Raw genomic sequence first — 72,089 nt, 5'->3', positions numbered from 1 at the left:
TTACCACATTCAAGGTTCCCAACAAAACACTCACTATCCTAAGGAAAAAATGCCTAAAATTATTACACACAAATGAAAGTTTGGTAACCTATTGGAGGCTCCCAACACACTTCCAATGAAAGGCCTTTTTGTTACAAAACTTGAAAGCAATGAAGGTAAGTAAATTGCAAATTACAAAATTACAAAATGATCCTCAATTTTGGTGGTTGTTCTCTCTTTGGTGATTCACTCAATTTGGAGTGTTTCTTAGTCCAATAGCTCTTAAGTTGGTTGGCCCCTTGCTTCTGGACTCAAATTCTTCAAGGGATGGCACCAATCATCCTTCCAATTCCCTATATGGCAACCCACAAACAAGGAAACAAAGAGACAAGCAATAACCAAAGACAAAAAAAAAATGAAATGAAAGCTAAACCAATGGAGTTTTAACAAGACAATTTTTCAAGGATAATTCAACAATTTAAGCAATGAAAAGGACGTAGAAGCAAGCTAGGACTCAAAGAGAAACTTAGAATGGCTCTAGAGTAGAGTAAAAAAACTGGAAAAAAAAGACTCAACAAACCTCTAGCTTTGGCACTTGTCTTCACACTAATTTTCAATATAAATTTCCAATTATAGAATAAATTTTGAACCAAAACAACAAGCACACTTCCCTTTCACCTTTTTTTTTTCTGGATACTGATTTTCCTGCCAACTTGTGTGATTTTTCGTATTTTTTTCTTTTATCCAAATCACTTGTTTCTTTTTTTATAACTTTTTTCCAGATGTCTAGAAAATTCAGTAAAAATTTCAGCTCGAAATTCGAAGTAACCAATTCTCAGTAATTTTTACAAGTTTGTATGTCCAAGCTGCCAGCACCAGCGATTTGTTTCTTTAAGCATGGTATATTGATTGCCTTGGGCTTACTTTCAACCTTCCTATGTATGTTGAACTCACTGGGATTGTTTACCACAGTTTTAGGAGTTCAATATTCACTTAGGATCAACATTTCAGCCAGCAATTCAATCACCAAAACTCAAATTCACAATAGACACAATCATAAGGAAACCTAAAAGTTCAAGAAAAGGTTCACAATCAAAGACTCTCTAAGAATTTTGCATGAACATGTTAAGGACTAATTAACATGAAAGATTTGACTCAAATCAAATAATAGGCTAAAAGAATTTCATACACTCATGAACAAATGAGTTACACAAAGAAACAAGAAAATAAAATTCAGCACAACATAAGAAATCTTATGTGACAAGTTTCATGACTAGACATGACTTCTATGACAAAACTACAATAGGTGAACAAGTCACTCTAGATTTTTGAGGTTTTCTTCTACTTTAATATTTTTGTAAGAATTTTATGGTTTAGGTTTCAGCCACAAAAAATAACAAGACAAAACTCAAAGGAACCTAAACTCAACACAATTCATGGTTCAAGAACAAGAACAAGAAATTTGAACCATAGAAAATCAAATCTAGTTTCTATAGCAAGTTTAATCAGTGAAAACTCTAAAGAATCATGTTAAAAACATTTAGAACAAGACATATGAGGAGATACATGGAGAAAAATGAAGAAACAACAATGGAAGAGAAGGTAAAGAAAAAAAAAATTAATGGAGGTTTAAGGAGCACCTACTTGAAGCTCTTGTGCTCTGATTACCACTTGATGGAAGCTTGCTTGTGGGGCTTCTATGGAGGCTGGATCTTTGAGCTTCAATGAGGTCCTTTAATGGTGGTTTTCCACCATGGAGATGCAGAAGAAGACAAAGAAGAAGAGGTGAGAGGAGGCGCCATCCATTAAGGAATAAGCCATGGAAGAAGGAGCTTCACCACCAAGATGAGTCTTGGATAAGAAGCTTGGAGATGATTCTTCAATGGAGGAAAAGAAAGAGAGAAGGGGGGAGCACGAAATTGAAGGAATAAAGGAGGGAGAGAAGTGGAACTTTGAAGTGTGTCTCATAAGACTTTCATTCATCAAATTTACAACAAGTGTTACACATGCTTCTATTTATATACTAGGTAGCTTCCTTGAGAAGCTTTTTTTAGAAAACTTCCTTGAGAAGCTTCTTTGAGAAAACTTCCTTGAGAAGCTAGAACTTAGCTACACACACCCCTCTCATAACTAAGCTCACCTCCTTGAGAAGCTTCCTTAAGAAGATTCCTAAAGAAGCTAGAGCTTAGCTACACACACCTCTCTAATAGCTAAGCTCACCCCCATGACAAAAAAACATGAAAATACAAAAAAAAGTCCTTACTACAAAGACTACTCAAAATGCCCCGAAATAAAAGGCTAAAACCCTATACTACTAGAATGGCCAAAATACAAGGCCCAAAAAAAGGAAAAACCTATTCTAATATTTACAAAGATAAGCGGGCTCATACTTAGCCCATGGGCTCAAAATATACCCTAAGGCTCATGAGAACCTAGGGCCTTCCCTTGGATCTCTAGCCCAATCTACTTGGAGTCTTCTACCCAATGCCCTTGCGGGATAGGATTGCATCACTAGCAGGTTACGCTACCATTGAGGATGATATATGGTGGGATAACGGGCAAAACATATCTCCAAAGTACATTAGCGGAGACATGGTTTTGCTTCTCGGTATCACAGAAGAAAAAGCGAAGACAATGTTGAATGTAGAAAATGAAGGGTGGGGTGATTTGTTCCATTCAATAGAGAAATGGACCCCAAAACTAAGACCTGGTTTCACAATGGCTTGGTTCCAATGCTAGGGAATACCTATAGTAGCATGGGATACGCTCTATATCAAACAGATTTTGTTTGGTATAGGAGAAGTGGTAGACGTTGATGATAAAGTAGAAGAGCGAAGTAGGCTAGACGTGGCAAGGATCCTAATCAAAACGACATGGAAACCTTGGATACAACATAAAGTGAATGTCAGGATACATGGGGAGACGTTCTTGGTGCATGTAGCAGAAGAGAGTGGGCCTCCAAGCGATATGTGGCACACAAAGAGACAATACGCTTATAGCTCCTCGGAGGAGATTATCTCTGAAGAAGATGACGATGAAGGCGAGGAGAAAGCATGGAGGAATATCCCTAAAGTAGCGGACACGATGGAGGATAAGGTGGAGGACAGAAGAGCAATAGACGAGGGCACGGGTGCAGAAGCTCGACGGTTGGATTCCGAGCTCTCGGAAGCAGCCTTGATGAAAGATGGCTCAGATAGTGGCGGGAGAAGCGAAAGGGGGTCAGCACAGTTCCATACGGGAGGCTGAACCACCATGGCCAGCGATGGAGGAGCAGACGACGCTATAGGCGGCGAGGATGATGTTAATGGTGACGATGACACGCTGACACGTGGCACTGACAATGGGCGACACCTGTCGGCCGTCCGTGTACAAGAACCGCCGGTGGTAGCGAAACATGCAGCCAAATTGGATGGGCCATTTGGACAAAGCAGCAATCTCGACTCAACGGACAAAGACATTGTCCAATGGTCAGCCACACATCTGAATTTTAAGCAGGCCGAAGTACAATGCATGCAGCGTTGCAGCATATTGGGGACAGAGGCGCAGGGAAAGGGGTTGCAAAAAACAGGGTCTGAAGAGGATACTGGGGGGAGAGGCAGAAACGCCTATGAGGAGAGCTTTCACAAAAATGGAAAGTTGTAGGAGACAATGAACATTGAGGGAGAGAAGGACACTGAAGGAGAAGGAAATTTTAAATCACTCCTAACCAGGTCACGTGACAAGGGGATGAGGGATTTAGTGGACCTGAACAATACTATTGACATCACCCTCAAGCTAGATTCACCCATTACAAATGGCCCATTAGCCCAAAAAACATGCTCTATAACTTCGTGGCTTGTATACTCCCGTAAAGGGAATAAGAGAAAATTATTAAAAGCCCAAAAAGAAAAGGAGACCATGAATCAAGAGGCTTTAAGCCCGCAGAACCTTCAAACTGTTTCAAAGCAACAACATCAGCAACAATATCAGCAGGGAAGCGGACCAGAAATTACGCAAGTACAGAAAAAACACTTATCAACAAATAGAAGGCTTGAAAATCAGTTTCAGGCCGAAAATATGTGGAACACGATTACTGAGTTGGGGTTAACAACAGGCACTTCATAGAGAAATTATATTCAACAGCTGGTGGATATGGAAGATAGAGATGAAGAAGAGACAACTAGGTTGGGAGGCAAGAGATGGATCCCATGAATATCATATCCTACAATGTAAGAGGGTTGGGAAGGGGGGTTAAATGGCTAACAATCAGAAGGATGGTCAAAGAGCAGTATGTTGATCTTTTATGTTTACAAGAAACAAAAAAAGAAAATGTGAATAAGATGTTTTGCCAGGCCTTGTGGGAAAATTTTGATTGTAGCTGGGAATTTTATCCATCTGTGGGGCCAACGGGTGGTATCCTTTGTATTTGGAATCAAGCCTCTTTCAAGGTGGAGAGCAGAATTGTTGGAGCTGGATTCATTTAGCTGACATGGAAGTGGGGCCAAGAGATGCAATTAGTACATGTGGTAAATATCTACTCATCATGAAATTTGCAAGACAAAAGAGCGCTATGGCATACTGTTTCTCAGCTGAAAAACCAGACCCCGGATGGTTATTGGTGCATCCTCGGAGATTTTAATAACATCAGATCTCGCGAAGAGAGAATGGGATCTTCACAAAGGGAGCTGCTGGATGGAAGCATTGCGGAATTTAATAATTGGATAGAGGAGTTGGAAGTAGAAGAAGTGCCATGGATGGGAAAGAATTTCACTTGGTTCAGACCGAATGGTACCGCTAAAAGCAAGCTGGATAGAGTTTTGGTCTCTCCAGAGTGGTTATCCAAATGGCCCGAGTCGTTTCAGTCTACGTTGCCCAGAAATTTTTCGAATCATTGCCCCGTATTGTTTAGATCCAAAAGTATCGATTGGGGCCCAAAACCTTTCAGAATACTTGATTGTTGGCTATATGATAAATCGTTTGAGAAGATGGTAAAAGACAGCTGGTCATCCAACCTTCAAAGTGGATGGGGGGGGTTACGTGCTAAAAAAGAAAATTATAGCTCTCAAGCAAAACATAAGGACGTGGAACAAAGATCATTTTGGGGACACATATACTCATTTTAAGAAGGTAGAGGAAGAGCTCAATAAAATGGATGAGGTGTCAGCACACAAACAGCTGGAAGACAGTGAGCGGGTGCTTAGAAAGAAGCTTTAGCAGGAGCTATGGGAGGCAGCTCAAACACATGAGTCAGTGCTGCGACAGAAAGCAAGATCCAGATGGATTAAGGAAGGGGATTGCAATTCAAGATATTTTCACTTGCTAATTAATTCCAGGCGTCGTTCCAATTGTCTGAGTGGTGTGAAGGTCGACAAAGTGTGGAAGGATGAGCCAGCAGAAGTCAAAGAGGAGGTTAAGAGGTATTTTTCAAAAAGGTTCCAGGAAGCAGAGTTTGACAGACCGACTTTGGACGGAATTCCCTTCAATATGATTGATTTTCAGAAAAATGCTATGTTAGTGGAGCGTTTTCAGGAGGAGGAGATAAGGAGGGTCGTTTGGAGTTGTGGAAGTGATAAAAGCCCGGGCCCGGATGGGCTCAATTTTAAATTCATCAAGCACTTTTGGGACACCATCAAACCAGATTTCCTTAGATTTTTTGATGAGTTCCATGTCAATGGAGTATTTCCGAGGGGTTTAAATGCTTCGTTTATAGCCTTAATCCCGAAGGTAGCGGATCCTCAACAATTAGAAGATTTTAGGCCTATTTCCCTCATAGGATGCACATATAAGATTCTTGCTAAGGTGTTGGCTAATAGATTGAAGAAGGTTATGCACAGTATTATCAATGAAAGACAGACAACATTCATAGAAGGCAGACACATGCTCCATAGTGTATTGATTGCAAATGAAGTGGTTGATGAGGCCAAAAGAGGCCTTAAATCGTGCATGATTTTTAAAGTGGACTACGAGAAGGCATATGATTCGGTGTAATGGGAATTCTTGATTTATATGATGAAAAGATTGGGCTTTGGTCCCAAATGGATCCAATGGATGCTTGGCTGCCTAAAATCAGCTTCTATTTCGGTGTTAGTAAACGGAAGCCCTTCAAAGGAATTTTATCCGCAGAGAGGACTCAGACAAGGAGATCCGTTATCACCTCTCCTATTCAATATCGTGGCTGAAGGGTTGAGTGGCCTAATGTCAAAGGCTATCAACAGAGGGCTATACAGGGGATTCTCAGTGGGCATAAATAAGGTGGAGGTTAGTTTGCTCCAGTACACAGACGATACGATATTCTTGGGAGAGGCAACGATGGAGAATGTAAGAGCAATCAAGGCAATTCTGTGTGCTTTTGAGCTTGCATCGGGGTTAAAAATAAATTTTTCCAAAAGTAGTTGCGGGGCTTTCGGTGTGTCAGATTAGTTGACTTTTGATGTATCCAATTATCTCAACTGTAGGCTGATGTCTGTTCCTTTCACATATCTTGGCATCCCTATTGGTGCTAATCCTAGAAGAAGTCAGACTTGGGACCCTTTGATCACTAAATGTGAGAGAAAATTGGCGAGATGGAAACAAAGACATTTGTCTTTCGGGGGGAGAATGAATCTCATTAATTCAGTGCTAACATCTATTCCAATTTATTTTTTATCTTTTTTCAGGGTTCCTAAGCAGGTGGTCAACAAGATAGTTAGATTACAGAGAAATTTCCTATAGGGTGGTTCGGCGGATCAAAACAAGATTCCATGGGTACGGTGGGAAACGATGTGTATGCCAAAGGAACATGGAGGGCTGGGAGTCAAGGACATCCCATCTTTTAATGCAGCACTTTTAGGGAAGTGGAAATGGGAATTGTTGCAGAATCAGAGGGAGACATGGGCAAGAGTTCTTGAAGCAAAATATGGAGGTTAGAGGAGTCTTGATGGACCTTTGAGGGTCAGCTCTGAATCCTTGTGGTGGAGGGACTTAAAGTCGATTAATCATCACCCTCAATTGGGTCAGCAGCTGAACAAATCGATTTCATGGAAGGTAGGTTGTAGGGACAAGTTTAAATTCTGGGAGGACAATTGGACAGGTGGAGAGAATAGCTTAGCAGTGGTTTTCCCTAGATTGTACACCATCTCGGTTCAACAACAACATCTCATTCAGCAAGTAGGAGCATTCAATGAAGAAGGATGGGAATGGAATTTTCAGTGGAGGAGACCTCTGTTTGATAGTGAGATTCAAATGGCAGTTGATTTCCTTCAAGAGGTTGAGGGGATTCGACTCAGGTCAGAGGAACATGATAGGTGGTTGTGGGTGGCAGAACCTAATGGTAGGTACTCGGCCAAGAGTGCTTATAAGGTCATTAGAGAAGATATATTAGGAGATGGACAGGTCAGGAGTTTCAAGGAGTTATGGAAGCTAAGGGTACCGGCGAAAGTGACAATGTTCGCGTGGAGACTAATCCAAGATAAATTGTCAATAAGAGACAATTTGAAAAAGAAACGGATTGAGCTACAAGAGTATTTATGTCCTTTTTGCATATTGGTAGACGAAAGCGCGAGTCATCTATTTCTCCATTGCAGCAACATTAGCCCTTTATGGTGGGAATCGCTATCTTGGCTCAATCTGGTGGGGGTTTTTCCATATCATCTGAGTCAGCACTTTATTCAGCACATACATGGAGGTTTTGAAGGATTGCAGACGACAAGATGGCAGTGGTGGTGGCTAGCCCTAACCTATACTATTTGGAAGCATAGGAACAACATCATTTTCTCAAATGCTACCTTCAATGCTCACAAATTAATGGATGATGCAGTGTTTCTTCTATGGACATGGCTAAGATGCTTGGAAAAGAATTTCACTCTTCATTTCAATCATTGGTCATCAAATATCAAATCTGGTTTTAGTAGGACAGGGATATATGAAACTACACTACTTGTTCTTAACTTAGGACAGTAGCATCTTTCAGCTTTGTATAAATATGCTAATTACTAATCTACCTGTCAACTATCTCTAAATCTTGTATTATTCAGTACCCCTGGTACTCATTAATGATATATTATATTTTGGCCGAGCAAAAAAAAATTCCATACAAAAAAATTCAATAGTTATTTTAATAGTATGCATACAGTGTTCCATTCATTCTTCAGTCCGTCGCTGACTATGCACCACATCCAATGCATGACATAATATCCACACTCATACCCTCCGGCTTGTACATGACTCTACGTGCAATATGAAAATACCCAATTAAGCTTTGTCATTTGTAGGTAACACATGGTATTTATTTGAAATTTCATTCAATACGGGAATAACGACATACCTTTGGTTCAATCCATTGAGGTGGATGTCCATTCTCCTTACCTTCGAAAGTACTTCATTGCACTAAGTTTTAAAATAACAAATAACGTATATGACATGTAATATGTTAACTGCTAAACTACAAGTGCTGACCAATGCTAAATTTTATAAGCTTGCCAATAACCTGTTAACAGCAGCCTTAATGTGAACATCAGGCTTTTTCCGTAAAGAACAAAACCAAAATACAATATTGTCTCGTGGACACAAAACAAGAAGTTGCCAATGTGCCCTGAAAGTCAACAAAATAAAATTATTTTACTTTTAATGCAAAGACATTGATAACAGTCTCATGGATTCACTTACTGATTCAAGTAAGGTCCTAAGCAAACTTCTCGATGTGATTCCTTGACCCAGTTGGCGATGTACTATTCACATTATGTATGTTTGTCCTTTGCACAGTGTATTGTCTGGGGCTCAAGAAAACCATAAACTGGAGCCAATCCTCTGCTTGTACTACAATCATTCATAAACCTATTTCATGCACGGTAAACAATATTGTTAGCCATATATTGTAAGGAAAATTTACTTAGACTTACATAACGATAAATAATTTACTTACATCATCCACAGATGTAGTATAGAAATGTTTAGAAACGTATTCCCTGAAATGATTTTAGTCACATATGCATGTGTGATGAAAAACCCATTTTTGGCATTAGGCAGCCCAAATTTTTCCCCATCCCATGACAACTCCATTGGCTTTTCGAAAACCACATACAACTTCTTAACCAACTCTACCAGGGCATTATCTTTTGCCACACCAATGCCCTTTTCAGGCTGTTCAATCGACTTTGGGGGAGGCTTTTGTGAATCCTACATGGTCAATAATCATACCAATTTGTGTACATGTAAGTACTAACGACAAAAAAAATGGACTGATAGGGGAACAATTTACCTCATGAGCTACTTTTCTAACAAGATGTGTTGGTCATGCGATGAATGTGCCAACAGCTTGGTCCACAAAATAAACCACTAATGTAGGAAAAGGGACCTCAGTGTCCCCCATGAGAATTCTAACAACATTCACCCTAATCAAGCCATCTGCATAAGGAATATTATGTATGGTGGAAGAATTATCGTACACTTTTCCCATAGCCATTAGCATAGTGCCATCACCATCAACTACATACAACCCCATTAGTTCGACACCAACATCAGAAGGGTCTTTAGCTAATCCTTGTGCCTGAGGTTCAACGCAACTGCCCTTTGTGCTGACTCGGGCACCTAATACCTGTATCAGTGCTGGCTCAATGGGTACTGATTGATGTGATACAATTTGAGATACCTCAATCTTAATTGACGCATGTAGCTCTTTCTTCATCATCTTAATTTAGCGTGTATGTTGTGCTTCAAATTCCCTTCGCCATGCATCTTCCCTCTGTTGGTGTTCTTCTTCGACCTGTCTTCGCACCCGATCCGTTATCCCACTGATGATGTCAGCCAATTGTGCTTGGGTGATTGATGGCGACGAAGTCGATGACCCACGTGACGCTTGTCCAAAGTATTGGATAATTGTAACACCCGTCCCAACAACATGTTCTGGATGTTCAGGTTTGCCAATAGTTGTGTTTAGAATGTCTTCGCGACCATGTGGAACAAAGCTTCCTTGCGTAGCTTCTTGCTCTAATGAATCCTGCATGCAAAAGACATTTCAAAGCGTTCATCATTTAACAATGGATATCGGGGAAAGACAAATATTGAACAAACAGTGCAAAGAAACATTAAAGTTACTCACAATTTTGTCTGCTATTTCCTTTGTTGCCGTAGAGGACATTTTCCTATAACGGTTTGTGCGGGCCAGCTTCCACTTTTCTTGTCTCGATACAGGGGATGGGGGGTCGATGCTTGATGAAGGATTTTCAGTGAACTCTGCGAGTTGTTCCCGCCTCTTCGTTTTCTCGTCCATAAGCTTTTTGTCTAGCAGTTCATACCCCCCTTGAGATAGGAAGTGTGGGCAATCATTGTATTTTTGAATCTCTTGCGCCCGTTTGCGTACTCCCTTACCGAGACATGCAACAATTATCGAGTATTAAATGCCACCAATTACAATTCACTAAGTAATTTACAAATACAATCAAATCTGACAAACCTGCCAATTTGGGGTTTGGCGGCTTTTTGCAAATTCCGCCCAAATAGCTGGATAAATACCATACTTCACTGTCGGCTCACTACTTGCTTGACCCTCATTGTCAGCAAACACAAATTTTGAAGTCAAATGAGACTTAAATTGCCTCCATCTACTTGCGACTGTCGACATGACCTTTTTTTTTGGCATTTTCACCTTCAGGGATGTCAAATTTGCGCTTAACATGATACTTAGAATGTCAGAATAAGTCAAGGATAAGGAAATAAACTTACAATTGAACACAAGCACGAACATATGTCAAATTAAAACTGCTTACCAAAATATCTTCCCAGACTAACTTCTTAAGATCATCCTACACATCATTCCAGGTGATGTGTACAATAGGAATCTTTTCCCGTGCGACAACCCCAAGATAACTGTGAAAATTTTCTTTGTGGGGCTCGGATCCTCTTCAAGTGGCAGGGTTGACGCTAACAAGTAGTCATGGGTGATCTAAACTTCTAGTAGTCAGCCTTTTTAGCCTGGTAGCTTGTCTAGTCTTCTTAGACGTTACCTCCGGAGGATTATCTGTAGCATTGGGTGACGGTGGGGGTGATGCCATGAGCCTGTGCATATACAAGAATATAATTAACCATATTAACATTTAAATAATATGTTAGAAGTCAAAAAATAAGTTGATTCAAAATGTATGCATTACAACTATCAGACAGGGAATAGGTATATGGTTATTTGTGCTTACGAAGTTACGTAGGAATGTTCTCCCATAAACCTTCATCATGATTAGTACGATTTGCATACACATCGTCTTCTTGTTAGTCCTCATCAACTGCAGGCATGTCTTTGGAGAAACTCGGCATGTCAATGACATCAAATGTTGGGCCATCAACAAGTTGACTTATAGAAAATGTTCTCCCTTGCAAAACTACTGACCATGTACAGTCACAAGGATCTTCAACATAAAACACCTGTCGCACTTGCACTGCCATGATGAATGGGTCATCTTTGTAACCTACCTTTTGAAGGTCTACTAACATAAATCCCATTTTGTCCTGACGCACACCGGTATTTCCATTTACCCACTGACATTTGAAGAGAGGTACTCTAAATTCACCATAATCAAGTTCTCAAATATCTTGAATGACTCCATAGTAAGCCATGCATGCTTCAATGGGATTCTTATCTGCAACACTAGAAAAGTATTCCGACTAACCATCAACAGTGACTCCACTGTTTCGAACACTGCTTCTATCATCTTATCTCAATCTTGGCTTCAACCAACTTGATGGTACCTTACCCTTAAAGCTAGGGAATTTGACACAATTGAAGAAATTTGACCTCTCAAACAATTTACTAAAAGGCTCAATCCCTCCAACTTTTAGGTAGATTAGAGAATTTGATTAATCTCTCCCTTGATTCTAATCAAATTACTGGTCCCATACCAGTAGAATTATCGAATTTGGACCTTTTACAATACTTATATCTATGACATAACTCCCTCTTTAGTTCAATACCATCAGAGATTGCAAAAAAGCCATCAGTCTTTTGGAAGTAGACCTTTCCCACAACAACATTACAGGATCTACCCTATCTTCAATCCCAGCATGTTCCTGTGATAAAAAAAATTGGATTTAAGCCACAACTTGTATCCTACCTCAATCTTTTCTTCAATCGCAGTATGCCCAAAGGAATTCCTAGCATTTGGTTACTGAAAATATGAATGTGTTAATTTAATATAAAAACTGAAAAAAAAAACACTTTTAAATATTTAACATAATTATTAAAATTTCTTTGAAAACTACAAATTTTAATAGTATAATTTTAACAAATATTTCTTATATTTCAATAAGTGCTTGATAAAAAAGTATAGTATATATAGAGTATTATGATAGAAAAAAGTTTCCAAAAAAATGAGAGAAATTTTTTATATCGTAAAAAAATATATTAAAAATGTTATTTAAAACATTATTAGATGACATAAAATCACATGCACTAATGGTTTGTTTGGTTTGTTTGGAAGGGAAGGATAGAAGAGGGAAGGATTAAAAATTTTAAATTTTCTGTCTTTCTTTTATTTGGAACATCTTGAAGAGAGAGAAAATAAAGAAAAAAAAGACCCACATATTTTTTTTTTGTTTAGAATAAAAGGTTTATTTCAATGATAATTTTTTGGACTGAATTACTCAAATAGTATTATATATATATATATATATATATATATATATATATATATATTTCTTTTTTTTTACACAACTAAGCAATTTTTTTAAAGAAAATATCTAAATTTTATACTACTTTTTTAATTTCATTTTATTTCCTTTCTTAAACCAAACATATTATAAGTGACACAAAATTATTTAAAAAAATATGTGTAACCTAAGTATGTGATCGTATTGTTGCTGTAGACAACAAAGTATGCGTCGAAAATTGCAAATTGCATATAGTATGACAAATTGAATGATTGCACTGTTGTTATGGGCAACACATTTTACAACGCAAAATGCATCGCACGAGAATAGAATCTGAAAAATATACAAATTCAGTGAATCTGGAAGTCGGTTTGCAACATTAGTGAACATCAGTGTGTCAATCGATTTTAATAGATTTTTTCCGATATAGTAGTATTTTATTAATCATCAGTAAATTATATTAAAAATTATAAAATTATTAGTGAAATTTATTAAATAAAAAATATATTTATGGATTTTTTATTATTAATTAAAAATTGTTAAAAATTAATAAATAGAGTCATTAAATAATAAATGAGACTTATACAAATTTGTAATTTTTAAAATAATAATGATTGTGTTTAAATTTAGAGAATATATTAGTAGTATTTTTTTATACTCTATTATATTTAACTAGATATCTCCTTTCATTTATTGCTTAAACAAAACTATTTTTTATTGTTCATTATAATTTAATTTTTTTAGTGTTAATGTTTATTGCATATATTTAAAATTAACAATTAAACATATATTTTAACTATTCATAGGTACTTTAAATATTTTAAATTATTAAAAGAAGCAAGCATAATTACTTGTGTGTATTTTATATTAAAAAAATTAATGAAAAATTATTTTATTTACTTTTCATGTATTTCATTGGCACACATTAGAAAATATTTTAAGTAAATTGAGTTTAAATATTAATACTTTAGTTTAACAATTTAATAAAAAAAAAATTATTGTTTTTTAATACATATGTTAATAAAATAATATAATACACAATATAAATGAGATATAACGTTCATATAAACATATTTAGTTAATCTTGTTGATGACTAACCTTAAGCCGCCTGATAACTTAGCTTTAGGGGTCTATCTTAATATTTCTTCTCAACCATTTTACATTTAAAATTAATATATTTGATTTTGTCAAAAGAAAAAATTACAACTATAACACTGAATCTAAGATTTTAACTTAAGAGATCCAAATTGACTTCTACTCAAATCAATAACTTAGTACATTTAATTCTTTTAAATCAATTTTCAAAATTTGATATACAAATCTAAAAATATTTATTTGTAAAAAAATACTCAAAAACGATCTTTCATTAATTTGTTTTCCATTTACCATTAATTTTTTTTTGTTGTATTTCAAGGTATTAAATACATCATTTTTTTTAATATTTTATTTACTTTTGGCATCAACTACAAATATATTTTACGATCACAAAAAAAATATTTTTTTATCAAAGATAATTTTACTTAAATGAGATAAAGATCATTAAGAATGATAGTGAATAATAAATGTCTTATTTAAATATTCAACGCAATTACATGTTTTGGACTAAAATTAAAATTACTAATTAAAATGAAACCACTCCGATCTAATTGAATATTTTCTTTATGAAATAATGAAAAAATATAAGAGAATTGATTAAAAAAACTTACATTACAATACAAACATTCCACAAGTATTGAATAAAGTATAACAGATTAAAATAATTTGTGAGAGAAGACCTCAGTTCAATTATAGTACCGGCTAGGAGCGAATACCAGTATCCAATGATCCATCCATCAAAGTTATAAATAAAATTGGAACTGCAATTATAATTAGCGCCACTTCCATTCTCACACTACTTACTCTCTTTCTCTCTCTAAAGGGTTTCCTTTGTTCTCTTCCAACTTCCAAGGTAACCATTTTAATTTTTGAGCCTCATTTTGTTGATGAGAAAATTAAAAATGAATATCATCTGGGGTACTTAAAGTTTGAGACTTTGAACAATCTTCTATTCTGGGTGTTCCACAATTTGCTGATTTTTTTTTTGGGGTCCGAAAATGAAAAGAAATAATTGAAAGATTTTTATGCTTTTCGACGTTATTCATTTTTGCTAAACAAAGTGCTTCTCATAGTAGTAGTAGTTGAAGTTATAGCTTTTTTCAATGCTACGGGAAGTGGAAATGGTAAGATCAACTATTGTTTCTGATAGGTGCTGTGCTGTTTTCTGATTAAAGAAAAAAGGAAGTTAAGGGGAGGTTAACATAAATAATCTTGTTATCTATTTGTCAGAACTTTGATTTTAATGATTCATTATGAAGAAAAAGAAGAAGAAGAAGAAGAAGAAAATATATTCTGATTAGTGTTTCAACATTGAGGTTGAAGAGATTGCTTGATGTATGGAAGGGGTTGAGTCACATGGCTGTGTTTGCTGGGTTTAAGGTTTTAGGATGAGAGGTTAAGGGCTGTTTAGAAGACATGCTTCATCATGTTGGCTCGCTTGAAATTAGTCCAAGATTTGAGATTCAAAAAGAGTGGCTAGTTACTTTAATTTGTTGCTTCACGTTAAATTGTAGTTCATTGGTTCTGTGTAACTTGTATCTTGCTGTGACCATGTGAGTGATGGACTCTGTTGTGCATTTACTGTTTTAAGTAAAATCACTTAAGTATGAACTACTGTGCTTTGTTAATGTTTTCATTTCTAGGTTGGTTTAAAACCAAGGGTTCTTGGTCTGATTTATAGCATATTGATTTTGTAATCAAGTACATAAATCCTTTTAGTATTTTCAATATCTTGCTTTATTTATTTCTGTTGATAAATAACAGCAGATTAAAAGAAGAGTGCTATGTTTTGTAGGCTGAGGGTAATTCTGATGAATTTTTTCTTGGTAGTTGCCCTCTTGTTTTAAATGTTTACCTATTATAATGCTTATTTAAGGTAAGCTCATTTTTAAAGTGGGCAAGAATGCATTCATGATCTTAAGCAAGTAAAATTCGAGTGACAATGTAGTTTAGATTAGAAAATAGTATATTATCCAGTCCAGTGCACATTCCTAATCTCTGCAATCGTGGTCATTTGTCAATAATTATTTTGAACTCACTGTTAGCAAGTGTCAGTACAATTGCAATATCCCTTTCAGTTTTTTGCCATATCTTCCTTGGTTCTTAAATTCATAAAACGTGCACAATTGCCAATTTGATTGAAACATTTGTACTAGTGCATGTGAAAGGATAATGCCTATCTAATGTGAGTTTGATGCCAAAGTGACTAAGATGGGGATCTTAACCAGATAAAATTCAGGAGACAATCACATCGTGGCAAACATTTCTAAAACTAGTGGCTTGGATAAGAAAGTATTACTAATATTCAGCACAAAACCTTAATCCCTGCAATCATGGTCATTTGTCATTAATTATTTCGGCCTCACTGTTAGTAATGTCCAGTACAATTGCAGTAAGCCAACTTTTTGTTTAATGAAGCTATTATTAAAATTGTTCAGGAATTGGCTAATTTGAGATATTGATGTAGACTCTATAGTCTACATTGGGCTAGGACTCAACTAGCCAAAAATTGTAACCAGAGAGCATTTAAGCCAATATTGAGAGAATAATGGCTTCTTTTTATATGTTTGTGGAACTGAATTTTACTTGGGTCAATCTTGATAGAATAATGGCATTCAGGAATTTCATTTAAAATTATGCTGTCCTATTTTATTAAAATGATTATTATTCTCAACTGATATGCTCCTTCAACTTAGAGTGTCTACCAGTTTTTAATATATGAATTCTATTGTGGTGTCTTACAAGTGTATGATCTATCTCCTTCAACTTAAAATTGTCACTATTACTTGTTAGTGCACACTGCTATTTAGAGTCATGGATATGCGTGGATTTGAACATTTGCCAAGTATGTGTGATTTTATATACAGCACATAGAATCTACCATTACCATGTTTTAATATATGAATTCTGTTATGGTGTCTTACAAGTTATTTTTTCAAAATAAATGATCCTTAAATCAGTTTGGACCAGTTAAGAGTAGTTCAGAAAGTAGTTCAGTTCGAAGCGGTTCAATTCAGTTCTATGTGACTCCAAAACAGTTCGGTTCAGTTCACCTGAACCGTTTTACAGTTCAGTTCAGTTTGGAACTGTTAACCGTAGTTCAGTTTGAATTCAACAGCCCATGTTCATGTAAGTGAACAAGCAGTGAAACTTACTTTCATAGATCATTGTCAAGCCATGTTTGTCAATAAAGTCAGATTCAGATACCCTTTAAAAATCCCATTTTTAAGTGTCCTTTGTTGTTTACATGCTCGTTCCTTGCCTCCTTATGTGAAAGCCATCAATTGGAACACCTCCCACAACTTTGTTCAAAACAACCCCCTCCTTTCTCTCTTGGAAAGGTGCAAGTCATTGGACCAGTTAAAGCAAATCCAGGCTCAGACGGTCTTGACTGGCTTGGTTAACGATGGCTTTGCCATGAGTTGTCTTGTTGCATTCTGTGCTTTATTGGAGTCGTAAGCCCTTGAGTATTGTACCAAAATCTTGTATTGGATTCATGAACCAAAAGTGTTTTCCTGGAATGTGACAATTAGGGGATACGTGGAAAGCGAGGACTTGGAAGGAGCTGGTCTGTTGTACAAGAGGATGTTGCGATGTGGTGTTTTGAAGCCGGATAATCTCACTTACCCTTTGTTGATCAAGGATTGTTCTTGTCCATCTATGAATTGTGTTGGTTTTACAGTACTTGGGCATGTGTTGAGGTTGGGTTTTGAATTTGATATATTTGTGCACAATGCGTCAATCACTATGCTACTTTTGTATGTAGAATTGGAGGCAGCATACGATGTGTTCAATAAAGGTTGTGTGAGAGACTTGGTAACATGGAATGCGATGATTACTGGGTGTGTTAGAAGAGGACTAGCTAATGAGGCTAAAAAACTCTACCGGGAAATGGAGGCAGAGAAAGTGAAACCAAATGAGATTACAATGATTGGGATTGTCTCTGCTTGTTCTCAATTGCAGGATTTGAATCTTGGCAGGGAGTTTCATGATTATCTCAAAGAACATGGCCTTGAGTTGACAATCCCACTCAATAATTCACTTATAGACATGCATTTGAAGTGTGGAGACCTGTTGGCTGCATGGGTTCTATTTGCTAACACAGCATATCAGACCCTTGTTTCATGGGCTACAATGGTTTTGGGATATGCCAGATTCTGTTTCTGGGTGTTGCTCCCGAGCTTTTGCATACTATTCCAGAGAAGAGTGTTGTGCCTTGGAATGCAATCATTAGTGGCTGTGTCCAAGCTAAGAATGGTAAAGACACATTCGATCTATTCAATGAAATGCAGATTAGGAAAATAGACCCTGATAACGTGACATCCACAGTCTGAATGGATTTATGAATGCCTGGTTTCATTAACAAAACAACTAGAGCTTATTGTATTTTCACATGATATTCTTGGTGATGGAGATAACCTTTTTTCCAAAACTTGTCAGCCATTTTGCTATATTTGTGCTCATCTAGTTACACTCTTCCCTGGACAGCCTGCGCTTATTTTTTTGTTCTATCCGGGTACGTAAATAACATGAAGGCATGTCTCTCCCGTCCTGCATCCTTTCACTGATTTCAATCTTCTCGAGCCTCTTCATATAACTTGTAAGTTCTTCATTTCAAAAGAATGCAGAGTAAGTATTTGGTTAGAATTTGTGGCTCTACTTCAGTGTCTTAATTGGAAAACTTGAAGACATATCGTCCACATAAACAAATATTCTCTTTCTTAGTCAACCACATGCTCTCTGTATCCTCTTTGCCTGTATGGAGTTTATTATGCTTCAGACTGTGGGCATCATGTTAAAAACACCACCCATTCTGCTAAATTGTGTCAAATTTGTTATATGTTGCTAGGATGAGATGAACTGGTCCGTGTTTATGAATGCATTGGGTTCACTCTCTCCCAAAGTTGGAAGTTGCATGGGTTCTCTTTTTCCTTTTCTTTCATTAAGCATTCTACTTAGTTGAAGAAATATCATAAAATACACGTGTGAATTGTCCAAGCTTCAATGGTTTGGTTGTGGAGATTAAACAATATGCAGAATATGATTTTAATACATTGGATTATCATTTTTTTGTACTTGCTTTTGCCCCTAGTTATTGCCCTTGCTTAAACTTCCCTCCTTATGATGGTCAATTCTCCTACTCATGGCTTGGTTTGCCTCTGCCAGCTTGCTGTAATCTTTTATAATTACAAAGCTTTAACATGATCAATAATTGTTCTGCCAGATGAAAAAATGAGAGGGAAGACAGAGAGAGAGAGGGAGAGAGAGAGGGAGAGATAGGGTGAGTGAGAGAGGGTGACTTCAAGGGAGACAGTGGGAGAGAGAGAGACAAGGACGACATCCACATACAGATAGTGAGAGGAGATGGAACATCAGACATGGAGGACACAATCAACAAAGGGGCCTTGCAGAGAGAGGGAATGTAAACTACGAGGAGGACAGCAGCTCTATCATCAATGAAGGAGAATGGGTTGAAGTAACCCATAGGAGGAAAAGGAAGATGGCAGTTAACAGAGGCACATCAAAGTTCAGCAACCATCAATGGCAAGATAGGAGAGTAACATGGAGAAACAAGGCTGATGTAACGACTTTTTACTTCTCTAGATTCCCTACAGGGGTAAATGAGAATGATTTATGGCAGACTTTCCAAAGATGGGGCAAGGTGTGGGAGGTTTTCATTCCCAAATCTAAAAACAAGGAAGGTCATAGATTTGGTTTTGTCAGGTTTAAGGAGGTTGAAGATGAACAGAGGTTGGAAAGAGAGTTAGATAACAACATTTTCTTTGGAGGGATGAAAATGTTTGTTAACCGACCTAAATTTGAAAGGGGTAAGGTGATTCGAAGAAACCAACATGCTAACACTATACCTGGAAAGGTGAGTATACAAGAGGTGCCCAAACGTAACCGAGGAGACTTGAAAATTAACTTCAATGGTGGAAGACTTTGGTCGTATGTCGAGGTGGTTAGGGCGGCGTCACCAGGAGAGAGTAGCTTATGTAATCAGAAGGATGACTTCCAGGGAGCTAAAAAGGATGTCCATAGACCAGTGGTCCTGAATCCAACCATGGAGCAGAAGGAGTGGTTACAGAAGGCTTGGGTGGGGAGACTGAAGAATAGAGGCATGTTTGAAAGGGTGGAGGAGGAACTGAAATGGGTGCTAGACTCGGAAGTTACCCCTCGTTATTGGGTTGATGACTGGATCATCCTACCTAACATGGATGACGCTAAGGCGGTTCGGCTTATAAATGAAGAAACGGTGAACGGGTCCACACCCATCCTGGACCTTCAGAAGTGGTCCCACGATATTCGACCAACACACAGGCTTGCGTGGGTCCTTCTGTGGGGTCTTCCGCCGACGGCATGGGAGGCGGAATATATGGAGAAGGTGGTGGCGGAAATTGGTGAGATGGTGGAAGTGGATGAAATTGTGGAAGAGCGACGGCGGTTGGACGTGACGAGAATACTGATTAGGACGAAGATGAGGCCGGGGATCCAGATGGCGGTGCTGGCCGTCATCGACGGCGTTGAAATCTCTCTCGACGTGGTTGAAGACACGAGTAAATTGGGAGTGAAGATGAAACCACAGTGAACCATCAGTTGACTTCCGCCATCTCCATTCTCGACGGAGCCAAACAGTCCAGCAATCGTCGGAGACGATATTCCCGGGGCCGATATCGACGGCGACTTCACTGACAGCGGCTTCGACGACATCGACGGTGGTTACTCCAACCATTGGAGTCAGCCCCAATCGCTCCAGGCGCGTCGTGACCAATGGGTTCAAGCTATTGGTCGTTGTTGCTTGGACCGGTCCTTCATTGAGAGTGATGACGTGGACCAATCACATGTCGACAGCAAGATCATGGACCAACACCCAACCGTTGAGGTTGGCGTGTCCCAGGAACCCAGCAATGGTCACATGCTTCCGAAAAGGAATGCATTAAATGATATGGCACAGAGGGGGAGGAGAGGTAACACGCAAATAGAAAAAGAAAAGAACAGGTCACATGGTGCAGAGGAGGGTCAGCAAAAGAATCCTAATGAGGTTACCCCTGGAGACACAGCCCGAGACACAGAGGGGGAGAAGGAGAAAGAAAAGCCATTTGAGGAAAGTCTACCAAATACCAATGTTCAGGCCAACAATAGGGTCAGTCAAACCAATATATCCCTAGGCTATTCTGATATCCGTGTGGAAGGGGGGATTTGGGCCAGCGGCCACATGGCCCAATTCCTGCTGCTACTAAGTTCCATGTTAGAAGAAAGGAGGCTCTGGAGATTACAGGAGAGGCCCAAATTAATATGGAACCAATCGTGGACCTATTATCAACTTCAAAAGTGGTATCATTGACAAAATATAAGGGGGAACTGAGGGGCACTTCTACCACTGAAGCCACAGAACATGACCCAAACAGCAATCACCAAGACAATAGCTTAGGGCAAGTCAACAAATATAACCACAATATTTTGGAAAAGCAATATGCCCTAGTAAAAGACATGGGTCTAACCCATGGGGAGGACAGTCAGAAGGTTAAGGGCATGATGCTAGATATGGAAAAGAGAGATAACAATGTGGCAGCTGAGATGGGATTTAAATATCATCAATCATGATTATTCTTTCTTATAATTCAAGAGGTTTGGGCAGGGGGATTAAGTGGGCTGCCATTAGGAGGCTCAATTTAAAACACAAGGTGGATCTTGTGTGCATTCAAGAAACAAAAAAGGAACGTTTTGATAAGATCATCTGTCAGTCTATATGGGGGGACTCTACTGTCTCTTGGGATAATATCCCCTCAGTCCAGGCATCTGGCGGTTTGCTCTACAAGTGGAATAACTTAACTTTCGAGGTGGAAAGAAGGGTCAAAGGTAGAAACTTCTTAATGCTGGAGGGGAGATGGGTGAAAGAAAATCAGAGGCTGTACATAGTTAATGTTTATGCCCCTTGTGATCTAGCTGGGAAAAGAGCCTTGTGGGATGAGTTGAGGCAGTTGAAGGTTTCTAATCCTAATGGTTTATGGTGTTTCCTAGGGGATTTTAACAGCATCAGGAGTCAGGAGGAAAGAATTGGCTCATCCCAAAGGATTGCTGGCACTTTTGACATCTCAGATTTCAATGATTGGATATTTGAGATGGAGCTTCAGGAAATTAAGTGCTTTGGTAGCAGGCTTACTTGGTTTAGGCCCAATGGTAGTGTGAAGAGCAGACTTGATAGATTTCTGGTTTCAGATCAATGGATATCTCTATGGCCTGATAGCTTTCAGCATGTCCTTCATAGGGATTTCTCAGATCATTGTCCAATCATCTTGAAAACAAGGATGGTGGACTGGGGTCCTAAGCCTTTTCGGGTTGTGGACTGGTGGCTCAATCAAAAAGGGTACCAAAGAATGGTGAAGGAGGCTTGGATCAGAGATCAACAGGGTGGTTGGGGGGGAATTGTTCTTAAAAACAAATTGAGGAACCTAAGATATTCTATAAAACAATGGAGTAAAGACAATGGGGATATTAATGCCAACAAGAATCAGAATTTGAGGCAGAAGTTATATGATTTGGAAACCATAGCATCTGATAGAATTTTGTCCGAAGATGAGGTTAAGGCCAAGAAATCCATCCAACAAGACCTGTGGGATGCTTCAAATGCCTATGAATCTCTGTTGAGACAGAAATCTAGGGCTAAGTGGATCAAGGAAGGTGATAGCAACTCAGCATACTTTCACAAAGTTATAAATTTCAGAAGAAACTACAATGCTTCTCAGGGACTCCTCATTGATGGTGTATAGGTTCAGCAGCCTAACCTAGTCAAGAATGAAGTTATTAATTTCTTTCTTGATAGGTTCATTGAAGAGAACTTTTTTAGACCTTCTCTGGATGGGGTCTATTTCCCCATGATTGATCAGAGGCAAAGGGAGGGGATGACTGTACCTTTTTCAGATCAAGAGCTCAAAGATGCTGTTTGGAGTTGTGGTGGGGATAAATGCTCGGGGCTGGATGGTTTTAATTTCAACTTTATCAAGGAATTTTGGGGGGTGTTGAAACCTGATTTCAGAAGATTTGTGGATGAATTCCATGTTCATGGCAGCTTCCCTAGAGGCAGCAATGCCTCCTTTTTGGCTCTTATTCCTAAAACAACCCACCCTCAGTCTTTAAATGATTACAGATCCATTTCTCTTATAGGTTGCATGTATAAAGTAATAGGCAAACTTTTGGCAAACAGGTTGAGGAGTGTGTTGTCTGGGATAATTGATGAAAGGCAGTCAGCTTTCATAAAGGATAGACATATCCTTCATGGCATTCTGATTCTTAATGAGGTGGTTGAGGAAGCTATAAAGAGAAAGAAGCCAGCTATGGTTTTCAAAGTGGATTTCGAAAAAGCTTATGATTCTGTATCTTGGTCTTTTTTGGACTACATGCTGGTAAGGTTAGGTTTCTGCCTCAAATGGAGAAAGTGGATTACTGCTTGCCTCCAATCAGCCACCATTTCAATCCTAGTTAATGGAAGTCCTACAAAGGAATTTGTCCCTACTAGAGGCTTGAGGCAAGGGGATCCTTTAGCCCCTTTGCTCTTTAATATAGTGGGTGAAGGTCTCACCGGTATGATGAGAGAGGCTCTTAACAAAAACCTTTATAGAAGCTATCTGGTTGGGAAGCAAAAGAAGCCTACAAATATCCTGCAATACGCTGATGATACAGTCTTTGTTGGTGAGGCTTCTTGGGAGAATGTCATTGTCTTGAAGGCCATGCTTAGAGGTTTTGAAATGGCTTCTGGTCTAAAGATCAACTTTGCCAAAAGTCACTTTGGGATTTTTGGGGTTCAAGCTAATTGGGTTCATGATGCTGCCCAATTTTTGAATTGTAGACAGATGGATATCCCTTTTCATTACCTGGGTATGCCTATTGGGGTCAAGCTTTCAAGTCGGGTGGTATGGGAGCCTCTGATCAGTAAATTTGAACCTAAGCTATCCAAATGGAACCATAAAAACTTATCCATGGGTGGCAAGGTCACTTTGATAAAGTCTATTTTGAATGCCCTTCCAATTTACCTATTATCTTTTTTCAAGATACCTCAAAGAATAGTTGACAAGTTGGTGTCTCTCCAAAGGAATTTTATGTGGGGAGGGGATCAAGATCATAAGAAAATCCCTTGGGTGAAGTGGGATGTTATCTGTCTACCCAAGAATGATGGGGGCCTGGGGATCTAGGATCTCTCTAAATTCAATGCAGCTTTGAGGGGTAGATGGATTTGGGACTTATCCTCCAATCAGCATCAGTTATGGGTCAGAGTTTTAAATTCCAAATATGGAGGGTGGTCAGAATTACAAAATGGCAGAGACAAAGGATGGCATTCCCAATGGTGGAGGGATCTTAGAAAGCTAAATCAGCAGACTGACTTCAGCATTATCCATCAAAATATGGCTTGGAAGGTTGGATGTGGGGATAAAATAAATTTCTGGAAAGATAACTGGTTGGGAGAGGATTGTATCCTTCAGCAGAAGTATAATCAGCTTTTTCTGATTAGCAAACAACAGAATTTTCCCATTTCTAAGATGGGCAATTTTTCTCATAATATATGGAGCTGGGATCTGAAGTGGAGAAGGAACTTATTTGATCATGAGGATGAAGTAGCAGTGGCTTTAATGGAAGACATTACTGCTATTCTTATTCAGCGTCATCTACTGGACACCATGGTTTGGAAAGCTGATCCCAGTGGTCTGTATTCCACCAAGTCAGCCTATAGGCTAATGATGACATACAACAGATCTGTTTCTGATGGGAGGATTTTCCAGACAATATGGAAGTTAAAAATCCCCCCAAGGGCTCTGGTTTTCTCTTGGAGGCTTATTAAGGATAGGCTCCCCACTACTACCACTAGGGCTAATCTCCTTAGAAGAAATGTGTCCATTCAGGAAACTGAGTGCCCACTTTGTGGGATTGAGCAGGAGGAGGCTGGTCACCTTTTTTTCAACTGCAAAATGACTATGGGCTTGTGGTGGGAATCCATGAGATGGACTTAGGTCATAGGTGCTCTTCCATCTAATCCAGCAAGTCATTTTATCCAATTTTGTGATGGTTTTGGTGAAGGGAGAAATCATAGCAGATGGTGTGGGTGGTGGATTGCTTTAACTATCACCATTTGGCAGCATAGGAATTTTCTGTTATTTCAGGGCATTCTTTTCGATTCTTCCAAAGTGATGGATGATGCTTTATTTCTAGCTTGGTCTTGGTTAAAAGCTAGAGAGAAAGGTTTCAACACTCTGTTTAACCATTGGTCTACCAATCTTTCGGAGTCCTTTGGTTAATCTAGGTTGATTTTCCTTATTGTGGTGGGGTTTTGTTGGGTTTCTCCTTTGTTTTTGGAGGGTGGCACCATAGGTGTCTTGTTTTTGTTTTTAATCAGTACTTCTGGTACTGACATGTTTATTAATGCTATATATTTTCTGCCTTCCAAAAAAAAAATAATTGTTCTGCCAATATGATTTCTTTGATAAGATTGTTCAAGACTAATTTATATGATTCTCCATGACAAGAAATCTTTATATAATTGTATTAGAGTTGTAACAGAATCATAAAGAAGATAAGAGAGATATTTGAGAGAAAAAGAGAATTTAACAGAGAGAAATGAAAATGATATTAAGCCACTCAACAGTATAGTACAGTCTGGTATTTATAGACCAGAAAAGTCAGTTACAACAACTAACTAACTCCTAACTAGCTCACTTTAGCTGAGAGTGCAGTTGAATACTGCAACTCTCTGTGTATTACTCTAATACTGTTAAATTGTCTTTCTCTCAAATATCCCCCTTTTCTGTTTTAAGTTTGCTTTCACTTTTAATTACATAAATGTCACAATGTTTCACTTTGTTTACTGTTTTTAAAATTTTGTACAAGTAACACAACACAATAAAAAGTTGTTTCTTCAGTGTCTACTATACAAACTTTTGAGAAAAAAATAAACTGAAAATATGGTGGCATATTTGTAATTGAAAATGGAAATAGAAAATATTTTCTAGAACCAAATGGTCCCTTGATTTACCAAATTTCTGTGTACTAGATATGTACAGTGTCATTGACACTGATAAACTCTAAAGTTTGAATTGATTTTTTGCATATCTCTGTTCACTTCCCTTCAAGCAAAAATGCATTGGCATGTTATGAGTAAAATCGACCGAAATTATTTGGCCTCTAAATATACATTAACTGTTTTGTTTGTTTGATGCAGAAATGTCGATTATATCACGCAGAGGCATCTGTTACATGCCAAGACTAGATGCAGCAAAAGTATCTGCTGCTTTGCTAGAGAAAGGCCAAAATCGTGTCATAGATGCTTCACTTACACTTATTCGAGAAAGAGCAAAGCTTAAGGCATGCCATATTTGCTTTTATCTTGGTTGACTGAATTTGTGTTGATTTATTGTTGTGTCCTTTGTCCCCCAAATTTATATTTTATTTCAGTGATTTTTATTATAAGATTTGCATGAAAGTAATATAAATGTAGAAGTTGCTTTTCTCCAGGGAGAACTTGTGCGTGCTTTGGGAGGTGCTAAAGCAACTTCAACTCTTCTTGGAGTTCCTTTGGGACATAATTCATCGTTCCTTCAAGGGCCTGCATTTGCACCTCCTCGCATTAGGGAGGCCATTTGGTGTGGTAGCACAAACTCAACAACTGAAGAAGGTAGTCATATGGGTTTCCTTTGGATAGTAAAAATCTTCGATAGTGTTTTTGGTTTTAGCATAGCTTAAATTTTGCTTTGTAAGCTCATCTTCAATTGTTAATCGATTGTTTCCAACAAATCTTGTTAGTGGAAGATTCGAGAATACAAAACTCTTATCGGATTGGAACTTTGAAATTATGGATTATTTCTTTAGATTCGTAAAAATACTGGAATTTTATGTTGTTCACATTTCAATTACCATAGACATGTTTTCCCTTCTCTTCTGGCTGTATTCTCCTAGTATAGCATGGACTTCTGTGATGTTGCCTGCTCACCTGTATCTAGTTATTCTTTGTCTGTGAATCTACAGTAGTCATGGAAGCGACTTATTTCGTGGGATATAGCTCACTTACAATCTTATTTCACATGTCTTCATCATTCTTGTTTTGTGCCTGCAACTACTTGTAAATTATGATAATAAGAAGCTTATAATAGCATGATTCTGATTATGCAGGCAAGGAATTACAAGATGCACGAGTGCTAACTGATGTTGGTGATGTTCCTATCCAAGAAATTCGAGATTGTGGGGTAGATGATCATAGATTAATGAATGTAATTGGTGAATCTGTAAAGTTAGTGATGGAGGAGGTAAATTCTCAATTTGTGAGCCCGTGCTTGGAATGCTGTCAAATTATTTGGGATTATTAAATTACAGTTCCACAACATGCAATATATGTCATTTCTTCTTCTTTTTTAATTCATTTTTTTCTTATTATTTTCAGACTTCAGGGCATTGTGATTTATATTTGATAAAGTTTACAGAAAAGAAAAAAAAACTGTGAAGTGTTTTTACTTTTCTAGTATCAGCATTATCTATTGGTGTTTGATTGCATCTTTCCCCCTCCCCATTAGTAGTATTTTCTGAAGCTTCATATTCCTCAGTTTTTCTTTTGTTCTTGTTATTAGTTTTTGGTGCCAGAAATTTGTAGCTAATCAAACTATAAAAAGGAAAATGCAGTTGAGGTCAATTTTCACACCCTTTTCTACAAGCTACAGCTACAGCTATTGCTACAAGATAGTTATTTGTAATGTGAATACGGAAGTAACTAGCTATACACTAACAGTTTACGTCTTAAACTTTAATATTGGCATTCATTTTGAAAAACCACTGCCGTTAAGGAAGAAATTATCAGTTTAATAGATTAGTCATGGAAAATTGCATTTGCTTAGGTCTTTTAACAGAGCAAGATCCTCAGTCCTGATTAATAAATAAGTTTTGAAAAGAATATTGGTCTCTTGGGAATTGTTTGAACATGAGTATGGAAGGATCCATGTGTGGCATGACAAGACCATATCTTTGATGATCCCTGTATTTCATTATTTGGATTTATTTATCTGAAAACTTAACTTGTTGTGGAATTATTCTTTTTTTGGTGAAAATAACAGCAAATTTTTTGGATCAAATCTACTATCACTTGAATTATCATAATTTTTCCATTTTCTGACAAGTTGCTGTTTGAACTTCATATTAGCATAACTCTCATGGTGTTTACATCCTTCTAGGATCCATTACGTCCATTAGTTTTAGGCGGTGATCACTCAATATCATTTCCAGTTATCAGAGCTGTCTCTGAGAAGCATGGAGGACCAGTTGATGTTCTTCATCTTGATGCGCATCCTGATAACTATGATGCCTTTGAAGGAAACATTTATTCACATGCTTCTTCTTTTGCTCGAGTCATGGAGGGTGACTATGTTCGACGTCTCTTGCAGGCAATTCTTTGATGTTTGCATATTTATATTTATAATCTAAACACTTTAATTTATTCAGACATTTCTTAACATAAACCATGGTTTTTCTGTGATAACATGCTATTAGGGGTGTTCAAAAAAACTGGTTCGGATTGAACCAGATTGTAACCAAACCTAAATCAAATTGGTTTTTCTCCAAACTAGTTCAAGAAAAAATGAGTGTACTATTTTATAAAACCAATTTGGTTAACCAAATTGTTTCTACAAAATCAGTTCGGTTAATCGAACTGGTTTTTATTTAAATATTTTTTTATTTGAAAAAAATAGTTCAAAAACTAGTTCGAAAACCAGTTTGAAATTGGTTTGACTCTTAGAACTAGTTTAAAATTGGTTAAAAATTAGTTTAGTTTAGAACCAGTTTTTTAAAATCAGTTTCACTATTTAGATATAAAACCAAACTGTTAAAACAATTTGAAACCAATTCGGTTTGATTTTTTTACTGAACTAGTTTTTGCACACCCCTACATGCTATTACTTTGCAAAGAAAATGTGTTTTGTTGAAATTTAGTTTGATTATGTTCAACCATCCTATCAAAATGATTCTCTAGTTCTACTAACTGAATTTATTTGATCAATGGGAAAGAAGACATGCATGTTTCTTTCACTTCTTTAACTTTTGTCTAAATATTTCAAGATTCATCTATGTTTTGTGTTGATATATATGTATACATCACATATTCATCAATTTATTTCAGGTCGGTATAAGATCAATAACAGCTGAAGGGCGTGCACAAGCCAAAAAATTTGGTGTTGAGCAATATGAAATGCGAACATTTTCAAGAGATCGCCACTTTTTAGAGAACCTGGTCTCTATCCCTCTTTGCCTCTCTCTGTGTGTATATGTGTGTGCATTGGGCATGTGTCTTTTCTTTTATACACACGCACACTCACACTGATGCATGCTGTTTCATGTCACCCTGTATCTATCAAGCATGGCCCAGAAACCATACCTATTGTGTCCATGTTGACTACCAGCTTGATGCCAAGGCATACATGCTGGATATGTTCCCTCAACCTTGTAGCCTTAAGGAAACCTCCGGGAAGTAAAGCAAATTTTCAAGGATACCTTTCGACCTGAATCAAATTGTTTTCTACAAAGGATTGAGGGCTGAGGGTGTATGTTGACATGTCTCTAAAATAATTCTTTAGAAATTTCAACCATTTATATGTACAAACTTCTGCATTTTTATATAACAACAATTTTTACTATCACATTGAAGAATTGACTTTTTGGCACTTCTCTATCCTATCCATGCTTTCAATTTCCAAGGTTTCTATGCATTTGTTTTGGTGGGGAAGGGAATGGGGTTCTTTTGGGGCAAAAATATTGTCCCAGATGGAATTTAATGTCATTTGTTTTTAGATTTGGTGCTATTATGGTTTTTAAACCTTGGAGATTTTGATTTTGCAGAAACTAGGGGAATGGGGTTCTTTTGGGGCAAAAATATTGTCCCAGATGGAATTTAATGTCATTTGTTTTTAGATTTGGTGCTATTATGGTTTTTAAACCTTGGAGATTTTGATTTTGCAGAAACTAGGGGAAGGTGTTAAAGGTGTATATATCTCAATAGATGTGGATTGTCTCGATCCCGCCTTTGCTCCAGGAGTGTCTCACATAGAGCCAGGAGGTCTTTCTTTTCGTGATGTTCTCAACATCCTGCACAATCTTCAAGGTGATGTTATTGCTGGAGATGTGGTCGAATTAAACCCACAACGTGACACCGTTGATGGAATGACTGCCATGGTAGCTGCTAAGCTGGTCCGAGAACTGGCTGCAAAGATTTCTAAATGATGATCTCCTGCCTCCCCTTGATCTCTTGATCTTTACTTCAACCCACTCATTCCCTAAAATGCACCTGAAAGGACAACTTTTCAGTGTGGCATCCAATTTTCACTACATTTAATTTGAAGCATTCATAGAAGAACATGGTCTATAATCAAATGGTTTTTTGTAGGACTGTTGGTTTTCTGTTCAGTTGTAGTTGTACTTGTTTTTGCTGTTTCGAAATTCTGCAAGGACTTTGCAATAATTCCAATAGTATCTTTTGCATGTTTAAGTCTGATATATAAAGATAACAAGAATGACTACATATGCAGCAACAGTCAAAGCTTGTTTTCGATGAGTTTTGTGAATTACTCGAGGGAGGGGTTAAAATTTTCATTTTTGAATTAAGAGAATGATAGAAAATAATTAATGATTTATTTTAAGATTTCATGATAATTGTAAATTAAATTAAAATTAATATCACAAGATAAATCTCTTAACGTCAATCATATGTACATTTTTATCCTTGCAAACATTTATTTTTCTAAAAGCAATTGGATTAAAAATTCCATGAAACCATACATGTATGTTACATTATTTTCTCATCTAGTTGTCCCACTTGTTATTCTGACCTATAATTTTATTTATATCAAGCCTGAGCTTCTTTGCTGCAACACAGAAATGATGTGCACTTATGAATTAATTTAAAATTAATGGTTCAAATAAGAATCGAACATGTGACTTTTCAGTTATTAGCACAATGCTCTAAGCAAGTGAGTTAATAAGTCAATTATGTTATAAAAATAAATAATGTTGTTATACATAACACTAAATTTTTTAATGTATATTTAATGCGCATGTAAATTTAAATAATAAATTTTGTAACAATTAATTTTGATATAACTCATACGAATTATTTAATTCATATAATTTTTTATAAATAAAAAATATTTACTATTAAAAATTTTAATATATTAATAAATTAATAAATTAAAAAAACATATTTTTGAAAAAATTAAAAAAAAACTTATGAATTACATGATCTGTTTTACTTTTTTTCAAAAATAATTTTTTTAATTTATTAATACATTAAATTTTTTAATAGTAAATATTTTTTATTTATAAAAAAATATACATATTAAATAATTCTTATGAGTTATATTAAAATTAATTGTCACAAAATTTATTATTTAAATTTACATGCGCATTAAATATATATTAGAAATTTTAATGTTATGTATAGCAACATTATTTATTTTATAACATAATTGACCTACATTTGGGCGTATTGGGTGCGCATAATAGTGCCGTGAAATGATGACAAGAGTAGCTTCTTATTCACAAGTTTTATGTTGTACCCCTTTCCTAGTAAAATACATTTTTGTATTCATATTAGTTGTAATTGCTTACTAACCATTATTTTGTTAGCCTTCTATTCATAAAGTTGTAAGAGTTTACTTCATTAAAATAATATTAAAAAATAAAATTTATGCATACCATAAAACATAATAAGTCCCAAAATATCATATTGTTTATAATAAAATGTCCATAAATGATCAAAGTAACAAAATAGTGCAAATACCATGTGTCCATAAGTACAAATCAAAGTAAAAGTTCATAAGCAAAAACTAGAAAATAAAAGTTTCATAATTTCAGAATCTTCAACATTTCAATCATTTAGGTTCAATATCTTCATCACTATTGTCCTCTTCTTCCTCACCGCTTCATCAAACTCTTCCTCGGATGCTTCAAGGTTAAAATTATCAATGCCATCTAAATTTGTATGGCTTAAATTTCCAATTTTGACATTTGCATACTTAACACTACCAACATGAATCTCTTCAAAAGGAAGAACAACAATTTTTTCTTTAGCATTCTCTTCACTTATCCATTCATCATCAAAACAAATATCTTCAAAAGGAATAACAATGTTTTCTTTAACAATTAAGATTATAATTTCGCATTTATATCACATAAACCAAATCATTCATATTCTTTTGATGCATACAATTCCTTCTCTTTGTATGAACCTAAAAATAGAACATGAATGTCAATGTTTCATAACTACACAATCTACTATATTCATTCTTAACAAAAACATTAAAAATTTAGGGAAGATTAGTTTGAAATACCATCTCAAATGAACTCCAATTTTGTTAACATTCAGAAGATATACAAATCTGGCATTGAATACAAGAAACAAGCCTCCTCAATTATGAACAACCATCAACATAAAAGTCTTATCATTTAGCAGGACATATTTTCAGTCTCTTATTTGCAACATCAAGATTAAAAATTCCTCCAAAATAATAGAAGTCAGATAGCTAAAAAATAATATTGTTTCTTTCTTCCTTATCATCCACCAACTTTTCAAGGATATTATACAATCATTGTTTAACCTCAAAATCATCTTCTTTAAAGTTAGAGTTAAAGTGGAAATAAGACTTGCAATTGCATGTAAGCGTCTATGAAGTTTGTTCTCTCACCTCATTAATAATTTTTCATACAGGCTCATAACTAAAAAATACCAAATATAAACTAATTATGCATTTCTCTACTACAAATATAAAAAAAAATTAAGCCAGAGAAAATTAAGGGAAAAAAAACTACCATTTTTTAGTGTCTTTAAAGTTGTTTTTTAATCATTTCTTTAGTAGAATCCACCACATCATATATGAAACTCATGATAGGTTTTCATCAAAATCTACTAAGTGAATTACTTGAATAAGAGAAGCAACAACCATGATACATGTGATCACATTCTTCTAAAATAAGATATTTGAAGGTGTGTTTTGTACCTTTTTCTATCTTGTGTTTTTGAAAACTTTCCTTCTATACAATTAAACCAAACAAGCTCATCAATGCAACTTTATTATCATTCAAACAAGATATAAGTATTAGCAAACTTGGTTAAACCAAACCTAATCAAGTCCCAACCATCAGTTTTCTTTTTCAACATAGTATGAGAGTAAAAGAAGGTATTGATCTTCCTTCCTTTCATTGTAGTAGTTTAATGCACCTTTAAATGTTTTTCAAAATCTTCCAACACCAAATAAATATAATGAGCAACTCATGGAGTCCAATATAAATGCTTCTTCTACATCGACATTTCTTCTATTGCTTCCTTATTTGCACCATTATCTATGACGACTTGGACCACATTCTCCTCTCCAAAAAAATGAACAACACCATTCAACATCTTAAAAACCTTTTCAATTATTTTATAAATGTCCAAAGTATATAATAAATAGAGAAAGACAATATCTTATGTCTATTCACAAAAAAATACAAAAAAAAGTGTGTTTTCATATATTTTTGTCCATCAAGCATGATTGAGCAACCAATTTTCTTTCACTTTTCTTCAAATTAAGCGTTGCATCAATTTTAATTATTATTTCTTTTAGAAGTTTTCTCTTATCTAATGATAGGGAGGTGGTTTATAATCAAATCCATATTTTTCAATCATTTCATACATCTTTGCAAACTCCACATTTTTAATTAAAGAAAATGAATTTCATATCAATTTATTATTATGCAATTTAATTCCTTGTCTTCTTAAATTTTATAACATTAATTTATTAATATGTTATTTATTATTTATCATTTACTTCAAAAAAATTCATAATTACATACAATTTACCTAAAATTGTATTTTACTTACTAAAAAATTGTCAATCAAATAAATGTTCAAAGCTCATAAATAGTGTCCTCTATAACATGTCTTTTCACACAACTTATTTTCACTCTATTTTCTCCTTTCAAACACTTATTTCCTTTGTCACTACTAGTGACACCAAGAACTAAAAATGAATTTCTCTACAATTTCTTACCATCTCTATTTCCAATTAAGGTTGTTAGTTGCTCTTGTCTTCATCCTTTAGGTTACCATTTTCTTCAATTTTTGTTTTTGTATTGTATTCATTTGATATATAATTCCACTAAGACATAGTTTAAACCATTTACTTTAATTCTCATGCTAGTGAGTTCACTGTATGTATAATTGTTACTGTCAAGTCAAGAGAACCATGTCAAAGACTAGTTACAAGAGGTTTCTTAATTCTTGATATCATAAAAAATGTGACTTTGTAACATTTCTTTTGTTATCCTTTCATTATCTATATTTTGTGCTTGAACCTCCATGAACTTTCTCTCATTTTCTTTAAACATTGAAATGTTGTTATAGATTTTTCGGGTGGACACATGTTGGATATTTAAAAATCCAATTGATATGCAATTAAATAGATATAGATTTGGACTTAAAATTCATATCCATTTAATTAGATAAATCTGGTTTATAATTTTTTAAACTAATTTAAAACTAGTTGATAGTTCAAAACTGATTTCCACTTAAAATCGATTTCAAGCAATAATATGGTTTTAAATTCAGTTTTAACCATAAATAGGTTTTTAATTCAAGGATTTATAGTCTGTTATGACCCAAAAATCTATAGCAACATTTCAATGATTAAAAAATAAGAGAAATTGTGTGGAGATTTAAATGCAACATATAGATAATTAAAGGATAACAAAAGAAAAATTAGTAATGATAAAGGAGCATATCCAGACACAACAAAGTCAAATTTTTATGACATTAGGGGTTAAGATACCTCTTGTAACTAGTCTCTAACATAATTTTCTTGACTTGGTAGTAACAATTACACTTATAGTGAAACCACTAACATAAAAATTGAAGTAAATAGTTCAAACTATATCTATCTGAAAGCATATATCAAATGAATACCATACGAAAGCAAAAATCGAAGGAAATGATTAACTAAAGGGTGAAAATGAGAACACCTAACAAGGTGATGATAAAGAGTTGTAGTGGAACTTATTTTTAGCTCTTAGCATCACTAGTAGTGACAAAGGAAAAAAGTGCAAGGAGAAAGTAAAGTGATTAGAATTTGTGTGTGAGAAATGTTATAGAGGGCATTATTTTAAGGATTGAATGTATATTTGTTCAACAAATTTTTGGTAGGTAAAATATAATTTTAGGTCAATAATATGTAGTTATGAATTTTTTTAAAAGTTAAATGATAAATATTAAATAATAAATTAATGTTATAAAATTTAAGAGAACAAGGAATTAAATAGCATAAAAAGCATACATTGATTTGAAATATTACTGTAGAGTTCAAATGCAAAATATATATAATAGAAGAGTAACTGAAGAAATGTTTAGTAACTAATATCATATAGTATGACTATAGAAATTTATTTTGCTGGAGAAGTGGTACAATCCAAAGTTTATGAATGAGGAGATACTCTATTCGATCATTCAATATCTTTGTTAATTGGGTTGGACTACAAATTAGCATCTCAAAGCTTGCTAAGATCATTAACACAAACTAATCAATATCACTAAACATAGCAAGAACTTAGAGTGATATTCAATAGAATTCACAATCTCTTGAAAGAAACTACTCTTACACATCATTTTAGTGCTATAACAAAGAAACTCAAGCTTGATAAATTTAAAATTTAAAAAACAAATAAAATACATGTATAGTAAATGTTGAAATATCATGCAGACGTACAAAAATGATAGGAAGATTCACAAATAAGAAACATAGTAGATCAAGATCAAACCTCTTGGACTTCAACAACACTAACAATTGTATTAACTTCCTTGTGTTCTTCTTCCTTATCATTAACTTTCTTAATTGGATATTCAATCTCAAATGTGAAGAATGAGAATGTCATAAAAATGAATTAGAAAGTGGAACAAAGAAACTCAAACTTAATAAATTTAAAATTAAATAAAAGAATAAGGCATAGTAACATCTAGAAAAACATGAAGTATAATGCAAGCCCACAAACAAAATGGCAAGAAGATTCACTAATAGAAAATTTAGTAGACTAAGAAGAAACAGACCTCTCTAACTTCAACAACACTAGAAATTTTTTTAACTTTTTGTTTTTCCTTATCCTTCACTTCCTTAATTAGGTATTCAATCTCAAAAGCTGAGAATGAAAATGTCTAGAAAATCAATTAGAAATTGGAACTCAAAATTAATATTTCATTTAAAACAAATGCATGTTGAGATGAATTTAGGCATTATAAGGAACCCAAACCAATTAATCAATCGAAAAAATATTATTAATGTTCAAACCAAACATATACTCTCACTAATTAAAACACAAGAGTAAAGCAAACAAGAAATTAATACATATGAAAAAGAACAATAAATAAATAAATGCATATTCGATTCAGTGAACAATTGGGAGCTATTGAAAGCAATTAGAAACACATGAGATATGAGATTAAGAGTTGTAGGAGATTATGGTTTTTGGTTTTGCTAATGAAGAAAGAAATTAAGGGTTGAACGATTAAAGAAGGATACTATCATAGGACTGAAGACATTATGAAGATTGAAAAACGAGTAATGTGGGTTCAAATATGAAATGAAAGTGATGGACTTTAATTGGATTTAGATTTTACCATATTCAAAAGTATCAAAGCCTAATTTTTTAAAAAAGAAAACCTAAAATATGATTATGGGAAAAATCCAATCCATTAAATAATTGGATTGTTTTGATCCCAAGTTTGTCAAATTCGTGATTTAGCTCATGAAATCACTCAATTCTAGGACTTAAGAAGGGTTTTCATGATAGATCGAATGTAGGATTGTAGTAGAATTGGGATTTTACTCGTAAAAAACATATGATCTTTAAAAAACCCTAAACCTTTTCTTTACCCATTCCAAAAACACTTTCATTCATTGTACTACCCTAACTATTGATATGTTCATGTGTGACTCCAATGCCTTTTGAAACAAGCGAATCTTGAAGCCACATAATTGTCATTTATCTACGTCGTTGACTAAGGCCTTTGTAGCAAAGTGATTCTCTATTGTGATTATCTGTCACAACACTTTGTTTTGCTATTCAAATTTTCATAAAGGAGGCGATTAAGCTGTAGGAACCATAATGTTGTTTTATAGTAGGGGTGTTCGCAAATTGGATTGGTTTAGTTTTTAGGTAAAAAACCTCGTCTACCCTATTGATTTACAATGAAAATCAAATCCGATCCAATCTTTTTCAATTCAGTTTGGTTAAATTTTTTATTTTTCAAAACACTATAAACCAATTACCACAATTTAAAATATTTCACTATTCTAACTAAATTAAGTCATTGGATAAGAACTAAAATAGATATATTCAGACTTATTCAATTCCAAATTGTCTTTATATAGAACATAGATTGAAAACTATGGCAACACTAATTCATAGTTCATTAGATAGCTAACAACAAGATCCAAATTATCTTGAAATCCCAAAAAAGTACAAAATATATAGCAATGTAGCATGATTGAAAACACATAATAATGAGTAACAATCTTGGTATCTTCCAAAGTATGAAGTGTCTAGCTACTTCATTCTTCCCAACATCCATTTCTTCCATACATAAAAAAGAAAGGTCTAACAAGCATTCCTACCGTGTCATACAAAATTTAATAGCTCATATTAAAATCAACTTGATTGAGAAAAAATATTTTGCAAGCAAGACCAACAGACAATATATACAAAAATTTCATAACAACAAGCACAAAAATAGATGGAGGTAATGCAAAACATACAAGTAGAACCAATAGGCAAAATATCCAAAATGAATGAAGAAACTATACATAATATACCAATTGGCAGAACCAAAATCAATTAGGTTCAACATAAGTATCATCTTCAATAGGTTGTGCATTTGCATTTAGTTCTGAATAGTTGAATTAAAGACATGTTAATATAGGATAAAAATAGAACTAATGAGTAAATAAGTTGGCCAATAAAGGATAAAAATAGAATTAAAGTAAAGTACCTAGCTCCCTTTTTTCAAGTTCTCCCACAAGTTTTTCAATGTTAGTGTTAATGGAGTGGAGCGAAACCAATTTTCTGCACAAATTAAAGCCTCAATAGTCTTTGGAGTCAAGGAGCTCCTACAAGTATTAAGAACTCTACCCTCAATGTTAAATGCAGATTTTGATGCAACTATAGACATTGCATAGCCAATACAACCTTGGCTATTTGTGCAAGAGTATGATATTTAGTAGAATTCACCTTCCACCAATTCAAGATATCAAAATTCTGAGTTGTTTTTTCCTTTGTCTCCATGAGATACAAATCCACCTTATTCTTATTCATACTCTCACTGATATTAATGCAATCCTCCTTAGGAAAGGACTAGTCACCAGAGCCATGAGCAAGAGGCTTCAACAGGATTGTGCTAGAGCTGCTGAAGAAGGCCATAGGATTCTCATGAACCTCAGGGTAGACTCCTGAGCCCATGGGGCCAAGATTGAGTCCATTTTTCTTTGTATATATTAGAATAGGTTTTCCTTCTTTTGGGCCTTGTATTTTAGCCATTTTAGGTTTATAGGGTACCCTACAAGTTAAGGGTACCTTAATAGTATAGGGTTTTAGTCTTGTATTTCATGACATTTTGAGTAGTCTTTGTAGTAGAAATTTTTTTGTATTTTCATGTATTTTGGCATGGGGGTGAGTTTAGCTATTGGAGGGGTGTGAGTAGCTAAGATTCATCTGGACTTGGGCCTCTCCAAGCCAAATGAATTTTGGTCATCATTTCTTCATCCTGGGCCAAGCCCAACTTGCTTGAAACATGTGTAATACTTGTTACAACTTTGATGAATGAGAAACTTGTGAGACACGCTTCAAAATTCAACTTCTCTCCCTATTCTCCTTCAATTTCCACGCCACTCTTTCTCTCCCTCTCTCATTTTCTTCCTCCATTGAAGCTTCCTCTCTAAGCTTCTTATCCAAGGCACTCTCTTGATGATGAAGCTTCTTTTTCCATGGCTTATTCTCTAGTGGATGGCGTCTCCTCTCACCTCTTTTCTTTTATCTTCCGCTGCAACTCCATGACTGAAAATCATCATTGAAGGACCTTATTGAAGCTCAAAGATCCAGCCTCCATAGAAGCTTCTCAAGCACGCTTCCATCAAATATTCATATCTTTCTCAAACTCTGTTGCAAATGAAGTATCAACTACTTCTACATCAGAAGTTCCAATGTCATGAGAAGCTTGTGTAGATTCAAATTCAACATCTCCATGAAAATTCTTATAGCTATTAAACAGTTTTTGGAAAGTTTTCTTCACTTTAAAACTTAAACACTCTAACATCTTCCTTAATATAAAGCTTCTGAAAACAAAATTTCACAAACTAAAGTTTGTACCAAGGATCAAGTACAACAATAATAACAATCACCATGTTCATGTTTTTAATGCTCCCCTTATATTTGTTATGCTTAACTTTCATTCTTTCAACCATGCTCATAAGCAACAAATATGCATTTTTTGCCAAACTTCAAAATATTAACTATCATGCAATATTTATGAAAATATTGAGAAGAAGTTACAAACAAAGAACATGACACTTTCTTGGTGACTTTAAAACAAATTCAAAAACTTCACAAACACCCTTGTATTATCCTAATCCTCACTTTTTGGAATACCACCCACCAACATTGCAAAATCTATGTCTTGCTCTTCCAGTCTTTTAATTGCCCTTTGAAACTTTAGGTCAATTTCAAGCATAAGGTAAGTGAAGTTCCATATATATGGGACATCTAATTCTACAGTGCAAGTGTCTTGTATCCAATAATCCTTTATGAAAGTTCTAAACCCATCCATATGACTAGGAGAAGAATGTACAAATCTGACAACATTTCTAATCCTATAATTGAATCATTTATATCTTTTAATCCATAACTAACAATAAGATTTAAAATATGAGTACAACATTTAACATGCAAATATTCACCTTTCAAAGGATGAACATTCCAATCCTTCATGCTAACTTTCAGGTAAGAAAGAGAAATATCATTGCAACTTGCATTATCAACAATAACAGTGAAAACTCTAAAGATTCCCGAACTTAAAAGACATTTCTCAGTTTTCCTACCAATACTTTTACCCTTATGATTTTGGATCTGACAAAAATTCAATGTCTTTTTATTTAAATTCCATTCATTATAAATGTGCAGTGAGACATAGATAATTCAAATTCTAGATGAAACTCTAGCAATCAATAGTTAGACAAATAGTTTTATTTTTAGTTCTAAGTATTTTTTTTCAGCTTATTCTTTTCATTGGAATAAATATTCCAACAATCCCTAGCCATAGTGATCCTTCTGGGAATTGAGAACTTGGGTTGCAAAAAATACTCATCAAATATTGAAATCCCTCCTCCTCCACAAACTTGAATGACAACTAATCTACAATAATCATCCTAGCAAGAGCTTGTCTACATGCTTTAATATCAAATGCAACAACAGTAAAAGTATGACCAATCTCTTCCCCCATCTTCCTTTTGTAATTGATAGAAACTGAGAATTATTTGACTAGGATCATCACATTTTGGAAATTTTTTGTATTGTTTCAACAGGTGATTCTTCAAATTATTTGTTCCATTTTTATGTGTATCACATGCATAACTTGTTTTACACCATTTACATTTAGCTCTACGAGATTTTTGACTTAGCACCAACTACTTTATTAAAATGATCCCATACCCAAGATCTAGGTTTGATAGGTTTCCTTTTACCTCCATCATCATCTTCTTCAACTACAGTCTAGTAACCCTTCCTCCTTTTGTCATTCTTGGGCTCTATTGCCTTGTTTCGAGTGGTGTCTTTGCCATTAGCTTTAGGTGTTTCAGTTATTGTCTCAACATTTTCAGTATTTTCTGTTTGCATACAAAAAATAGACATATTTAGTCATTGTGCTCACACAATATGCTTAAAAACAATCACTATCTCAAATTAAAATTGCATTAAATATGCTTAAATCTTGCTTAAATCTTACCTCAGGCATTTCGGTAAAATGGCTCACACAACACTTAAGAGAACTACCAAACTAGCTTCAAGTTTTGTTGTTTAGCATAAAACAAAATTAAAAGTTAACACTAAAATATCCTTCTATTTTATGTTCTAAAAGAAAAAATTAAAAGTTAACAATTAACACTGAATATAAACACTAACACTAACTTGTGTTCCACAACAACAGGGACCGCTAGTAAGAGTTAGGGAGGACTAAGGAGAAACAAAAGTTAGAGACTTAGAGGGTGGCCTAGTGAGAGGAGGTAAAGGACGCAAGGGTGCGGCCAGTGAGAGGAGTTAAGGGTGGCAAAGATGTGGCTGGTGAGAGGAGATGGGGTTACGAGGGTGCAGTCGGTGAGGTCGTGAGGGTCGCATGCTCCACCATGAGCCACAAGGGTGATGAGGGTTCGACGAGGGTTTTCCAATTGCAAGAGCAAAGAGGAAACTAGAACTGGAACGTGAGAGGAATTGTGAAAGATTTCCAAGTTGTTAAATTTATACTAGGGTAAAGGGTGTATAATAGGAAATCAACATCTTACTAAGAACATCGAGGTAATTTCATGTTAGCATCTATAGTAGTGTAGTATATAATCTAGCCTTCACAAATGTTGACATTAGTGGACCGAAAACCGATCCAATCCAATTAAAATGCAATTTTTATTTTTATTTTTGATTAATTTGGTTATCAGCTTTTCGGTTTGGTGGGGATGGGAGAGTTGGGCCAATTGGCCCAACATTTTTTAAAATGTTTTTGGCAATTTCTATTTTCACTTCCCATCTTTACTAATACACTCCCCTTTTCTTTGTTATTTTCTAGATTACCCTTGTTAATGTACCCTCCTCCTTCATCACTTTCTTTGGGTTGGCTATCAGACTGTTTGTGCAGTCAACCCGGTATGAGTCAATGTGGTTGAAGCAGTAACCCATTGACCCCGACTAGGTCATAGTTTTTTTTTCCTTTTCAAATTACTCAGAATGACATTGTTTTGCCTTTAATGACTAAAAAATACAAAGAAATGATGTTTAGCTATCTCACTCCTTTGAAAACCTTAAAGGTTCTCATTCCTTACTCCTTGCCGTCAATGCCACTCCCTCCCAACAACATTGACATTGCTCTTCGTCGTCATTGAACCTTCGTTATTTTCATTTGTATACGAGCTTATGGATTATGACGATAATAATTAAATTAATGTGTTGTTAACCATGTTTTCTTCATTATTCTAAGTTTCCTGTTTGATTGCATATTTCATTTTATTGTTGTAATATGATTGTTGATTTGGTTCTAATATTACTAGTTCATTTTGTTGTGTTTAAGGATGCCAAATTGTTTTAGGTACTTGATCATTAATTCTTTTTATGAGTAGTGATTTTTTTGGACTTTTTAAAGATAGGTACAAATTTTTTATATTTTTTTAATACACATCAAATCAGATCATGCAAGTCCACTCATGACACACTAGATATGCATTCAATAACTGAATCAATCATTGTGTGAATCTTTAAAAAAGTATGTCTGTAATCTCCAAAAGCCTAAAATATTATATTTATAAATAAATACATTGATACCAAGTGAAACAATGCCAACATCAACCAAGAGATCTGAAAAAACAAATTCAATCTCAGCTGTTAAAGTTTTGAAAGTCACGTGTTTGGTGGAGATTCACTGAAATGGAAATGTCCATATCCTTCCTTTTGGTAGAACTGGTAGTTGTCTTCACTGTGCAGTGCCTCTGGGACCGACTCTGTTCTCTTCTTCTCTGCATCAACAATGTTACTTTCTCTCTCTACACTTGCGTCTCCTTCAACACTTTCGCGCCTAAACTTCTTCCCAAAGCCACCTTCTCTTTTCTCCGCACTCTCCACTTTCCGCAGAAATCAACTTCCACTCAAATCGTCGTTCACCGAAACGAAACGCGACGGCGATGTTGTCGTTTTGGGCATCGAAACCAGCTGCGACGACACCGCCGCTGCTGTCGTATATAATCTAGCCTTCGCTTTTTTTTCCTTTTTTTTTTAATTTTTGTGCGTTTTGATGGTTTGGTTTGTCGTTTAATGGTTGTTTGTGTGTGTGTGTGTGGTGTATAGGTGAGAAGCGACGGTGAAATTTTGAGCCAAGTGGTATCTTCTCAGGTACGGTGTCGTATTGTATGCGCTGAATTCTCTTTTTCAGTCAAGTGTGAAAATTTGTGGATTTTGGTGAAATTGATGCTGAATAGTGAATTTTATTTGAGTGGGGAATGTTGAGGATTCATTACTGCGAGTTTGAATCTGTTTATTTGAAAGATAAAGAAAGTAATAGTCCAATTTTGCAGTTTCCTGAATATAGTTTTTGAAAGAGATGAAAACGATAACTTTACAAAAAAAAAAAAAAAAAAAAAATTGACACAAGCTTGAGTTTAAAAGTTGCAATTGGTATGATATATTTTTATAGTTCTTGTTTCCTCAACACCAATTTTGTGTTCGCGCCCATGAGTTTTTGCCTTTATTGAGAAGTTAGTAATACAAATATCTGAAATTTTATATACTATTTTTTTTAAATTAGTAAGATTTTTGGTCCTAAAGAATTTTGAAAGTAGTAGTTGTTCAGTGATAGATAGAGAAGAAGTTTTTTTTTTTGGGAGGGTTGAGATTGCGGAGAATATTTGGTTGGTCAAGATTATTGCTTATATTGAAAATTGTGCTCTAGAGCATTTTCAGTGGTGCATCAGCTTAGATATCAGGTGGGTGGGTGAGACTTTCTTTGAATGTGGTAATGCTATATGCATATCCCAGGCCAGAAAAAGAACATAGAAGGGGTATTCTAGGGAAGCATAATAAGTTATAATAATGACAGAGTAAAAAAAAACTAGTAAGCAAATTGCAGAGGTAATTTTCATTGTTTTTTGGTTAAATTGCTTATGATGCTTCTGAAAAGTTTATTGATCATTTTGAGATGTGTGGGAAGTGGGTGTCAATCTGTTGTGAATTGTGATTCTGTGTAATGATTAATCACTAATGATCTGAGTCACGTCTTTTTTAAGTACTTGGTTTAAGTGAACATGAAAATGCTTACATTCTATTGGATGCTTTTAGAAATGTTTTTTTTTCTTCATGAACTCAATAATGTTAAATGTTTGATCACTTTTGCATTGGAATTGAAAACTACAGAGTTATCTTATAAAATCTCTACAATGGGAGTAATGCATAAAAATGGTCTTCCGAACATTTGATGTAATCTTTTACTGTTGTACATGTGCTCATCAAGAACGAATACCACCTTATATCTTCCATAAAATGAAAAGTTTAAAATTTAAATAAAGAAAATAATTAGATATCTTTAGTGTGAATTTGTTCATACATCTGTAATTAGGAAGTGGTAATGATTCCTGCTACTAATAATGGACAGAACACAACCCATTGGTAGCTTCTTATTAGCCATTTGATTTTATATTTGTCATCTTTCAGCTACCTAACATACCTCTTTTTTCTTTCTAACCATGTAACTTCTCCAAATTAAGGCAGATCTGCTTGTGAAATATGGAGGTGTTGCTCCAAAAATGGCAGAAGAGGCTCACTCCCAAGTTATAGACTAGGTACATCATTCCTGTCCTTTTCTTAATATATCCCAGCTAGAACACATTTTGTATAGGTCAGGGCACACAAGGTATGCCTTTTTTTTTTATCAGCAAAAATAATATATATATATATATATATATATAAATTGGAGTACCAGAGGTACACAGATTACATAGTTGGGACAGTCCATACAAATGGTTCCTCATATCAGACTTAACACAGTCTCGATAAGAACCAAACAATGGCTACAGTTAAGAGTCTATATCTGCTGCTATCTTATTGCTTTTATCCTCGGCTAATAAACAAAACCATGTCTGAGGTTACTTGACCATTGGTTAAAGTGGGTTGTGAAATCTTTCTCCAAGCTTCTAAGCCAAGTCCAGAGTAAGAATGTTGCATCTTCAAACAGTTTGTTGCCATTGAAAGTTGCATTGGAAAACAATATTATGTTTCTGTGCTGCCAAATGGACCATGTCAAAGCCAGCCACCAATACTGCCATCTATTGATCCTTATGCCTTCAGCCAAGCCATTTGCGTGTTGCAGGAAATGTTGCTTTGGGGTTTGCGGGAAAGCACCTTTGATATTCAGCCAAGACAAGGATTCCCACCAAATAGGTTGGATTTTGCTGCAGTGGATGAGTAAGTGGGCTGCATCCTCCTCCATGCTTCTGCAGAAAGGGCAGGACATATCCGTGATCTGCACCTGCCGCCTCTCCAAGTTTTTTCTTGTTGGCATCTATCTCTAAGTAACCTCCAGGTGAAGACTGAAATTTTGCTTGGTATCCTTATACTCCATAACTCCTCAAAACATTCATCATGTCTTCCCTCTGCTGTTTCCCCCCATAACATATTGTAAGCACTTTGTGCCAAATATTTACCGCTTGGATCTGCCTTCCATACCCAATCATCACTTCCCTGTTGCTGTATTATCTTGCCTTCAACATCTCTTAGGAAACTAACAGTTGAGTCAATTTCATTGTCAAACAGTGGCCTCCTCCATTTGAAGTCCCACTCCCATCCTATGTCCTTGTAAGTTCCCAACTGTCAAATGATCTGATTTTGCTGGCATGAGATAAGATATAGTCTAGGGTACTTTGCTGATAGTGTTTCCTCCCCATTAACCCATTTGTCCTCCCAAAATTTGATTCTATCACCGCATCCAACCTTCCACATCGTTCCATTTTGAAGAACCTGTCCCTGATGCGAATGAAGAAGAGTCATTTTTAAGTCCCTCCACCATACTGATTCATGGGATACTCTAGATGATGCATCCAAGCTCCTCCAACCACCATATTTTGAATCCAGTACCCTAGCCCGTAATTCTCCTTGATGTTGGAAGAGATTCCATTTCCATTTGCCGATCAATGCAAGGTTGAAAGTCTTGATGTCCTTAAGGCCCAAACCACCTTTTTCTTTTGGTTGGCACACTGTCTTCCACTTAATCCAAGCAATCTTGTTTTGCTCAGGTCCACCTCCCCATAGGAATTTGCGTTGTAAGCTCACCAGCTTGTCCACCACTCTATTTGGCACCTTCTTGAATTTCTTTGGCGCTTGGGTAGACTGGGGTGCTGTGGCAACTGGGGCACTGGGTGCTGTAGATGTCTTGTCAACAGGACCTTGGGCTAAGCGCTCCTTCCTCCGAGCAAGTTTCCTTTCCCTGCTAGCCTTGTTCTTTGCACGCTTAGCCTCAAACTGATCAGACAAAGTCTTCTCTCTTGCCTTCTCAGCCTTGGACTTGTGAATGCTCTACATCAAGACTCTCTTGTTCTTGAAAACATTACCTTTCACCTTCATGCACATATCATGGTACATGTGCTTGTCAATTTTCTTTGATTCCCTGTACTTACGAAGCAACCGCCTGAGCACACGCATCCTTCTCATCCAAAGTATCTTGGTGGGAAGCCTCGCCTCCCTTGTACCCTTTCTCTTACCATAACCAGAGTGTCGGCCCTTCTTCTTTGCCTCCTTCATCCTACGAGCACGCAAGCATGAGTGAATCTTGGTTGGCTTCCTGATGATAAACCCATCCTCAACCAACTTCCTGATGTTTTGCAGAGAATTGGCCATGGAGATTTCGTTGACTTCATTGGGATCAAGCCACACCTTTCCTCTGCCACACTTGAGCACGCTTGCGGCCAGCCGCTTCTGCAGTTTCAGCGACACCATTTTTTCCCCTTATTTCTCAACGATAGGAAGAAAAACCACAAGGTATGCCTTGAGTATCCTTTGTTCGCATACTAATTTTTGGAACCTTTCCACAAAGTGGGCACACATCCATTGTAGTTCCCTTCTGTAAGTTTTATTTATTTATCTGCATTCAACTATTTATAAATATTGCATTGCATATAAAGCACTTCAATGCTATGCATGTTCCTAGTTCCTAGTGCTTTTCTAGGTTGCTGGTGGAATATTCCTTCAAACATAACCCAGGTGGAATGTAAGTAACTTCTGCGTTACATTGGGTGCCCTAGAATGATGTTTGGAGAATGCCACCAGATTCTCAAATAGATTTATAATATGGCTTCATATACTTTTTTCTTTGTCTGTCTTTCTCTCTCTTTATCCCTTTCTAGAGGATTATTGGTTTGGTCTTAACCTTTTTTCGTATTCATTATAGGCTGTGCAAGAAGCCCTTGATAAAGCTTATCTCACTGAGAAGGATCTTACTGCTGTTGCTGTTACTATTGGTCCTGGTTTGAGTCTCTGCCTTCGTGGTAATGCATGAACTCAAGAAACTTTAAAAATAGACTTGCAAATTGTTTGAGTGAGCACACTGATCATTATATTTAGAAGAATAAATACAATTGCATTTACAAGAATAATAAAAGAAAAATTATCTCCTATGACTGTAATCTTTCCAATGATACATTAACTCATGTAATTACTAATGACATCTTAATCGTTGCCACTATTTTCAACACATGATATCATGTAATTTCAACATATCTTGTTACATTCCATGGCTTCCATGACTCAAGCAAGATAATGGCTGTTAAAGTCTGGAAATTCATTGTGAAGACATATTTACGTATATGTAGCCTGATGATGTTATTTAACTAAACTTATCAGGTTGAAAACTTAAAAATATCAAATCAATTTATATCTTTGTGATTCTCCAAGTCAGATTCATATGCTATAAAATCATTTAGTAGGTAAAAGCACCATCCAGAAGTGCCAATACTTAGCATGAAAATTGTCAGTAAGTTTGTCCCCCCGCCCCCAATTTTGTTGTAGACAGTGCGAAACTATTGGCAGTGGCTCATTGAAAGGCATATTACGGTCATCTGTGTATATTACTAGTGATAGTATTGATACCATCTGTGTATATTACTACTGTTTGTATTTTCAGTACCTCTGGTACTTTGCATATAATATTTTAATTAATGGAAGTCCTACTACGGAGTTTGTTCCTAAGCGAGGTTTAAGGCAGGGTGACCCTCTAGCACCTTTGCTCTTCAATAAAGTAGTGGAAGGTCTAACTGGTTTGATGAGGACGGCCATTTCTAAGAACCTTTTCAGTAGCTACCAAGTGGGAAGTCGAAAGGAGGAAGTTAACATTCTCCAATATGCAGATGAATTTGGGGCTGCCACCAATGACAATGTTAGAGTCCTAAAAATTATCCTCAGCTGTTTTGAAATGGTTTCTGGTCTCAAGATAAATTATGCTAAAAGCCATTTTGGTGGTGTGGGCAAACCAGAAGGCTGGTGTAGGGTTGCAGCTCAAGTTCTTAACTGTAGCCAGCTGGTTTTTCCTTTCTCCTACCTTGGAATTCCAATAGGGGTGAGTTCCAAAAGCTGGGTTGTGTGGCAGCCAATTGTCACCAGTTTCGAGGCCAAGCTAGCAAAATGGAAGCAAAGATATCTATCTATGGGCGGAAGAATAACCCTCATTAATTCGGTTCTAACAGCCTTACCTATTTATTTGCTCTCTTTTTTTAGAATCCCTAAAAAAGTGGTGCAAAAGTTAGTTGCTATTCAGAGAAATTTTCTTTGGGGTGGAGATTTTGAAGCCAATAAGATCCCTTGGGTGAAATGGGACACAGTTTGTCTCCCTAAGAACAAAGGGGGGTTAGGGATTAAAGACCTCATCAAATTTAATGAAGCTTTGCTTGGCAAATGGGGTTGGGAGTTGGCTAATAATCAGAACCAGCTTTGGGCAAGAATTTTACTGTCTAAGTATGGTGGTTGGAATGCTTTGCTCTCTGACAGAAACAGCAATGCTCTCTCTCATTGGTGGAAAGACCTAAAACTAGTTTTCCAGCAGCAAGACAGCAGCATCATCACCAATAGCCTGAGATGGAGAGTGGGTTGTGGGGACAAAATCAGCTTCTGGAAGGATAAGTGGATGGGTGATGATCTATCTCTTCAACATAAATATTCTATTCTATATCAAATTAGTAGACAGCAGAATGCTACTATCAACATAATGGGTGATTTTGTTGAAGATAGATGGGAATGGAAGTTAACTTGGAGGAGAAATTTTTTTGACCATGAAATTGACATGGTAGCAGCTTTCTTGATTGAGATTGAGAGCGTTCACATCCAGCATTCCAGCAAGGATACTCTAAACTGGATGGTTGAACCCAGTGGCATTTACTCCACAAAATCAGCTTACAATCTGTTGATGGAAGCTGACAGGGCTGTTACTGAGGATAATGTTTCAAAAATCATTTGGAAGCTCAAAGTTCCTCCAAGAGCAATAGCTTTCACTTGGAGATCATTCAAAAACAGATTGCCTACAACCTGAGAAAGAGACAGGTGGACTTGCCTTCCTATAGCTGTCCTTTATGTGAATCTGAAGAGGAAAATGCCAGCCATGTTTTGTTCTCTTGCATCAAAACTAGGTCTTTGTGGTGGGATGTGTTAAGGTGGGTTAATAGAGTGGGCCCTTTTTCAATAGAGCCAAAGAACCACTTTTTGCAATTCTCCCACTGGAATAGAAATAGCATCACTGACAAGAGATGGGAGGTGCTTTGGATAGCCTTGTCCATGACGATTTGGAAACATAGAAATAGTCTGGTTTTCAATAACCAGACTTTCAATCCTGTAAATCTCATGGATGAAGCTCTTTTCCATACTTGGTCCTGGCTAAAATGCATAGAGAAAGACTTCCAAACTCATTTCAATCATTGGTCATCTAACTTGAAGGATGGATTATCTTAGAAGGGGCTTGACCTATCGTGTTTAGCTTATTCTCTTTTTTTGCTGGCGGATTTAATTTACCAATTATTGGCATACATAACATGGAAGCTCATGCTCTGGTTGCCAGGTAAAGCTATAGTTCTGTATTGAATATGTAAGTCTACTAATGGATGGGTGCGGAGGCATGCTATCAATAATTGAAATACTAACAGAAAAGCAATAAAACTTGTTTGATAATAGTTGATTTAAAAATCTGTTTTCAAAACTAATATCTCTTTCTTAGTTTTTAAAACCAGAAAATCAAAACATCTCTTAAGTTGTTTTTGTTTTCTATTTTTAGTTTTCTATTACTCATGTGTTCTCTTATACTTTAACTTCTATTTTTTGAAAATCAGTTTTTGAAAATTCTTTTATAGAATGGATTTTAAAAACAAAAAAACAAAACTCAATCAAAGTATCAAACACATCTTTAGTTTCTGTATATTGTTTTCTTCTACAACTTCTGTGCACCCTTTAGTGCTCCATAATAAATTATGCTTTTTGTTGTGAGTCATATTTATCTTTTTGTTATAGGTTAATTGAGAAAGATTTGCAGTTTCCATTCATGGCCCTACTTATTTCAGGTATCATTCCTATTTTTGGATTTTAATTTTGTTAGTCAAGCACTCATGCTAGAATTTTTCTTCCTCACACCTGATCTATCTTTCTTCCTTGGATCATAAAATCATTGTTTCTTGTTTCTAGTTCTTTCTTCATGTTTTAAAGAATTTGGAATTTATAGCATGCTTAGGTAATAAGACCCATGGGGTATAAATAAATTAAGCCAGGTCAAATTTTGACAGTTTTGAAATTTGAATGAGTAGTATGCAGCTTGATACTTCATTTTTTTCGTTTTGATGATAAATACCTTCAGTCAAGCCACATCAGGAAAGTTTGATGATGTGCAAAGAAAGTGTACGTAAGATGTGATTAACATATTTCACAAAGTAATGCTACTTATAAGCATGTGCTTTAGACATTCCATGTGCATGGATATTTGTGATGTATGTTAGATATGTGGTAGCATATCATGTATACATGGTGGAATCGATCGGGAACAGTCTTAGAAGCTAAGTAAGGATTGTGTGGGTGAATACTGTGGGTGTTTTCCCAAAAAATCCAAAAGATCACTTCTTACAACACAATAGAGGGATGGCTGATGGAACTAAAGATTCAAGATGGAAATGCTGGTGGGTGGCATTAACCGCAACACAGAAATGGGGGGATTATGTATCTTATAATTAGGACTGAATCATTCCAATTCATACCAGCACTAACATATAGAGATCTTGTATGGACTGTACAAACTCACACTTTATACCTTATTAAATAGTTTTCAGAATTAGTGTTATGTAATCTCCTTGTGCTTAACTTTCCATACAGAGGAATGTGATTTCCACCCATACCCTTCATTTGTTTCAATAATTTGCATTCTACCCTGTTGGAGATATACTCGTTAGTAGTTAACTACTGTTAAATTAGATTCTGTTATTTTCTGCCCTCATTATTTAGAACTATTAACTGTAACAGATTCTGTTAGTCAGTTGCTGTGACAGAATCTGACAGCTGTACAACTGTAACTTTGACATCTATACCATTGTCTTTGAACATGAAAGTTCATCAAATAATGGAACACATTCTTAGAACTCATGCTCTTCGTCTCTCTCTCTTTCTCTGCGTACTTTTATTCTCTCTCTCATTCCCACTTTCCTACATTTTCTCAAATATGGTTTGTTTCTTGCACTCCCATGTCACCCTCCCAGACAATTTCCAAAATTTGGACACAATTGTGATAAATGTCATTTATGTAGAGGTGATTCTTATGTAGTTTCTGAACAGTCCAGTGTATTGCAAACCTGTGATTTGATACGACCACTGCTGACTATATATTTTTTAGGAACAAAATACACTAGGCTAACTTGTGTGAGTTGTATTTATAGGGGGACACAATGTACTCGTTCTTGCTCGTGATCTTGGGCAGTACATACAACTTGGAACTACAATAGATAATGCTATCGGTGAGGCATATGACAAGACAGCAAAATGGCTTGGACTTGATTTGAGGAGAAGTGGTGGTCCTGCTATTGAGAAGCTTGCTATGGAGGGTAATGCTGAATCAGTCAAGTTTTCTGTAAGTTAGCTGCACAATATTATATTCCTCTCCCTTTCCCTAGCTTGTGATTGTTGCCTTAGGTTGGATATCTATCCTTTTCTGGCATTGCTATGGCAGATGTTGTGCTTCTAGTGGAGATTTAAGTTTATTACCTTGTCATTCTAGATTCCAATGAAGCAGCACAGACTGCAACTTTTCCTATGCTGGTCTAAAAACCCAAGTACGGCTGGAAATTGAGTCCAAAATGATGTAAGTAAATATTTGAAGTTGTTTGTTAATAGATTTGTAATTTTTTTAAACAAATATATGGAACAATGCTGTAACCTGATGGATAACCTGATGTAATATTTATCCCATATCTTATCAGCTTTCTCTAATGTAGTTCTTAGCAGCACAAATTTAATTTAATATAAAAACATTCTGTATTGAAGAAATGTCTGATTGCCACTTTCTGTATAGTATTATCTTTTTCCCCCCTCATATTCACATCATTGCTAATATTTTATTATTGTAGATGTAGCCTTCACCTACAGGATAACTTGCTTATTGCAAGAAGTATTATGTGATGCAGTAGTAAATTTAAACTCTGCAAAATTGCAGACATCTTTTTAATTTTTATTATTACCTATTTATGAGTATGTGTATATGTGCAATTGCAGTGATGCCAAAATTCCAATTTCTTCAGCAAGTAATGAAGATCGACTGTCACGGGCTGATATTGCTGCTTCTTTTCAGGTTAGTTATACTTTTGTACATTCTGTAGATTACGAGTGTCTCCCCTTTCAAGTCTAGTTAATGAAGTTTAGTATCTCCCTCCTCTTGTTTAAAATTTCCTCATTTTCTCTTTCATTCACATTTAACCCATTTGTTTTAGCATGTGTTGTATAACTACTATCTATTTCATTTTCTACATGTCAAGCAGCGAATTGCTGTGTTACATCTTGAGGAAAGGTGTGAACGAGCAATACTGTGGGCATTTAAGATGGAGCCTTCCATAAGACACTTGGTAATTTGAAATCTAAATTGCTGCCTTGTCAAATAACATCAATGCTCCTATCCATTAATTTCCATTGAAAAATCTAAATGTCATTCTCTGTCTTGTTATTTGCAGGTTGTCTCTGGTGGAGTTGCATCAAATCAATATGTCCGGGCCCGGCTTCATTATGGGCAAGGATTCTGGATTCAAAGTATGGAGGATGGAGGGGTCTCGATGCAGCAACAAGCGACAATAACGTCTCTTTATGGTGGGGAGATCTAAAATTAGCTCTTCACCATCCCCAACATGAGATTGTTACAGGAGGGTTAACGTGGAAGGTGGGGAATGGAGCCAAAATCAAGTTTTGGGAGGATGTTTGGAGCTATGGAGACACACCGCTTCTGGCAAAATACCCCAGATTGTACCTAATTTCAGACCAACAGAACAAGAATATTCAGGAGATGGGTCAGCAGACGGACAATGGGTGGGAGTGGAACTTTAAATGGAGAAGACACTTGTTTGACAGAGAGCTTGGAATGGTAGATTGCTTCCTTAATGATGTTGCTGGCAGCTGTATTCAGATCCACAAAAAAAGATGAATGGATTTGGAAACCAGAACCTAGTGGACAATATTCGGTAAGAACTGCCTATAACATGTTGAAAGGAGTGGATGTTGAGGAGGATAACATGTGGGTGTTTGAGGAGCTATGGAAGATACGAGTTCCACCTAAATTACTATTTTTGCATGGAGGTTATTAAAGGAGAGGCTACAAACAAAGACAAACTTGAGGAGGAGAAGGGTGACAATCAATGACACATTATGCCCATTCTGTGGGAATTTTGAGGAGAATGAAGCACGTGTATTTTTCTTATGTGATAGAATACTTTCTCTATGGTGGGAATCCATGACCTGGGTCAACATTCATGGAGCTTTTCCGCAGAAACCGTGGCAGCACTTCTCCCAGCATGCGTTCTGTTTGCCTAACCGAATTCGTGATAATAGATGGAGAAGTTGGTGGTTGGCCCTCACATGGACAGTGTGGCAGCACCGGAATAAAGTCATCTTTTCAAATGACACTTTTGATGGTAACAAGTTAATGGAAGATGCTATTTTTACACTGTGGACATGGCTGAAGAGCTTTGAGAAGGAATTTGCTTTCCCCTACAGTTACTGGTCGTCTAACATAGCATCAGGTTTTGCTTTTTCAGGGGGGTAGAAATCATAGGCAGTGGGAGCAGAAGATCATTGTAGTACTTAGCTATGGTTCCTTGCGAGACTGACCTTAGTCTGAGCTTGGAACCATGTTGCTGGCAAGTCAATCTAATTACATGTACTGTTTTGTACCTCTGGTACTCACTATATATATAAATATACTTTATCTTTGCTGATAAAAAAAAAATATGGTTGTGAAGAAGAATGGGCTGCAACTTGTATGCCCACCTCCTCTGCTTTGTACTGATAATGGTAATCATATATTCTTAATTTTGCTTTTAGTAGTGAAGGCTAACTCTATCAATACTGTGCTTCTTTGCAAACTTAAAAGTTCAATGTCAGAACAAGTGAGGGTTGCATTAGACAAACAAATATAAAAAAGTTGCCAATCTTTTATTACGTTGTATTGTATGGCTTGAGTGCAGTCTTAACTTGGATACAACAGCTACATCGACACTTGGATATATTGCAAAATAGGCATGTGTTGTCACATTTTTTGGACACTTGTGGATAAAGAAATTTGTCCACAAGAATAAGATTTGATGATTGAAATATTGAAATGCTAACAGTTAAATTTATGAAAGTAGTTGACTGTATTATCAGGAGTATTTACCCAATGTGCCATCTAGCAACCAAATGGGTTGGAGAAAAGGCTGAAGAGTTGGTGTTAGGAATCTCCTTCTGAGATTGGAATACTGAAATCCTAACAAAGAAAACTCTCTCTCACAGAAGAGAAGAATATTGAAACTTCCTCTATATTGAACAAAGAACCAAGAACACAATAGAATCAAGGTAAACAAGTTTACCCCCAAAAGGAGCACTCTCCTTTTTGCACTGGAACTCCCAGTTACAAAGATTTTCCAAATAGATCCCCTCATCTACAACAAAAGGACTATGTAAAGGAAAACATACTTCCTAACAGACCTAATAACAAACTGTAACAGATACCTATCAAAAGCTAACTAACAAACTAATAACAGATATTAAGAGATGAGAGAGAGAGAGTCAGAGTGAAATGAGAGAGACACGAAGAGGGTAACGAGAGACAATGAGAGGGAGAGAGAAGATGGGTGGGTAAAGGTCACAACTAGGAAAAGAGGGGTGAGAAATGGCATGAGAGCTAGGGAGGATCCCCGGCGAAGCTATGCCGGATAAAGCCTTGAGAGAACACACCAGCTTACCCAGACAAACTAGAGGGAACGTTCAGACATATCAAGCTTCTACTTCACGAGATGCCCAGAAGAGATGAATGAGAAGGACCTCTGGGTTCATTTCAGAAAGTGGGGACAAGTACAGGAGATCTTCATCTCTAAGTATCGGAACAAAGGGGGGAGAAGATATGGTTTTGTGAGGTTCAGCGGGGTGATGGACGTCAGAAGACTAGAAAGACAACTGGATAACCTCATAATAGGTGGGATGAAGTTGTAAGTCAACGTGCCGAAGTTCGAACGGAGGAAAGGCACATCTGAAGAGACTAGATCAGCACCTAACATATGGAGAGACGGCAGACATCAGGGAAATCACGGAAACAGAGCATCTCAGCAGCAACAAATGCAACACAGGGCACTTCCGAAATCTTACAAAAAAGCCTTGATCTCGACAGCAGTTGTATGTCAACGTGCCGAAGTTCAAACGAAGGAAAGACACATCTGAAGAGACTAGACCAGCACCCAACATATGGAGAGACGGCAGACATCAGGGCAATCACGGAAACAGAGCATCTCGGAAGCAGCAAATGCATCACAGGACACTTCCGAAATCTTACAAAAAGGCCTTGATCTCAACAACAAAGACACCAGGGCAGAGACAAGGCCTGCAAATTGCATGCTTCAATCCAGGCGGGTCACAAACATCGATCCACCTTGACATCCCAGAAAGAACCAAACGATGGCTCTCCATCGCATGGGTGGAGAATGAAGGAAATGAAGACACTCCATGAAGCAGAAGAAGACATTGCGTGGGAGATCGGGACAGACATCGCGCCGAAATACATAGGGGAAAACATGTTCTTACTTCTAGGCCTATCGGACACCAGAGCGGAGTTGTCAACGAAGGAATCGAGGTATGGGTCGACGCCATTCCACACATTGGAGAAATGGAACTCCAACATGAAAACAGGGCAACGTCTCATTTGGGTTCAAGTTTGGGGTATACCCATGGTAGCCTGAGATGTGGAGCACATTAAAAAGATTGTTGCAGTCATCGGGGAACCTGTGGAGGTAGATGATGATGTAGAGGACCTACGGAGGCTGGACAGAGCAAGACTGTTAGTCAAAACCTCTTGGAGACCTTTACTGCAACACGCAGTCAACCTTCACATTGCGGAAAAGATGCATCAAGTGCATATTGTTGAAGAAACAAGGCTTGACAAGCACCTCTGCAAATGCCAAGCTCGACATAACGCTGGCTCGTCGGAGGAGGTCGAATCGGAAGATAGCAATAACGGAGGCGAGTTTCCAAATATCCTAGAAGCAAAGGACGCCGATCATGCAAAGTTCGACTCCGATGATGACCGTAGCGGCGGGAGAACGTGCACGGGGCATAAACAAAATCAACTTTTAACCAACGGTCCTTGCGATGAACCACGGGATAATAACCAGGTGGCGCAGAAAGTGAGCGCGAGCCCCAATGCCCCTATTGCGCCTGACCTAGAAGCCAAAAAAGGAAAGGTGACAGCTTCACAGACCATGGTGGAGGCAGACCCAGGCTACGAAAATATGGAAAGGGGCAGAGCTCATATGGACGATGAACTGGTCACCGTTGACCATCCGTTCTGTCCCCAACCACATGCCAATATAGACCCTGGTGGGTCAGCCCAGTTTATATCCACCGGTCCTTGTGTCTTGTACACTGGTAATAAGGATTCAAAAATTGTTTATAGAAATGTAGCCACCGCCCGTGATAAGGATATATGTGAGGACTATTGTGGACGAGACGCGGGTCTTAGTGGGCCACCTATAGTGGGCCTTACTAACCCCACCATACCTGCAACTACATATAAACAGAACCTGAGCCCATTTAATAATAAAGGTGCGACCCCTTCAACGCTGAAGGTGTATTCCAAAAGTAAGTGGCGCAAAAAGCAACAGCAGCACCTTAATCTGAACGACAATTCAGAGATTTCTAACCAGAATCACAACAATTTGGGTCTGGAGAACTTTTCCATAAAAGGGGATGAAAAGCCCAACAGCAAAATAACAACCTCACCTGGTGAATCTCAAAAAGACTTATAGGAGGCTCATTACCATTGGCAACTGGCGAAACAATTGGGTTTATCGGCCGATACTAACCATGAAAATTTCATTGACAAGATCCGGGCTATCGAAACCAGAGATAGGAAAGAGGAAAAAAAGCTGGGAAATATGTGCCTCATGAACATTCTAACTTTTAATGTAAGAGGGTTGGGGAGGGGGGTTAAGTGGTCTACAATTAGAAGGCTAGTGAGGAAACACAAAGTAGATTTATTGTGTCTTCAGGAGACGAAGAAACAGCACATTGACATCAAAATGTGTCAGTCCATATGGGGAGATCCTGATGTTAGATGGGAAGTGCAGCCTGCAACGAACACAGCAGGGGGTTTACTTTGTATATGGAGTGACTAAAGCTTCAAAGTGGATTGGAGGGTCTGCGGTAGAGGATTTATATTGTTGGAAGGAACATGGAACAATGAGGATCAGAAGATATGTATAATCAACATTTATGCTCCTTGCGATACTCAAAATAAAAGAGAACTCTGGGAATCTCTGAAACAGCTCAAGAATCTGGATCCAAATAGGCTTTGGTGCATGGTGGGAGATTTCAACAGCGTCAGGAATGCAGCGGAAAGGGTGGGCATATCTCAGAGGCGAATGGACGATACACCCATCAATGATTTTAATGAGTGGTTAGAGGACCTTGAAATGGTTGAACCACCACGTATAGGGAAGAAGTTCACTTGGTTTAGACCAAACGGAACAGCCAAAAGCAAACTAGATAGAGCGTTTGTATCATCAGAATGGCTCACCAAATGGCCAGCTAGTTCGCAATTAGTCTTAGAACGGAACTTTTTTGATCATTGCTTGGTGTTATTCAAATCTAAAAATGTTGAATGGGGGCCCAAACCTTTCAGAATACTTGATTTTTGGCTCAAGGATAAATCATTTGGCAAAATGATTAAGGAATGCTGGACTCAAACTCAGCAGAGTGGTTGGGGCGGTTTCGTTCTCAAAGAAAAGATCAAATGCCTTAAAGAAAGGATGAAAACATGGAACAAGGAGCAGTTTGGAGACACCTTTAAGAGGGTCCAGAAGATAGAGGTTGAGCTTAACAAGTTGGAATCTGAATCAGAGGACAGGCAGCTGACTTTCCAAGAAAGTATGAACAGGAAGAAATTGCAACAAGAACTATGGACAGCAGGCCAAGCCCATGAATCTCTAATGAGACAGAAGGCGAGATCGAGATGGATCAAGAAAGGGGACTGCAACTCTCGGTATTTCCACCTGTTGATTAACTCACATCGAAGGTTTAATGTAATAAATGGTGTGACTATTAATGGCTCTTGGGTTGAGAAACCTAGTAGAGTTAAATAGGAAGTCCGTAGTTTTTTTCAGCAAAGATTCCAAGAAACCATGTACAGCAGACCAACTTTGAATGGCATCAGCTTTCATACCATTGGGCATCAGGATAACCAGATGTTGGTGGGTAGCTTTAGTGAGGAAGAAATCAGGAAAGCAGTGTGGGATTGTGATAGTGAAAAGAGCCCAGGGCCTGATGGACTCAATTTTAAATTCATCAAGCAATTTTGGCAAATCTTGAAACCTGATGTCCTTCGTTTTATTGATGAATTCCATGCAAACGGCGTCATCCCAAGGGGAGCCAATGCTTCTTTCATTACTTTAATTCCTAAAGTGTCCGACCCTCATTGCCTCAATGATTTCAGACCTATCTTGCTCATAGGTTGCGTTTACAAGATAGTGGCTAAGTTACTAGCCAACAGAGTGAAGAGGGTAATGCCATCTATTATAGACGAATGCCAATCCGCTTTCATAGCTGGAAGACACCTCTTGCACAGCGTAGTCATCACCAATGTAGTGGAGGAAGCAAGGAGGGGCAAAAAATTATGTATGATTTTCAAAGTGGATTTGGAAAGAGCTTATGACTTCGTGTCGTGGAATTTCCTCTCCTACATGTTACGAAGACTGGGTTTTTGCAATAAATGGATTCTCTGGATAGAGGGCTGTCTCAAATCAGCCTCGGTGTCGGTGTTGGTTAATGGTAGTCCCACAGTAGAATTTGTCCCTCAAAGAGGCCTTAGACAGGGTGACCCTCTAGCACCCCTGTTAATTAATATTGTAGCAGAAGGGCTAATTGGACTTATGAGGGAAGCTATAAAGAAGCAGATATACGCTAATTTTTTAGTGGGGGAGAAATATGTACCTATTAGTATACTTAAATACGCTAACGACACTATCTTTTTTGGAGAGGCTAGTATGCAAAATGTTAAGACAATCAAATCGATCCTGAGGGCTTTTGAAATGGCATCGGGGCTTAAAATAAATTATGCGAAGAGCTGTTTCGGGGCAATGGGCCAATCAGAACAGTGGAAAATGCAGGCTGCTAGCTACTTGAATTGCAGAATTCTGCCTTTGCCTTTCACTTATTTGGGAATTCCAATCGGGGCTAATCCAAGGCATAGTGAGTTGTGGGATCCAATCCTTAGAAAGAGTGACAGAAAATTAGCTAGATGGAAGCAGAGACACTTACCCTTTGGGGGGCGAGTGACTCTTACAAAATCAACACTAACATCTATCCCTATTTTCTCTTTTTTTTTTCAGGATTCCCAACAAGGTAGTGGAAAAGCTAACTCAAATTCAGCAAAGGTTCTTATGGGGTGGTGGACTAGATCAGAAGAAAATTGCATGGGTTAAATGGGATACAATTTGTCTCCCAAAGGATAAGGGTGGTCCAGAAATAAAAGATATCAGGACTTTCAATAGAGCATTGCTGGGAAAGTAGAGATGGAATATGATGCAACAAAACACAAATCTCTGGGTTAAAATTTTGGATTCGAAGTATGGAGGATGGAGAGCTCTAGATGAAGGAAAACCAGCCACCAATGAATCAATATGGTGGCAGGATTTAATGGCGATGATTCACGAACAGCAAATGAATACCATGCTTCAAACTGCAATAGAATGGAAGGTGGGGTGTGGAGACAAAATCAGGTTTTGGGAGGATCGATAGATCAGAGGTCGGGAAGCACTAGTGTCGAAATATCCCAGGCTGTATCAAATTTCCTGTCAACAGCAAAAAGTTATTCAGGATATGGGAAGCCATACCAAAACAGTTTAGGAATGGAATCTTGAGTGGAGAAGACGTCTATTTGACAATGAAGTAGATGCGGCTGTCAGTTTCTTGGAAGACTTATCACAGAGTCATATCTACCAACAGATAACTGACTGTTGGATATGAAAACCAGAATCCAGTAGCCAGTATTCTACAAGGAGCGCTTATCTTTTGTTGCAAGGAGGAGCAGCAGAGCAGATTTTGGATGAGGTATTGCTGGACCTATGACAGCTAAAAATCCCATTAAAAGCAACAATTTTTGCTTGGCGGCTAATCAAAGACAGAATTCCAACTAAAGATAATCTGAGAAGGAGACAAGTCCAGCTGAATGACACAGTGTGTCCTTTCTGCAGAAGTAAGGAGGAGGAAGCTTCTCACCTGTTTTTTGACTGCCCAAGAACTCTACCCTTGTGGTGGGAATCCCTGTCCTGGACCAAAACTATGGGAGCTTTCTCTCCCGTTCCAAGGCAACACTACATGCAACAATCTTTTAGCTTAAATGGAGGGAAGCTGCAATCTAGATGGAAGTGTTGGTGGGTGGCCCTTACCTGTTTGATTTGGCAGCACTGAAACCGGATTGTTTTCCTAAATGAGTCATTCAACGGAACCAAGCTGATGGATGATGCTATATTCCAAGTATGGTCATGGTTTAGAGAGTTGGATAAAGATTTTGTTGAGCCTTTTAACTACTGGTCTAGTAATCTATCAGTAGCTTTTTCTGTCTAGGCTAGCAGTGAAGGGTTTTTATTGTACTAATATTAAGGTCTGCAGTTGGATCCCAGCACCATCTGGATCTAGCAGCCTGTTTACATTTATCTTTGTACCCTTAGTACCCCTGGTACTTTCCTATATTTATAATACATATATTTTTTGCCAATAAAAAAAAAAATAACAAACTTCTAATCAGTTAGTCAATTACAAATGTTTGTCCCTTTATATCCTATATTGGACCCTTTCTTTCTTCTATAATAAACTTGTGGAGTTATCATAGTTATAGTGCATCCCAAAATCATTCCTAACAATTCTCCCTTCCTCATAAACAACCTTGTCCTCAAGGCTGAAACCGGGAAACTGTGTTTGCCCCTTCGGGAGCTTTCCTTGCCAATGGACCAGCACCTGGAAGACTTCTGTCCCTGAGAGATTGACTGTTCTAGTACCCAAAATCTGGAAAGGCTGGTAAATCTCTGTTGTGCCCTGCAATTCTGTTGGAAGTTCAGGTTCAACTAGATGGTGCCCTGCTGCCTTCTTAAGCTGGGATACATGGAATACTGGGTGTATTCGAGCCTACTCTGGAAGTTGTAATTTGAAGTCTACAGCTCCCATTTGTTTTAATACCAAATAAGGTCCATAATACTTGGCTGCTAGTTTAGGATGTATCTTGGTAGGCATGGAAATTTGCCTGAGGCCTTATTCTGAGATAAACCCAATCTCCTGGCTGAATTTGAGAGATTTTCCTATGCACATTTGCATAATGAGCCATCTGATTTTGTGCTTTCTGTAAATGGAATTTAAGCAGCTTCAAAGCCTCATCTCTGTCCATGAGGTCTTGTGCAACAGCTTCCACTAGCGTTTCTCCAGGAACAAACCTAGCCAAAGAAGGTGGTGACCTCCCATAAATCACTTCAAATGGTGTGCAGCGTGCAGCCCCTTGGAAGCTGGTATTATACCAGTATTCAGCCCAAGGTATGAATCCTGCCTAGGATTTTGGCTGCTCGGAACAAAAACACCTGAGATAAGTCTCCAAGATTCTGTTAAGGACCTCTGTTTGTCCATCAGACTCAAGGTGGTAGGTTGTACTCATGTTCAAAGTAGTTTCCTGTAATCTAAAAAGTTCCTACCAAAACTAACTCATGAAGGTGGGATCCTTGTCACTAAAAATGGAGATTGACACTCCATGTAATCTGATGATTTCTTTAACAAAAATCTCAACTATGGACCTAGCAGTATATGGGTGTTTGATCAAAATGAAATGTCCATATTTACTCAACCTATCCACTACTACGAGCACAGCATCAAAGCCTTTTGATTTAGGAAGTCCCACAATGAAATTCATGCTGATTTCTTCCCATATGGCCTTAGGAATGGGTAAAGGTTGTAGTAACCCTGCTGGAGAGGAAGCCTGATATTTACTCCTTTGACACACATGGCAGGCTGGTACAAAATTAGTGATTGTCCCCTTCATGCCAATCCAGAAAAGGGATTGAGCCATCCTTCTATAAGTTCTGTAGATACCTGAATGTCCACCTATAGGAGAAGTATGGAATTCCTGGAGGAGTTTAGGGATCCATGTTGAATTTGGTGATAAAACTAACCTGCCTTTATAGTATAGGGATCCAAGGTATATTGAGGATGAGAGTCAGGGTCTATTTTTAAGTCCTCTAGAATTTTGGCTAAGACAAGATCCTTCTTAACTTCTTCATCAATTTCTGTAATGTCAGGCCAGAAAGGCCTTGATATTCCTTGCAGTTCCTTATCTTCATCCCTCCTAGACAATGTATCAGCAACTCTATTTGAAGCTCCAACCTTGTACACAATTTCAAACTCATACCCCAACAATTTTGCCAACCAATTTTGTTGGTTCTGAGTTGTTATTCTTTGCTCCAAGAGGTACCTTAGACTCTTCTGATCAGTAAACACAGTAAATTTCTGACCTAAGAGATAAGGCCTCCAGTGTTGAATTGCTAGAACTAGGGTCATCAATTCCTTTTCATAAATTGATTTAGTGAGTGTTGAATCTGCCAAAGCCTTGCTGAAATAAGCAATAGGCCTTTTTTCTTGAGTTAACACAGCCCCTACTCCCTTTCCCGATGCATCACATTCTATGGAAATTTTTTTTGAGAAATTTGGCATTGATAGTACAGGAGCTGTGGTGACAGCCTGCTGCAACTGGGTAAAGTCCTCAATACTTTTACTAGTCCACTTGAAATTTTCCTTCTTCAATAAATCAGCTAGGGGTCGAGCTATTTGTCCATAGTTGCAAATGAATCTTCTATAGTACTCGGTAAGTCCCAAAACTCCTCTCAAAGCTTTAAGAGTCTTGGGTAAAGGCCACCACAGAATAGCTTCAATCTTTTGGGGATCCATTGATACCCCATCCATAGAGATAATGTGCCCAAGGTATCCTATCTTAGTTTTTTCAAAAGTACACTTCTTCTGATTGACAAAGGAAGAGTGTTCTAATAGTCTAGCCAACACTTGTCTCAAGTGCTTTAAATGATCCTCCCATGTTTTGCTGTAAACCAAAATATCATCAAAGAAAACCAAGACATACCTTCGAAGAAAAGGATTAAGGGTGGCATTCATAGCACATTGGAAAGTTGCTGGAGCATTTGTTAATCCAAATGGCATTACTAGAGATTTGTAATGTTCGAGTTCTGAAAGCTGTTTTTGGAATGTCTGGCTCGTGCATTCTTATTTGGTGATATCCAGCCCTTAAATCTATTTTGGAGAAATACACAGCTCCACTTAGTTCATCCAACAATTCCTCTATCACTGGAATGGGGAATTTGTCTGGTATTGTAGCTTTGTTTAGAGCCCGGTAGTCCACGCAAATCTCCAACTTCCATCCTTCTTCTTCACCAAGATAACTGGACTGGAATATGGGCTGTTGCTGGATCTAATGATTCCTGAAGCCAGCATCTCAGCTACCTGAGTTTCTATTTCATTTTTCTACAAGTGGGGATAACGATAAGGCCTTACATTAACTAGATCTGTCCTGGCTTGAATTGGCATTCGATGATCTATCCCTCTAGGTGGTGGCAACCCTTTTGGTTCATGAAAAACTGTTGCAAATTCAGATAATACCCCTTGTAATTGTCTGGTTTGGTCTGTTGTCGGCCCTTCCTCTTCTATATTACTTTTCTCCACAACCCAGAGCTTAGACATTATGTTTACTTCTGCCTTGGCAAGTTTCTTAAGTGCCTTGGAAGAAATCATTGCGTTGGACAGTCTGGGATCTCCTTGTATGACCATGTTCTGTCCTTGATGAATGAAGGACATGCTTAGAGTCTACCAATTTGCTTTAATTTCCCCTAAAGTGGCCAGCTAGGCCACACCAAGAATCAAGTTGACTCCTCCTAAGTTAAACAAAAAGAAATCTCCTTCCATCATATATGGTCCCAGCTGCACCTTCAGGTTCTTGCAACAACCTTGAGTGGATTTTCTATTCTCATCCCCTAATCTTACATAATAGGGTTTGGTTGATTCGAGCTTGAGTCCCAATTTTTTCACCAATTGTTGGATATAAAATTGTGACTTGCTTCGCTGTCTATCAAAATCAACACTTCTTGCCCTTGCAATTCACCTTTTAACTTCATAGCTTGAGGTTGTGTCAATCCTCCTGCTGAACATATTGAAAGATCCATCCATTGACATTTCACATCAAGAGCTTTCTCTCTCTTTTCCTCTTGTTCGTTCTCCTCTTCCATTCTTGAAATCTCTCCATTATCATCTATTTGCTCATCCTTGGCCAAGATTAACACCCTCATGGTTTTTCGGGACAGCGGTGACCTGGTCCAAAAGCATTTCCACAATGATAACACCTTCTTTTGTCTCTCCTCTTGACATATTCAACATAAGGAATGGTTCGAGTTCCCCTGCTTCTAGAGAAACTTGGTTTGGCCACTGAAGACATGAATCCTTGTGAATTCTGAGTCCCACCGTTGGACGTTTGGGCACTGTTTGCACCTCCAAACCCTACACGAGCTATAACTCCACCACCAACTTGGTACCTAAAACTTGCACCTGAACTTGCCCCTTGTCCCTGTGTGTTCCCATAGCTCCGCATTTGTTTCATTGCTTCTTCAACGTCACATGCTACCTCCATGGCTCGTGTGAGGTCCCTAGGATCATGTGGGCAAACCAGACTTCTAATATCTTGGCGCAGACCAGCCAAGAAATACCCCAAGATTTGGTCCTCCGCACTAGGTTTGGCTTGAACAACCAGAAGCTCAAATTCTTGAACATACTCCTCGACTCCTCCAGTTTGCCTTAGAGAAGCTAGTCTTTCATATATTGTTCCTCTCCTGTTTCCTCCAAACCTTCTTATCAAAGCGTCTGCAAATTCTTTCCAAGATAGATTCTTGAATTTTAGACGCCAGTATTGAAACCAGCGTATTGCATTTCCCTCCATACTAATGAATGCTAGCCTTAACCTCTCCAAGGGTTTAACTTGCTGCACCTCAAAGAATTTTTCAGCTCTAGCCAGCCACCCCAAAGGATCGTGACCTTCAAAAGTGGGTAATTCTACTTTCTTGACCCAAGAATGAAGAGGCACATCCTTATCTTCCTCAGTTTCGCCACTCTCCTCCTCTTCTTCCCAAGGCTTTTCATTCTTGTTCACAGAATGGTCTCCCACTACTGAAGGTGTTTTCTTGTTCATTTGTAACAACAAATCTTTGATGAAACCTATATCTGTCTTCACTCTGTCAACTTCTCCCCGTGTACATCAACTGCCTTCTCCAACGCTCCAACCCGATTCTCCATTGTGATGATGTTGTATCCAGCAAGTTGGACCAATTGGTTAGGAATCTCCTTCTGAGATTGGAATACTGAAATCCTAACAAAGAAAACTCTCTCTCTCACAGAAGAGAAGAATACTGAAACTTCCTCTATATTGAACAAAGAACCAAGAACACAATAGAACCCAAGGTAAACAAGTTTACCCCCAAAGGACTATATAAAGGACTATATAAAGGAAAACATACTTCCTAACAGACCTAATAACAAATTGTAACAGATTCCTATCAAAAGCTAACTAACAAACTAATAACAAATATAACAAACTCCTAATCAGTTAGTCAATTACAAGTGTTTGCCCCTTTATATCCTATATTGGACCCTTTCTTCCTTCTATAATAAACTTGTAGAGGTTTATCATAGTTATAATGCATCCCAAAATCATTCCCAACAGTTGGTCTATTGGACACTTCAAGATTTAAATAATTAAATCCAAGCACATAAAAAAAGAACCAGCAACGGGGCTTTCTAACCCTCCCCTCAGGCTCAAGGATACCATGTTAGAATGTGAGTTTGGGCTTAACTCAATCCTACAAAATTGACTTGTAAGGTGAGGATAGATCCCGACCACTCTATCTTTAGCACTATCTCTAGTCAATGTGAGATTTCAACACGCCTCTCTTTGCCCACGGCTACCTGCCACAACTAAGGTGGGATAGGGGTGAATTAAGGTGACTTTCCAACAATAATGAAATAGTTCCTTCCTTCTTATAGATAGGGTACAAAATTTACATGAATATAGTGTCTTGTGGTTGGGCTGTTTTAATGATGGTTTTTACATTTTCCCTTTCCCACACAATATGAAGAAGAAATGGACTTTAGAGGCTCTATATCAGGTTATTTAGAAATCACATTTTCCGTTGAGAAGGAAACAGGTACCAATCAAACTTGCACTGGTTCTGAAATTTCATTTACCCATATGGTAGGGCATTGACAAGATTTTCTTGTATAGATGAAATGTAATGCTCGTCCTTTTCTCACATTCATTCTCCTTGATGCTCTTCATGAAGATAAAGAAAAACACACTCCATTTCTCAGTAGTAATATCTCAATTCTCTCATTTGTGGATATTTTGGCAATCCAAATTAGTTGTCGAACTAATTTTCATTTTGTTTATCTATCTTTCTTGATCCATTGTTTAAAATAGCAGATTAGGATGGTACTATTTCTAATGCAACATGGACAAGTTTGTTTATGTTTAATGAAAGCTGTTTATATCTTATTAGCTAGCTTTTGAGCTGAATAGGTGTAATGATTGCTTGGACTGGTATTGAGCACTTCCGCATGGGAAGATATGACCCTCCTCCTCCTGCAGAAGAACCTGAAGACTTTTTGGTGTGTTTTCCTGAACATTGACAAATATATAGATTAAAGCATTTTTTATCAGCTGAATTTGCTTTCCCATTATGATTCTCTTGATGGATTTGCAAATAGCTTTATCTAAAAGAAAATTAAGGTTAATGCTTTTTACACAATCGATAACATCCGTTATAATTGTAACCCAGGTCTTAAAAATAAATGTTATATCCATTTGCTTTCCTATCTACGTAGTCTCATGGGAAATACTGTTAAGATGTTTTTAACCTCTTCTAATTATTTTTCTATATCCATATCCGTTTCATTTTTAACCTATTAGACAAATGTACCAGGCTACAGGATTTAGCAGCCTTTTAATTGATGTTCCTTGTTGATGTTATATGCCATTAATGTAAAATTCAAACGACTTTAGTGCGACTTATCATTGCTGAAGATATGTTGGTTGACATGGAGTTTTTCTTCTCTAAATTTGAGTTAACCTGTGTTACATACTATGCCTGTGTTTCACATATCTCTAAAATTTGTTAAACTATGATTCATTTCAGTATGATATACGCCCAAGGTGGCCACTGGGGGAAGAATATGCTGAAGGAAAAAGTGTAGCACGTTCGTTAAGAACAGCTCGCATTCATCCTTCTCTTACATCTGTAATTCAAGCATCATTGCAACAATGACACTGCTTGAACTTCCATGTTGCTTCAGCCTCTTGATGAAGATTTGCAGGGCAAGCCTCTCTTTTGGACTTATCTACGATTTGCCAAAATGACATCTGGGCTGAATTTTCAATAATACGTTAAAAAATGTCCAAGTTCGCTGTGGAAACTGACCATTGGCATCGATCGGTATCACGAAGCAAAGCAATGTCACTGCAAGGAGAAACATTATAATGGTATGGTGGTTGGTAGAAGTAAAAATAGGAGTGGGATGGGAAGAGATCAAAATTGATTGTGCTATTAACAAAAATTTTCAACTTACGAGTAAAAGAAAAGAAAAAGCAAGGAAATTATTGTATTTTTGTATAATTATTGACATAATTTTCCCCGTTGTATATTAAGATTATAGAAGTTTACCTTGATAGCATTCGTTTACATTATTACTCTATAATTAGAGATAATGTTTTGTTAAATCAATTTTGATACCTTTTAGGTTAGCCAAAATTTAATACTTGTAAATTACTGCTATTTTATTTTATTTCCTATTTACAGAATTTAGTTTTTTTTCTTACTATAGAGTTAAGGTCTGATCAAGCTAAAGATTTTCCTGTGTTTGCTTTTGAATTTCGACACACGGTTCTAATATGGTCTAATAGAATAGAGTTAATTTCGTAAAGCAACTTGTATAGTTTATAATCTTTATACCACTCAAATTTAATATTAGTAGATCAGTCCTGCCAGCCTCAGTTTTTCAGTAACAAGCCTAAGTATTTCATGGTTATGCTAAGCATGCCTCAAGGCTTGGCAAAAGAAGTTTCCACTAGTCTTGAGCTTGGCAGATTTAGATTTTTCACGAAACATCAAACAACACCTCATTTATTATAAATATATAATCAAGACCTCATTCAGTCATGTCAAATTACAAGATCATGCCCTCAATCCAATGGAACAATACCTATAGCCATTGTGGCTATAAGATTGGTTTATTCTTTATTAATATGCGTGCATTTGGTTGAAGACTGAAGATATTCCATTAAAAAATCTTTACATCACTAAACTACAAGTTTTATATAGTTTTCCCGTACTCTAAGGTATTCAAAGGGCTACATAATGAGACTTTCCTTAAACCCAGGGATGCATGTAGGCTGATTCAAGATTGATTTATTCATGAACTACAAGGAAAGCTACTATAACTTCTAAGAACCAAGAAGATTTTCTATTACCTTTCCTACTAGATTGTTCGAGATGAAGCTCCCTAAGGTCCTTATCATTTTCTGATTCTCTTAAAACCCACTGCAACTTAGGTGCTCTTGTCACAAAAGCTCCTGGCTCAGAGATTAAATCAAAGAGAAGGGGTGACTGCATGCAGGTTTGAATGATATATACGGTTGGCCTATTGGTTGGAGAAGGGTGAAGGGAGACCAAATTACGACAAGGCTACCGTGGACCATTAACTTAATGATCCATTATGGACGAGTTTATAGTCTTCGTCGGATATAATAGTATTTTATTCAACGTGCAGATTTGAAGCGACAACATGTTTTAGTAGTTGAATTTAATATTTATGAATTTATTTTTTTATAGGCAGTTGATGTAATTAACTGGCTTGCCCTTTGATTATGATAGTGTTTTAAGTTGTGTTAGCCATTGCGGTGTTTATTGTTGTATTCGTAAGAAGCCGCGACGGCCATGAAATTTGAGTTTTAGTCTTAGTTTTTGTTTTTCTATTCAGTTTCCATGAAGATATTATGGGTGTTAAACTTGATTATTGTTTGAGTGTTGCTAGGTGCACCCAGCAAAATTCACAAATGACAAAAAAGTCTCTGGCCTACTTTTTACGGATCAAGTTGATCCGTAGAAGACTTCCGGATCAACTTGATCTGTAACTTTCGGATTAAGTTGATCCAGAAGTCTTTTACGGATCAACTTAATCCGTAAGAGTGAGACGTCAGCTTTCGGATCAAGTTGATCCTAATAGACTTACGGATCTACTTGATCCGTAATAGACTTACGAATCAGCTTGATCCGATATTGTTTATTACAAATTTAAAATATAATTTATATATTTAAAGATATTTATTCTATTAATTATAATATATTTATAAATATTAATTTATTATAAATAATTAATTTTATAATATATTTTTTTAGAATATATTTTTTTAGAAGATGATATTAAAATACTTACCCAGTCCCATTATAATTATTATTTAAGGTTATTTTATACATATTAATAAAAATCAATAAATAGATAAAAGATAATAATAATTTTATAAAATTAATATTATCATCATTAATTTATTTCTTATTTTTATAATTGATCATATCATTAATATTATAAAGAATATAAATAAAAATAATAATTAATATTATATTAAAAATTAAAATACTAACTATTTTAGAATACATTTTTTTACATGATCATTAGTATAAGAGGGAAAATAGTAATTATAAGAGAATTTGAAAATATTAGTACGTTATATAAAATAAGAATCTTAGATAACGAATGACATCACATCTTTACATTGGCATTGTATAAATATCTAAAAAACCATTTTTTTAATTTGAATTAACAAAATTATAAAAAAAAATAATTTATTTTTTTTCATGACCCCTACTCATGATGTTCATTTTTTGTTTAATTTATTTTTTTCTACACCCTTTTCAACTTCTTTATTTTAATTATATTTAAAGTTATATTTAAAATTACTTTTTATTAGTTGGTAAACTAAGTTAACTAGACCATTTATAATAATTTACATATACTATAACTAAGTTAACTAGACCATTTTAATAACACGCGTGTATATAGACACAAATGGAATACACAATTAATAGAAATAAATAAAACTAACATTACTAATGAAAAATAAATAAAACCAACAATACTAATGAAATGAGTTCATGTGCAATATTTGTATATACATGGAATATCAATATAAAATATGTAAATAAACTACGCCTGATCTGTGCGCCGCCTACGTCTAGATCTAACATATACTAGATGGTCTTGTTTCACACTCCTAGCCATCCTGAGGCATTCTTCGATCACCTCATGTGTCGATGAGCCTGGCGTGACCACCCCTAGACTCAGATGGCGCTCCAACCTCTCAGCAATCTCATCATAAACTTCCTGTTAAATCCAAAACAAACAAATTACATAAATTATTATGCAAATATTGAGGTAAATGACGTAAATTATTAGTATTACTTACCACTGCATGTCTAGGCTCCTCCACAGATGTCGATGATGCTCCTGGCTCCGGCACGTGAGGGATATCCGTCTGTGGGGCCTGAGGGACAACTCGGGGCTGCGGGGCATGACCATCAGGTAGAGGATCTGATGCGTGGCCTGGTGTCATGAAAGGATGCAAGATGCGAAAGAACCAGTCCATGTAGTCACTAGCACACTGACCTGGCACAGCGCACACCTCACCTGCTGGAACGATATGATCCGAGTAGTGCATCCACCTGTCGTGTATATCATCATACGACACCCATGAATCGACAGGAGGAGCAGGAATGGTCTGCGTGTATCCAAACTGCCGCACGACCCTCTCTGGTCGATAATAAATAGCAACAGGCCCCCAGCGCAAGAGACTGGAATAGCATGATATGACATAGAAGTCCTGGACCGGTCGGTGCTCTCCATACGGGATCCAACAGACATCTAAAATCCGGAGTCGGTCCAGGCGCTCCTTGTACGTAAGTGTACGTATGTTCTTCACGGTCTTCTTCGTCGCAATTCACCTACACGCACGCGGGGAATCCTCGTCGTATTCCTGATCAATAGTTGAGTTCGCGACTAAGGAAAAGTGCTCGTAAATCCAACACTACAGATGTAACATCATAATGATAAACATTAATAAAGAAAGTCTAACAAAATTTAAAGTTGAACATTGTTGAACCTGAACGAATGAAAAACATATTTGTTACCTGCAGTAGTGTGATGTAACCGCCAAGCTGTCGGTTGTGGCTAATAGAGGCATCGTTCAGCTGGTCGTACATATGCATCAGAACAGCCACTCTTCAGGCGTACCTCCCCGTCATACTGAGGTCACGAAGGGCCTCTAAGTACACAACATGCACATTGGTTGCACTCTTGTTAGCAAATAGAGTGCAACCCAAAATATGAAGAAGATATGCGCGAGCCGTAGCTATCCAATGACCTGCCTAGCATCGGCGCTCGTATATATCATGTACCTATTACAGGCATACGTACGGTCCACGACACTGGGCTGTCTCAGCCCTGGCAGACTCTGTAGAGACCATCAATAAGTCCACCAGCATCTAAACCGTATCGTCCACGTGCAAGGGCTGAAAGGCGTGCAAGTCGCCAACCACGGGCAAATGGAGAAGCGAGGAGACGTCGTCTAGCGTGATCGTGAGCTCTCCCACCGGGAGATGGAAACTAGATGTTTCTCGGTGCCACCGCTCCACAAACGAGGACAAAAGTCCTCGATCGCCAGTGTCTACCGAACACATGATCAGAGGACTTAGTTCTGTCCCAACAACGAGTCCCTCAA

General features: G+C 36.9%; 4 protein-coding genes and 1 pseudogene across 8 annotated transcripts; 4 read left to right on the top strand and 1 right to left on the bottom strand.

Annotated features, from left to right (window-relative positions):
* The first annotated feature begins 14,339 nt into the window (after positions 1 to 14,339).
* On the top strand, positions 14,340 to 30,169 carry LOC100789799 (arginase 1, mitochondrial). 2 transcript variants are annotated; one of them, XM_041009958.1, is made up of 8 exons: positions 17,432 to 17,923; positions 18,155 to 18,266; positions 25,875 to 26,017; positions 26,168 to 26,327; positions 26,822 to 26,955; positions 27,871 to 28,080; positions 28,815 to 28,925; positions 29,651 to 30,169. In XM_041009958.1, the coding sequence occupies exons 3-8, from the start codon at positions 25,877 to 25,879 to the stop codon at positions 29,909 to 29,911; spliced, it is 1,017 nt and encodes a 338-aa protein (XP_040865892.1). In that variant the 5' UTR covers positions 17,432 to 17,923; positions 18,155 to 18,266; positions 25,875 to 25,876; the 3' UTR covers positions 29,912 to 30,169. The 2 variants fall into 2 exon arrangements, with proteins under 2 accessions (XP_006573429.1, XP_040865892.1); XM_006573366.4 differs by lacking the exons at positions 17,432 to 17,923; positions 18,155 to 18,266 and adding an exon at positions 14,340 to 14,519.
* LOC113002409 (pentatricopeptide repeat-containing protein At2g22410, mitochondrial) lies at positions 16,844 to 18,000 on the top strand. The gene is made up of 3 exons (XM_026129758.1): positions 16,844 to 17,121; positions 17,200 to 17,752; positions 17,821 to 18,000. Exons 1-3 carry the CDS (start codon positions 16,844 to 16,846, stop codon positions 17,998 to 18,000), a joined length of 1,011 nt encoding a protein of 336 aa, XP_025985543.1.
* On the top strand, positions 21,268 to 22,437 carry LOC102660456 (uncharacterized). Its single transcript, XM_006574181.1, has one exon. The coding sequence runs from the start codon at positions 21,268 to 21,270 to the stop codon at positions 22,435 to 22,437; it is 1,170 nt and encodes a 389-aa protein (XP_006574244.1).
* A 12,109-nt stretch (positions 30,170 to 42,278) lies between the features above and the next one.
* LOC106794272 (putative ribonuclease H protein At1g65750) lies at positions 42,279 to 52,298 on the top strand. 4 transcript variants are annotated; one of them, XR_003266995.2, is made up of 8 exons: positions 42,283 to 42,689; positions 42,800 to 42,844; positions 44,212 to 44,286; positions 46,887 to 46,983; positions 49,985 to 50,034; positions 51,391 to 51,581; positions 51,729 to 51,812; positions 52,223 to 52,298. XR_003266995.2 is itself a non-coding variant. In XM_026128372.2 (4 exons), the coding sequence occupies exon 4, from the start codon at positions 47,757 to 47,759 to the stop codon at positions 49,014 to 49,016; it is 1,260 nt and encodes a 419-aa protein (XP_025984157.1). In that variant the 5' UTR covers positions 42,279 to 42,689; positions 42,800 to 42,844; positions 44,216 to 44,286; positions 46,887 to 47,756; the 3' UTR covers positions 49,017 to 49,247. The 4 variants fall into 4 exon arrangements, 3 of the variants coding, with proteins under 3 accessions (XP_025984157.1, XP_025984156.1, XP_025984155.1); XM_026128372.2 differs by lacking the exons at positions 49,985 to 50,034; positions 51,391 to 51,581; positions 51,729 to 51,812; positions 52,223 to 52,298 and having other exon boundaries at positions 42,279 to 42,689; positions 44,216 to 44,286; positions 46,887 to 49,247; XM_026128371.2 differs by lacking the exons at positions 49,985 to 50,034; positions 51,391 to 51,581; positions 51,729 to 51,812; positions 52,223 to 52,298 and having other exon boundaries at positions 42,279 to 42,689; positions 46,887 to 49,247.
* Positions 45,801 to 46,435, bottom strand: LOC102664818 (60S ribosomal protein L19-1-like; annotated as a pseudogene).
* Positions 52,299 to 72,089: the final 19,791 nt, after the last annotated feature.

The sequence above is a fragment of the Glycine max genome, chromosome 1 (genome assembly GCF_000004515.6).
Source record: "Glycine max cultivar Williams 82 chromosome 1, Glycine_max_v4.0, whole genome shotgun sequence".
Classification (NCBI taxonomy): Eukaryota; Viridiplantae; Streptophyta; class Magnoliopsida; order Fabales; family Fabaceae; genus Glycine; species Glycine max.
Note: the sequence above shows the minus strand (reverse complement) of the source record. Positions and strands in the feature narration are given on the sequence as shown.

Excerpts from the sequence above, each read along its gene's own strand:
- LOC106794272 (XM_026128372.2), top strand. The coding sequence starts at position 47,757 with ATGAGGACGGCCATTTCTAAGAACCTTTTCAGTAGCTACCAAGTGGGA.
- LOC100789799 (XM_006573366.4), top strand. The coding sequence starts at position 25,877 with ATGTCGATTATATCACGCAGAGGCATCTGTTACATGCCAAGACTAGAT. Across the intron at positions 26,328-26,821 it reads AAACTCAACAACTGAAGAAG|GCAAGGAATTACAAGATGCA; the intron begins GTAGTCATATGG and ends CTGATTATGCAG. Across the intron at positions 26,956-27,870 it reads TAAAGTTAGTGATGGAGGAG|GATCCATTACGTCCATTAGT; the intron begins GTAAATTCTCAA and ends ACATCCTTCTAG.
- LOC113002409 (XM_026129758.1), top strand. The coding sequence starts at position 16,844 with ATGTTTGTCAATAAAGTCAGATTCAGATACCCTTTAAAAATCCCATTT. Across the intron at positions 17,122-17,199 it reads TTCTGTGCTTTATTGGAGTC|GGGATACGTGGAAAGCGAGG; the intron begins GTAAGCCCTTGA and ends TGTGACAATTAG. Across the intron at positions 17,753-17,820 it reads GAGACCTGTTGGCTGCATGG|ATTCTGTTTCTGGGTGTTGC; the intron begins GTTCTATTTGCT and ends GGGATATGCCAG.
- LOC102660456 (XM_006574181.1), top strand. The coding sequence starts at position 21,268 with ATGATTATTCTTTCTTATAATTCAAGAGGTTTGGGCAGGGGGATTAAG.